The 72089-nt window shown below is 43.8% G+C and overlaps 1 long non-coding RNA gene across 1 annotated transcript; it reads right to left on the reverse strand.

Annotated features, from left to right (window-relative positions):
• Window positions 1-19102: 19102 nt before the first annotated feature.
• LOC109394191 (uncharacterized) lies at window positions 19103-57044 on the reverse strand. Its single transcript, XR_002126404.1, has 4 exons — window positions 56957-57044; window positions 53990-54087; window positions 21725-21844; window positions 19103-19730 (listed from the first exon to the last, which is right to left on the reverse strand). It is a non-coding gene; the product is annotated as an uncharacterized LOC109394191 (long non-coding RNA).
• Between the last annotated feature and the right edge of the window lie 15045 nt (window positions 57045-72089).

The following is a 72089-nucleotide window of genomic DNA, read 5'->3' on the forward strand; positions in this document are numbered from 1 at the left end:
GATTGCAGCCACCAGGTATCAACTTGTAATTTAATAATACTGTTGTGTCTTCACTGTATGTGCTTTCACAGTGACTTTACGGAAGTTGCCACTGCTGTTCTTTTATGATAGTAATATAAAGTTTCTCCTTAAAATAATTTTGTTTTTTTCAAAGTGAGTTCCATTTGGGGGGAAAAAAACTATTAAGTGAAAAATAATTCAGGTGGATTTGGCAAAAATAATGAAAGCGGTAGATAAATGACCGAAGTTTGGTAAACACTATAATGCCCACTGGGCTCTACCCACTAGACGCCAGTAGTTCCCCTTCTCCATCCTCTTGGGACAACCAAAAATGTCTCCAGACATTGCCAAATGTCCCTCGGGATGTAGGATCACTCTGGCATGACAAACTTGATTTAGAGCAATATGGTCTATGAGAAATTGTTTTAGTCAGAAGGCAGATAGGGAACAGTGTCGGGTTCTGTGGAAGTGACAATGTGAAGAATTCCAAGAGTGACATCTGTCAATCAAAGTGGTATATGAAGTCAAAGAATGTTGGGTGGATACACTGTAAAAAAGACGGAGCCTCCCCCATCTGCTGGTTCATTCAAATATATGAAGATCAGCCATCCTGCTTCTAGAAAAGGCCCCCCAACATGAATCTCCAAAATGAAGGTGCTGATGGTCTTTGCCTTTGCAATTCATCCCTCCACCCCACCGGACAGCAGAAGAGCTTGTAAAGTTTCAGGGAGAATAGCACAAGTTCGAGCCTGTCAATCTGGCATGCCTCAGTAGGGTGAACTGGCCTGGCTTTTTTATGAAGTGTTTGGCAGCCTGAGTATTTAATTTCATTCTTTTATTTCATGTTTTGGGTGCACATGCCCAGAGGCCTTTGGACAATTGCCTCCTTTTTAATAAAGTTAATAAATACCCATAGGAAATTTACCTATATCTAAACTGACATAACAAAGCTGATACATCAGAAGGGTAGGGCATGAGAGAGTTCAGCAATTTATATAAACGGAGGAAGCTGGCATGAATTTGGACTGCCTGGAGTTATTACTCAGGCATTGGCGGTCTTCCAGGCTGTTCATAATTTTAAATAAATTCTGATCTTGGTGATATATACTTATTGATCAAGTTTTCAGAAAGTCATCACCATGTACTCTTTGACTACATATTGATCTAAAGTCTCTACAGTTCCTGAGAGAGGTCTGGCATTATACTAGCTATTATCTGTACCAGAATTCATCCTTCTCTTTGAATCAAGCCTATGGACAAGTGACTCATTCGGGTCCACTTACCGAGGAAAAGAGAGCTGGGTAGTGGCTAGAAAACAAGCTTCTTAGGTCCTGTCTCTCAATTCATCACTAATTTTCTTTGATTATTTCATTTCTCAAATTCTCAGTTTTTCCTTTGTATTAAAAAAGTAACCCATGACATCTGTGATAAGAAACTCTTGGTTTTTTGGGGGTTTTTTTTCATTTCAAATTCCTGTTCAAAAACAAGCCATCTTCTTGTATCAAGATCCTGCCACATCTCACTTGGAGCTCTCATCACACAAATCCTCAGAAAATGCTAGCTGGCCAGGAGGTAGTTTTACAGGGTCTGAGACACAAAGAACAAGTACCTTCTATGCTGGTCACATGCTTGCTAAACATCTCACGCTTCCAAGGACTGGGCTACATTACTGCTGAGCCCTGTTCGAACCCCAGATGCTCAAATCTCCCTGTTCTCAGCTTTCTCCACCATCAAAATCTATAATTACTTATACTCTCCTTAATTTAGCTCTTTATGTTTTGTTCAGAGTTTGTGGTAGGTGGAACAATGGGTCCCCAAAGATGTCCACACCCTAATCCCCACAACCTATGATATGTATGTGACAAGGTAACATGCAGTCAAGGTTGCTAATCAGTTGACCTTAAAATAAAGGCATTGTCCTGCATTATCTAGGCGGGGCCAATGTAATCACGACAGTCCTTTAAATGTGGATGAGGAAGGCAGAAGGCTTAGTGCCTGGAAGATACAATGTGAGAAAGCATTGACCAGCCATTGCTGGCTTTGAAAATGAAGAGGTTGCAATTCAAGGAAGGTGGGCAGCCTTTAGAAGAAGCTGGAAAAGGGAAGGAAATAGATTTGCCCTTAGAGCTCCCAGAAAGAAACAAGCCCTGTCAACACCTTGGTCGTAGCCCAGTGAGACCTGTGTTCTTCTCACCTCCAGGACTGTATGATGACCAATTTATATTGTCTTATTCCAGTAAGTCTGTGGTAATTTGTTATAGCAGCCACAGGAAACTAATACAATGATGTTACTCCCGAAAAGCATAGTTAATCCGATACACCATAAAGAATGATTTGTGAAAGCTCTCTCACTCCCTAACAACTACAGATGTCAGGAAAGGATGAAAAGAATCATATCAGCATCAACTTTTCTAGGACCTGGAATCTTCCCTGTCCTAGGATGGTCCCAACTGGCAAATCCATTTCCTTTTCATACTCCCTTTTAGCTTAAGTCCAGGCTCCTTCTGTCCCTCAATACTGCCAGCCTTAGCCATTCCAACCACTCTGACCCAAGAAAAAGAGAAACATATTTCTAGAATATTCAACAGTATTTAGGAGGCATTTAACATTTTTTTCTGTCAACTCTCTCCTATTTATGAGATTGCCTCATATATTCCCGTCTCCCATATTTTCCCACCTCTAGTAATAAAGTTCTATAATCAAAATATGTTTTGGAATCTCCACGAGTTATTTATTACCAAAAGTACCATGTAGTCTAACAATTTTCTTCAGTCAGTGACTCAGCAAACCTTGACTGCATGCTGTGCTGAGTGGACACAGCGATGAACAAAGCAGTGTCCCCCTTCAAGGAGTTGACAATGTAATATGGCATAGGATAGGAGAAACATTCGTTCATTCATTCCACAAACATTTACTGAACTCCTAGCTTCCACCGGACATACACTTAACTCATGCAAGACAGAAACGTGAGCTCTCTAACAGAACTATGAACAAAATGATGGTGGGAAAAAGGGGAGTTCACTGAGCAACAACGAGGCAAGAACATACCTCCTCTCACAAACCCAGCTACCTGGTCTTCAAAACACAACCAAGAACCAGAAAGGGAAACAGAAAAAGAAAATAAAGTCTCATGGTCAAAAGATATATAACACATTCTGAACACTGATGCTCAAGTATTTTGTGTGTAGGAGAGCCTCTGACGTCTTCATCCATTTTCTCATATTTATGCACCATTCTAAAAATGTTCATTTATCTTTTGTTCTGGTCCACAGGTGATTAGAAACAGCAAATTACAAGAGGAAAAAGCCACTAAAGAAAGAGAGTCACACCAATAGCAAAAACAAGCAGTATAATAGTGTGGCAGTGAAGGGAGGAACAGAAAGGCAAAAGCAGATTTGAGCCAAATGGGGCCAATTACATCATAGGCACACAGCCCGTGCCATCAATAAGCCCTATAACCATGCCAGTCATATGTACCACAGTGTCTGGGTTCTTACAATCCCAAATCTAACAAATGGCCACATTATGTTCTCGTATTCTATTTAGGAAAGCCAGGAAGGATGCAACCACTTTACAGAAACTTCATCAGAAATTGTTCAAATCTTAAATTTTGATGTTTTCTGGAGGAAAACGTTCCACTCTTCCATGCACTGAGTGCCTGCGGGTCACGGATGGCTCAGGCACGTGGGCAGTGGGTCCCTGCCAACGGGAGGAGAAGATGCATTCCAGCACTACACCTTCTAAAAATGTCACTGCGTCACAAGCTAAGCAACAAGGATATTCAGAATATCAGTGTCTACTGTGAGAGGAATCATGGTTCAGAGAAAAAGGTTTGAGCAATCATCCTGAGCTGGAAGCTCATTTGCAAATGCCACATCCAAAATGTAACTTTATTTTAAAAAAATGATTTAAGGTCATTACTACTGCCTGACATTTTAGGATGGTTCTTGCTCTGTTTCTACTAATCACACTCTGGGCGGTTCTGGTCTTCATAGTGCCAGTTATGATTAGAACGTTGAATGAACTTCACTGAAAAAGTTCCTGGGTGAAGCCCTAAAATTGGATTTTCCAGGTAACATTTAGGGAGTCAGTTAACAGAGGTCTGTCTTCAGCTCTTTCCCTTTACATCCATTTACTCATTGTACCCGCCTGTCATGAGGAACAAATAGAGTCGTATATGATACCTGTGCATTCTGGAAGAAGTTGCTATAGAATCCATAGAAGTTGCTATGGATTTCCAGTAGGAAATTCACTCCTCCATGCTTTAGAATGGATTGAGAATATGCACTTGGTTGGCTTGGTGGTCTGGCATCTACCAAAGATGGCACAACCCCAGCATGTGCAAAGTGAACTTTCCACATATTCTTCCTTTGCCTGAGAATTCAACAAACACCAACCGAGTGATCCAGAATGCATTTCCATTAAGTATCACTACCCCTTTCTATCCCATACACAAGGAGACAATGAGCAAACTCTTTCATAGTTATTTTTCCTTACTGTTGTCCCAATCTTAATTAAGAGGTAGTGAGTGATAAAAATAGCTAATACTCAGAGACCACTTACTCTGTTCTAGGCATTTGATAAAGATTAACTCCTTTGTTCTCACATCTCTATTCTGTAGGTAGTATCATAGTCATTTTACAGATGAGAAAACACAGACTTGAAGGGGTTAAGCAGCCACGTGGGTTAAAAAATGGGGTAATCGAACCACAAAATGCCAAAGGCCAATTACTATCTAAACCACTGTTATTAGTGAATGTGAACATTTTGGGGCAATAGCATGTGTTATAATTTACAAACATGGGCAACCAGCAACAATTTAAACATTTATCTCTATCTTTGCTAGAGTGTCTACATGCTCTACGATGCAGTCATCCATAGATTAATCACTTTAAGAAGACAATTTGCTGAAAGAAGGGAAAAGGTGCTAAAACAACAATAAAAAAATGTATAATGGGAAAAACATGCTAACTAATCATCCTCAAGCTCTTTCTGCCCTCGAAAGTGACCCGATTTTTTCTAAAGAGGGAATCTTTCCCATTCCTGTAAGACCTGTGCTGTCTCGTTGTTTTTTCCTTCTACATTTCACCCAAGGCGTTTTGTCACTTCAGTGAATAACTATTAAAGGTGTGTGCCATGCCACACGCCCAAGGTAATGAATTGGAAGACTCGCTGGAAAGAGCATGAACTGATTATTTTTCTTGTCAAAAGAAAACCAATACTGTTTTGAGTCCTAATTAACTGGGATGGTTTTATTTCTAGAAAAAGCATATGGTCGTGGAAATAGCACTAGCCCAAGGAATCAGAAATCCAAAATTCTGGCTCGAGTCCCATCTCTCAAAAGCCATCTCACCTTGGAGGAAAGGCATCACTTTCTTCCTTAGACTCAAGTTTCCTCCCCTGCAGAATGGGGATGGTAATAACACCCTCATCATCTCCCACATTTGGAGTGAAGATCAAATCAATGTAAATGTGACCCACACCTGTATAACCCTATACACTGGAGGTAGTATTATAATGCAGATAGACTAAAAAATGCATACGATGCGAATGTAATGTGAAAATGTACCAAGAGAGTCATAAGTAATTAGGAATCTTTCCTAGGAAACCAAAAATATTAATAATAGGCATAAGCTATTATCCTGTGGAACCATACCTACTACTGTCTTTCATGTGACAGCCTTCCACACATGTAGAAAGAGCCTTCAAGTTCTCCTAAGTCGTCTGTTCTCTCAGTTCAATGCCTCGAGTTCTCCCATCTATTCCACAAGGGACATGATTCATAAGACTTAAAATGAATGCAATATTCCAGTTACAGTCCAATTAGCATAGCTATTCCTGCCAACTTTGATCTAGATTACATTCTTCCATAAAATGCAAACTTCCGTTGCATTTTGTTGGGGTGGACTGAATGCCCCAGGTTTTTTCATCATGGGTATTTGTATAACAATACTAGCAAAACTGTTTTGTTTTGTTTTTTCAAACCCTAAAAGCAGGATGTTACATTTATCCTCCTGAACTATTACCTTGTTGAGGTCAACCTATCTTTCCAATCTTATGAAATCATTTTGAGTGATGATTCTTATCCATTATATTATCTCTCTCTCCAAGGTTCTGTCATCCACAAATTCTATAAGCAAAACTTCTATGTCTTTATACAAGTCATGGATTTTTTTTAAATGTTCAAGACACACTGAACAAAGCTCTGTTAGAAAGTTTCTAAATATTATTTTCTAGGTGAGTAAGTCACTAGACAAAATTATTTGGGAAGGGGTAACACCTAGCCCTGAATCTCCCTATTTATATCCACGGTGGATTTCTAGAACTGTTTACCATCCATATGCCTGACAGCTTTTCCCAATTTGATAATATAAACACCATTTTCCCATGTTTGCTCTTTTGGAACCTCTTCATTTCCCCATAACTATAAAAACCAAAACCAAAAATCCCCTATTACATGTGTGAGGTCTTCTAGTGGCCTGGGATAACAGCATTCATCAAAACCTTCAGGTTTTATTTTTTAATAGTCAGAGACTATCAAATTACTTTTCATCTACCTAAAGTTTCAACTACCTATTAAATATTTTTGCTCTAATTTCCTCAATCTAAGCACCATTCTCCTTGAGAAAGAGAACGTGCGATCAGAATAGAGTTCAAATGGTTTCTGCTGTCTCCCTTTCATTGGCTTGTATTGTAGCATCCATAACAAGCAGAGAGAAGGCTTGATTATTTACTTTGTTATTATCATAACTCTAAAAGTTATAAAAATAGCCATGGGGATGTAAAGTGCAGCACAGGGAATATAGTCAATAATATTGTGATAACTATGTATGGGACCAGGTGGGTACTAGACTTATTGGGGTGATAATTTCATAAGGTATATAAATGTCCAACCACTATGTTGTACACCTGAAACTAAAATAATACTGTATGTCAACTGTAATTGAAAAATACAAAATAAAATAAAAATTAAATTAAAATATAATAAAAATAAAAGCATCTTTTTACTCTCAGATTTTTACACAAACCTTGGGGTTTTTTTTCTGTAACTTGTGCTTGTTTGTTATGTTTTTCTCTTCTCCATCTATATGTGCTCCTTTAAAATCTGTACTCACAGAACTGCCGTATGCCCATGATTTCCATAATTGCACATTCCAAATTTCATCTCTAGAGCCCCCTCCCTCTTGAGCTGTCTTCCATTTGGAGTCACTTTTCTCTTGTAAAACAATTACCTGGTTGATATCATGTCTGGGCTTTGTGCCTTATTAGAGAATACTGCCAGAGGCACATAAAATTTAGGAAAAAAATTAATAGCAATAACAAAAATAATTTTGAATATTCTTGTATGTTATCATTACCTATAAATCTATCCACTGGCTTTTAATTAAGAAGGAGGATAAAAGGAGCATAAGTATGTGTACATATTAATGTAGAAAGTATCAAAACTCACCTTAGAAAAATCGTAATTGCCAAATAAACAACCTTGGCATCCATAAAGAATCCATCAAATTGAAATCACATCCAAAGTGAAACAGTCATATATTTGTTCTTTGTACGGGGCTAGGCCATGTAGGGATTACAGTGGTAAACGAGACAGAAAAGGGCCCTTCCCTCATGGAGTTGATACCCTAGTGAAAAGATATGCTCTAATAAGTAAATAAAGAACCCACCCAACTAAACAGATTGGGAGTAAGGATAGTGCTCTTTCAAATAAGCGAGTCAGAGAAGACCCCCTGAGAAAGTGATATTCGAATTAGAATCTAAAGGATGAGAATTACCCAGTGATGCAAAGAATTGGAGAAAGAGCAATTCAGGGACAGGGACAGTCAAAAGATCAAAAGGAACAAGGGGCATCAGTCAAACCAAACCTGTTTTGAGGATAAAGTGAAAGTTCAAGAATCCAAAATATTAGAAACACCTGTAATATGCCTAGACAAGTGCCAAAGAAGGTGATATAAAATAAAAGCATAATAAAGAAATACTTGAAAATTACATTACATCAAAGTAACTCATATAAGCTACACCCTTGGCCTATTCATGTACACCAACTATAATAGTTAGCATATTAACAAATACATATATCTTTAATAATTATATGTTTAATACTTGGGTTGCTTGATCATGTCCCATTGGGTCAAATCAAACACCAGTTTTCTCTGCTGCTTGTCTACCGTTGTTGAGAATTGCTGCGTGTCGGGCAAAAATATTAAAGACCAAGTGTCCGCCATCTTTGCCACTGGCCTCCCTTCTCAAGAGAAGTAATCTGCTTGTGACACTCAAGTCCTGGCATCTGATGAAATGACCAAGGTAATGAGTAGAGAAGGGAACTGGAGAAAGTCCACAAAGATAAAACTGATTTACAAAATAGGCATGGAATTATCCTCAAAAGTAGAGTAAAAAATCTAAGAGGCTCAAGGAGGCAGTGAGAAAGAAGGGACAGCAAATGAGGACCAAAGCAAAGCTGGATGGAGTTTTACAAAAGAGAAAAGAGAGATGTGCGGTAGCAGCTGCCACAGTACGTGACATCAAAGAGGGAAAAAACAAATTATTTTAAGAAGTTTTACTGCATGCGATATGACATAATTTCTTTCTTTCTGTCTTCTCAAGAGACCTTAAACATAAGCCTGAATTACTTTTCAACATTTTGTGGAATAGGATTGAGGATGATAGCCCATTTCTATTCAATTTTACGTGCATATTGGATGTTCTACAAATTCGTGCATTACAACCTCAATTGGGCCCCAACTAGCTATTGCTTGAAAATATTCACTCCCAAATGATTCTCTTTTCTATCCTCCAAATGTGTTTTTAAAGCCTCTCCCCCCCCTTTTTTTTGCACATTTCTAACTCTACTGGTTCTTAGCCAAGTATTTTGACTATTAATTCACTGAAATAATCGATAATATCAGACTCACTCACCTTCCAGCCACTCCTCTTCAAATGTTCCCACCCCTTCACCTATCAGTCACTCCTCATTGGCCTCAGAGGAAACAGTGGGCCTGCTCCTTGCCTCGCTAGTCCTGTCCTCTATATTGCAGTCCTAGCACTTCCTGGCTCACCCACGAAAAGGTGTCATCAATCAAGCCATTTCTCCCCCATACTGCCTCTGTGGCAGCCTCTCCTCCTTTCCTTGTTCATACCCTGCTTCTTTACAAAATGGAAGTAACCCCTTAGCCCAACAGTTCTATTTCTGGAAATGTATCTCAGAGCAACCCTCAGACAATATACAGGTCCATAATCCAGATACCTTTTCCAGAATTTCTCCCCCAAAACATTCCCAACTATACAGAGAGGGTCTCTAAGGGATTTTAATCTCTCTCATTTATATTTGATGGTATTTGAATTTTTACATCCAGAATGCATTACTTTTTTTTTATCAAAAGTAATAAGGATTTTTTGAGCATCAAAAACCCTTCACCTGTATCCAATTAACCACCCAATGCTATGGATTCTACCTCTGAAGTGAGGTTCAGGTCTAACCTTTTCCTCCTGCTGTCCTCACTCCAGCCCATGCTCAGAACTTCTCAGATGTTCACAGATTAGCCCTGGGAGCTTGCTGATTGATTGAACTTCTTGACTCTATTTCAGCACTTCACAAATCTTCCACAAAGCTATCTCCTCTAAAACTCTAATTGGATCATGTCATTGTCAGGCTCAGACACCTTCAGTGGCTTCCCATTACCTTCTAACTAAAGTAGGAACTTCTTACAAGGTATATAAAAGCCATAAGAAGATGACCCCAACATCTTCTTCCAACCTTCTCATCTCTTTTCATCTCTCTCCATAAAACTTCATCGTAGCCAGACCAGACCTCTCCTTTAAACACCACCTCATCCTTGGCTGTGCTTCTTCCTACATCTGGAATTCCCCTCCCTTCCATGTCTCACTAAATCCAAGTCCCACTCATCCAAGCCACACCCACCACCTTGTGAAGTTTCACTCATGACACTCATTAGAATTAGCTGTTCCTGCTTTGTATCCCACTAGTTTCCAGTCTCCAATATTCTACCTACCATACTGTTCAGCACAATTATGCATAAAGCTTTACAGCCCTCAAGATTATGAGTTTTTTGAAACTAATTTTTTTCATGTTTGCATTTTTCTACATACATAGTATGTGGCATATACTAATTGTTGAGTAAATGTTTATTCTGATGGGTTTGATAGAACAGCTCATATCAGCATTAAGTTAGTATCCTTTTCACTTAGTATTATTTTCTATTTCAATTGCTTTAATTTTCAAGTTTTACACAAAAGTATTACAATTAAAAGGCTTAAGCATGTTTCTGAGCTCTGTTTTAACTTGAGGAGAATAGAATTTTGTTCATAAGTTTGGCTCTTCAAAACATGTTCAATATTAATAATAGTGGCCTTTTATTGGGTATCTACAATATGCCAGGCATTGATTCAGTATCATGCATTCATTATATCATTTCATCTTCTAAAGAAACCAGTGCACTGCAGCAAGTACTATTTTATATCCATTTTGTATATAAAGAAACTGAGTCTCAGGGAAGTAATGAGCCCCAGATCATAGAGTTAGGTGGCGCTGCCAGGCATCAACACCTAATTTGTCTGACTCCAGAACCCATACTTTCTCAACTCAGTCCTACTGTGTCCTCATTAACTGCTTTCGGGGGAGAGTTATGATGATGACTAGGCGGGGGTCCTGAAAATGAAATTAGACTGGTATGGGCAGACATTATAGGCTGTATCCCAGAATGTCTCAAGAAAAATATAGCACATTGATTAGAAATACGATGTACAGGCAGGGGGAATTAGAGGGACAGCACTGGTGTAACCAGGCATTTAATAGTACAAGAAAACCCTTGTAATTTGCAAACTCGGGGTTTGGAATACATGGTGTGATGAAATCTGTCCCTCCAGTTTTCTCTTGTTTAAGCCCCAATCCTCACCCCCAAACCTTACCTTGATAAACCTCAAAAACTGCCCTGAAAATGGCATTGGAGCCTATACTCATTTTGGTCATTTTTATCCTTAAAATGCACATCAAATTAGGGACTGGGAAAACATAGGTGTGAAATTAGTGTGATTATCTTGTGAGTCTCTCAACGTGGCAACCAGCTTCATACTGTTTGTTTTTCCATCTTCATTTGAAACTTGTTTCTGTGCTATATAGAAGATGTCTTAATAACACTCTTGAGATAAATAAAGAGGAAGGAAATGTTTGGGAGAAAACATTATAAAACATTTGGGAACACTTGCCCTGTGTTAATTGAGCTTTCATTTCTAGGTGGGCTATTTTGTCGTGTGTAAACCAAGAAGGGTTTATGTTTGTTTTCACATAGCCTAAGCCTAAGCTTTTGCTCTATATCCAAATCTACAGCAATTCCTTTTTTTTTTTCCACTCTCATTTAAATTTCTTCTCAGAAGTCCCTTCCTCCTTCCCCTTAAGTGTCTCTCCCATAACAAAGTGGCTGTGGGGGAGGGCCTGGAGACTCAACAAAGATAAATGCCTCTGAACACTAAGCCAGATGCCAAATGTGTCTACCGGAGGAGAATTACCCAACTTCCCTTTATTCATTTTCTGCCTTTATGGTCTTACATGTCTCATTAGATCATAAGCCCACGAGGAGAATTTGTGCTTTTAGGATCTATTAGCAAGTAGTACATTATGAATGCTGCAAAGATGCTCATTTTTCTAAGTATGCAATGATGTAAAGTTATAGTAGCCATCGAGGAAAAGAACTGACCTATTTCTTGTTAAAATTATCTGCAGTTTTATGTCTAAAAGAGATAAGCATTTTATTCAAAGTATTAACCTCCAGAAAAACCTCCCAGGCTAGTGGAGGAGCCTTGGTGGGGAGTCAGAAAACCAGGTTCCAGTCCTCTTTCTTCTACCAACTCAAACTGGTCCAGCCACGTTACCCACTTGTGGGAGTCCTTAAAATACTCTTTCCTACCATCCTCAGGGGATTTCTAAGTATCGAGTGAAATGGTCTACCTAAAAGGGCGTTCGATAGTTTAAGACAATAACTGATTGTGGAGGGTGTTACTGTTAGGTCAATTGCTTTGAGGTGATTTCCGGTTCACCATGGTGAAATAACATACACATTTCCTTTTACTCCCTCAAATCACACTGAACTAAGAGTAATAAATGTTTAACAGACACAAAAAAACACAGAGTACAAAGACAAAGCAGCAGGGGATGAGAAATATCCACAATTGTTTGGAAGATGTAAAGCTGATCAAGGAACCAGAGTGAGGAGAACGCCGAGTGCCAAGTGCCTAGTGACACAATCCGTTCATAGCGCGAACAGGAAAAGCTCAAGAACTGCAGGCGTCAGTCATCTCAGGATGGGTGAGTGGGGCGGGGCTCAACTAACGCCTGAGTGGCAGTCTGAAGAGCAGCGGCAGTGGGACCACCCACAGTCCTTTCCTCCACGACAGAAAAGCTCCCGTTTCATGGTAACAGGCACAGTATAGAGAAAGGAAGAGACACCAGGCAGAAATCAAGAGAGTTAAGTGTAGGTATAAACAGTGAATGGTGAGGAACCCCTTCCTTCTGCTCCACCCCAAAACTTCCTGACCCCCTGACATAAGTCATGAAGACAAGCCCTGCCTATGCATTCACTGGAAATTTAGAAATACGGTGACAAATACCAGGAAAGCAGCTAATAACATTGAAAGTGGTTGCCCAACAGGCCTGGGAACTCCAATATTCACAGTAAAACCCTTGAAATACTAATGAACCGCTTATATGTATTACTTTTAACAGATGAAGAATATCATAAAATTTCCACAAAAGGGCACAGGCAACACAGATTTTTTTAAGCTGAGTCAGCCAGTCAGACGAGAATCAAGTGTGTTTGACAGTGTTTACTTGGTAGTTTACCACTTGTGGAAAGGCTGTCTTAGAGACAGGGCCCTGGGTAATCTGGGGCCCAGCCACTGACACTCCTGCAGTGGACCCTGGTGCCAGCTGCCTGAGCCTCGATTGCAGACAGAGAGCTTGCCTAGTAACTTCCCTCCCTTCCTCTGGACTCTCCTCCTGACTCATTGCTACCTGAGTGCTAGTCCCAAAATGTGGGTCTGATCAGGTCGTCCTTCTCTAATTCCTCTGATGTTCCACGCGGACTTCAGAATAAAACCCAGTCCCTATAACCCATCCAGCCTCATCTCCTGAACCTCCCCACCCATGGTGCCCACCCAACAGAGAACTACTTAGCCCCCTCCTAACTCCCCATGCTCATGCCTACCTCACATATGCGCTTCCCCCTCCCTGCAGCCTCCTGTCTTTCCTGGCAAAGACCCGCTCCTTAAAAAAAAAAAAGGCTGAGAAATCATCATCCAGTTTCAACCCAACAGGGCTAATTACTCGCTCGTTACTCTATACTCCCTATGATCATACTGTCTGTTGCAATTATTTGCTTGAACAGCTGTCTCCCCCACCAAACTAGGGATTAGGTTTAATCATCTTTGTGTGCACAGTACCTAGCCAGACACACAGTCAGCCCTTAAGAAGAGTTGGCTGAATGAACCAAGAAGAAGTGAATTAATCTCACATTAATTTGGGCCTTGGCACACCTTAAATTTGAAAGTCTCTAAAATGCTAGTGTCACTAAGTATGAGTTACACTCCTAGTTGGCTAACCTCTGAGCTCCTAGGGAATGGAGTCTAAATATCACCTCAAATGCAGGAAGCATATCAATGCTCTACTGCCCTCAGAGAAAATGAGAGGAACAGACGCAAGGTGGGGTCCCAGTGGTGAAGCAGGTGTATCTGACCTTTGGAGTGGGTCATTTTTTAATATCCCTGTCCTCCATACAAGAAAATTATTTCCTGTCATAACTATTATTTTCTTGAGGTGCTCTGTAGTTTTAAAAAATGACAAATTTAAGATGAAGAATAAACTTTAATTTTCATGACGATATTTAAATTCAGTAAACGATTTCATGCATAAACTAAAAGGTGTCATTGCAAAACAAAAATATTACACCTCACAGTTCACACTCAATTTCACTTTTTAAAATATTAAACATAAACAAAAACTCCAAATGGTCACAAAGAATGATGAAATGGAAGTAACTCAAGTTCCCTTTCTTCATGTTTACAATCTTCTGTTATCATTGTTAATTTCTAAGCTACTGTTTAAAAGAAGGAATATTTGTTGGCCCGGCCGAGTGGCGCGATGGTTAAAAGAAGGAATATGAGGCACTGCTGAGCTTGGACACAGAAACTACGCTCCAAGGGAGCTTGAACAATTCCGAACCTTCATGACCTTACCCTCCAGACCAACACCTGCAGCTGAGTCGGCCTGAGTCAGGGCCGACTGTACAAATGGGGCCTCTCCAAATAAACTTCTATGGAGTATCCAGATTTTATTAAAGAAGAGGTAATAAAAACATGTTTAATTGGAATCTTAGATATTTATATATATTCATAGAACTCAACAGTACCCACAGCAATTGTTTAGCACTTAGACCAACAAAATATTTTATTTTGTTGGGAAATATTTTACCACTGGCATTGTTTAAAATTGCTGGCGCATGGTGACAATTAGAAGCACACCAACTCGTAGTCAGGGTGGAGGCAAGACAAGTCGGTCTTTGGGGTGCTTTCTGCCCTTTCTACTTCATTTCACCACCATCTCCTTGCTGTCCACCTCATCCCGAAGAAGCACACGAAGGATTTCAGAATTAAAATACATAGGCTTCTTTCAATATCACATTTTGTCTTCCTCTTCCCACTCAAAGCCTACATCACCACTCACTTAGGCAGTGAACATGGAGTTCGGTAAAACATACAATGTCATCTCCTGGAAAGATTAGGATCATTAAAAAAAATCACATTGCAAAACACAAGTTCCCATGCTGGTAAATTCTCTTAGATACTATGCTTCAAAAGCTACAGTTTGACCCTAAGTGCACTGGAATCTGTGCAATAACGTCTCTGTACAGCCAGCTCTGGTGTGGCACCTAGTGCCTGGCAAAATCATGCTTTTTCACATTTTTTATTACGTAATGAGCAAATCGTAGGGACAGAAAAGTTAGCACTGCACCTAAAAAAAGAACATATATTTTCAAACGGGCAGTATCATGTGCCACAAGTTATAGTTTATTGATCAGCCTTGTTAATAATCAAAAAGCTTTCTGAAAAGCATATTAAAACAACCAAAAACAAAGGGAGAAGAGGTGCCGACTGTTGTTGGCACTGCGAACCATCACTTTCCACAATCACATAGACAGGTTTCTTCCCAAGCTTCTGGAGGAAGAGGACTGAGTCTTTCAGTCCCACCAGAAACCTTAAACAAAATGAGGTGCTTTATATCTACGTGGAGCTGAACTAAATGGAATTAAATGAGTATTTATTTGCTGGTCTATAAACACATAAATAGTTTATCGATTCTCACCAGTTTAAGTCAGTGATAGAAAGAGGATCAGAACACAGATTTCCATGTGACTATTTCAAACACTAAAACGCTCCAAATTTCTGAGTTTAAATAACACTTTCTCCATTTCAGAAGTAGGGAACTGAAATAGAGCAGACTTTTTCTTTCTTTTTTTTTTTTTAAAGATTTTTATTGGTGAATTGGGGGGATGGGAACAGCACTGGGGAATTGGGGGAAGGGGGACAGACAAGTTGCTGTGGTTTTGTTCTTCAGTCTAGTTGTGGAGGATGTTGCTTCACTGGCCCAAGTTGGCACCATCATTGCGCTCTTCCCGGGTGAGGCAGATCAGTCGCCGGCTTCTGGACGGCCGCTCACTGCGGCTGCTGGCCGCTCACGCTGGCTGCTGGCTACACACGGTAGCCCATGGCAACCCACTGCCACAGGGACTGCAGCCTACGCCGTCGCTGGCGACTCACGGCAGCCCAGCTCCAGGTTGAGCTGTTGTTCAGCATCTTAGCTGTGGAGGGCAGTGTCACTGGCCCTCATATGTGGGATCCGAACCGGGGCCCTCTGGCATCCCAAGAGAGTTCTTAACCATCGCGCCACTCGGCCGGCCCCAGACTTTTTCTTTTATCTATTATTATATCTGTTGCCGTTATTCCTAAACTCCTCTCAACACTCAAGCTTGATCTCTTCCGCATTTAATTACCCTTATTGCACCCAAAGTCATCTGTGTTCAAGAAAAGCATTAAATACACAGAGAACAAGAAATATATGACATTCAGTATTGTCTTCGTTTCAGACAACAATTCTGTATGCATGTAGTGCTGACTATAAACAAGGGAATAATTTAACATTATGACCCTCATATTCAGTGGTTAATTACTTTTTCGCTGTCCTCAATATATTTCTATTGCATCAATGGGAAACTGCAGTAGTCCTCCAGTGACCAAAATTATACATACCAATTGTCATGAATATTAATTAAAAGCTTTGTGTCTTCATGGAAAACCATCTACTTCCTACTTCAAAGGCATTGACTTTCAGTGCTATAAAAAATTTACTTCAGTTAAAATTTTTAATCAGTAAGATTATAGGTTCTTTTGTTGTTGCCGTTGTTCTTCAACTTTTGGAAAGACAAATCCTTTTAAATGAAGTAATTGATCTACAACATTCTGTCTGTATGAGAGCCTATTTCAAAAGAAAATAAATGTTCCATGTCTGACTTATGAAAAAATAAAAATTATCAGAAAAAAGCTGAACAGTTATTGAAGCTTTCAACAACAGAGCGAGCAGAAGCTGAGAGAACTAATCAACCGTGTTTGTTGTGTGTCCAGCCCCCCGGGGTGGAGAACATTGTGGGGGTTGTGAAGACTTTTCATAATCTTGTACACACGGTTCTTAGGGAACGCGTTCCAGGGTCTGCACATATGTGCACACACGTATAAGCACGCTTGGTGAAGCATTCAGTGCATGGAAGGGACTACACTAACTCCTATTCTTATGGGGCTTTGCTCTTTCTCTCTCTTATTTCCCTCCTTGTCCTTTGAGAACAGAACAGGCAACCAGGAAGCATGAGGTGAACAGGACTGAAAGAAGACAGTGCCTGAATATTGTGCGAAACTGCTACGCTTACTTTTGGTGGTGTTACCTCCTGGAATAAACTGAATTATACCAACAATGCAACAAAATTTGCAAAACTTTAAGCAAAATTCAAGCCATTTCATTTCAAATAGGTACGTTATTTCACTTTTTCAGGAAGAGGGCCTTTATTTTGAAGAGACTTGCAAACGTAGTTATTTTTTTACACGTAGGATATTATTATAAGATTTTTTTTTGTAAAAGAAAGTCAAGGAGAAGAAATCAGCACTGACTGGGCAGCTAGGATGCGCCAAGGACTCTTCCAAGGGTTTTACTCAAGTCTTAAGGGTGCCACCCCGATACCAACTGAAACAGCCCATCCCAATTCTCCACTGGTTTCTGACCACTCTTTCCCTGGGGCTCTGTTCTCACAGTGCTTGCTCCTGGCATGAGCCTCACCCAAGTCTTACTCGTGGCCCCATTTTCTTCTACCAGGACTAGACCTCTGTGGAAATGGGGCCCGGCACCCACCCCTTTCTGGAAGTCCGCTGCACACACCACTATGACATAGAAGACTGCTGGAAGTTGGAGGGATCAGAGGAAATCATAGCATAGAATAGCAACAAAACTCTAAACTTAATGTTTGGCTTTTATGTTTTTAAAACATTTCTCTGCAGACAATAACAAGTGTTGGCAGAGATGCGGAGAAGTTGCAATGTTTCATATGTGGCTGGTGGGAATGCAAAACGGTTCTGCCATGTTGGAAAACAGTTCGGCAGCTCCTCAAAACGTAAATATAAAGTTACTATGTCATTCAGCAATTTCACTCCCAATTATATCCCCACGGGAAATGAAAATGTATAGGACATATATGAAAATAAAGAAAAAAATGATTGACATTTGTTAAAATGGTATGGAATGCTTTATTCGGGACTACTGCAATAGGTATCAAGATTAGCACTATAGGAGAGAGAGCGGGCTCAACTCCAAATACAGCAAAAATAAGTGGGGATTTATAACTAACGAGCAGAGTGAGGGGGTCAGTGGATGAAAAATTACTAAAAAGAGCATCAAAGGTAGAGGGATTTTTGCTAAACTAACTGAATAGGATTCTTGCTGAAGGCTGATCAAGGACTTAAACCTCAAAAGTGGGGTTGAGGAATTTGATCAGGTATCAGGGATGATTAGATGTCAAGGGTGGGGGATTCTTACTAAACTGACTTAGCAGGATACTTGCTGAAACTGAACTATGCAGGCTTGGCAAGGTCGAGGCCTAGCTGAGAAGAGGGCTCAGGATCCTGACGAAAGTTTTGCCAAGGAGAGAGTCTTTGTCAGTCCACACAACAACCTGTAGCGTTGTTCATAATAGCCAAAAAGTAGAAACAACCCAAATGTCCATCAGCTGATAAATGGATGAATAAAATATGATTTATACATACAATAAAATATTATTCCACAAAAAATAATTCAGTATTGGTACATGGTACAACATAGGTGAACCTTGAATCATTATGTTAAGTGAAAGAAGCCAGTTGCAAAAGAGCACGTATTGTATGATTACATATATATGAGACATGCAGAAAAGGCAAATACATAAAAACTAAGACTAAATTAGTGGTTGCCAGGGGCAGGAGAGACAGCGGGGACTGACCGGTAATGGGGACAGGGTTTCCTTTGAGGGTAATGAAAAGTTCTAAACTCACCCTTCCTTACACCCCACCAGTCACTGATGTGTCCCCCTTTTAAAAAGAGGAAAAGACTACAGTCAGATCTGACTTCTAAGTTTTATGGTTTCTTTAGCTCAATAACAAAATTTCAAATTAAAATGAAGTGTGTCTGTTGTATTTTCAAGGCATGCACTTCCAATAAGGTTACCATAAATTGTTAAAAATATATATTCAAAACAGAAAAGATAAGGGCATTATCATGTAATAGCTACAAGGGTACTTAAACATCAAATAATAAATATAACATAAAGAACACAGTAATAGTTCATTTGAAACGTAACAACTATAATCTTAAACCACTATGATTAAATCTCAATCATTGAATTCCTATCAGTATTTATGCCAATTCTGGTTGTTTTGAGGACATATTAACAAAATATTAAATGTTTAAATAATGACTATATTGAGGGAGAAAAAAATGATTTGCAAATCAAATGGAGCATGACATATGGATATGTCACAAAATAATTTAGCTAACTACATACAATCAGCCACGAAATGCTTCTTTTAATGAAATAACAATGACTTCAGGTGTCCAATTAGATTGTTAGCAAGTTGAAACTACAACCATTCATTATGCTTAGCTGAAGATAGCCCCTAACCTGAACCCTGACTCTTGTTTCGTGTGGTTTCAAAACTTTAGATGGTACAGGAAATCAGAGGGACACTGAAATCAGTTAACTCAAAGAAATGGTACTGAGGGAAGCTAATAATGGTGTATAACTTTGTGGAAAGGTCAAATTCAGAAGCTGACCGTCAATTATTTCCTTGCTTTACTAAAGAAAGAATAACTGTAAACAGATTTGAACAGCCTGGGAATATAGCTTAGGATTGTATTTTTCTGCAAATAATGGAAAACCCTGCTACAGTAACTTAAACAGATAGAAGTCTCCACAACTAGAGTCCAGGAGTAGAAAATCCAGGGCTGATAATGTGACTCAATGATGTCATCAGGTATCAAGCTCATTTATCTTTCCATTCTAACATCCTTCACTGTAGGCCTTTGTTCTCATGCTTGTTGCCTCATGGTTGCAAAATGGCTACTGCACCTCCAGGCATCACATCCAGTTCTAGACAAGAAGAAAAAAAGAAGGAATAGAGGAGGAAAGAAATGCAAAACTTTCCCTGAAATCTCTAACAGTCTTCTGCTTATATCTCATTAGTCAAAACCATACCAATAGATACCCTTTGATGTAAAGTAACCTGGCAGGAGTAAAAAACAAAAATTAAAAAATCAAGGTCCTCAAGGAAGAAGGGTAGAATGGATACTGGGTAGGCAAATAGCACCGGGTTTTACAGACATATTCTCAGAGGTTTGCAAGTTCTCTATAAAAACTTAAATTTCTTTTTGGTTTTTATTTTATTGTAACTTATTAATATAATTTAAATATTGAGCTAGATGGCTATCTTACGGTTGTTTGAGCCAGGATTGCTTTGTCATTTCATTGTCCATGTTGACATCTATATGTATTTATGATGGAACTGATGCCAATACCATTACTTTAATTGTCATGGTCTAATGAGAAAAGTAAAGAAACAGGGTAGACAATACATAAATGATATGTTTGGATGAAGTAAAGATCAAATGACATCATGGCATACTGTACTGTTAGGAAAAATAGATAAAATAGTCTGCATCATCATTAGACAAGATTTTGCCTTTAGCCAGTCTTTTGAAAACGTACACTTCCAGGCAATGACAAAGAGATATTTGGAACAGTTTCTTTATTGCTTCCAGTGTCTGGAACATAAGTAGTCAGAAGAGCCATGCATTTAGAGCAGCACCAGCCCTCTAATTCCAGCATTTCATTAACAAATGTGAGTGTTCCTGTTCCAAAAACATAAAAACTCAGAAGCTTTAAAAAAGAAAGAGAAGAAAAACTGGGCATATGCACATCACTGTGTCTACCAAAAGCTAGTTTCTTCTGTAGGTTTTGTAATATAGTCCCTTGATCGCTTTTCAGTAAAAAGCAGTCACTGGAACTATTAACCATAGTTTAAAAGAAAAATCACTGACTTTAAAGTCTCTTCAGAACTGGCTGAGAAATTTGATGAGCTTCCATCTTGCTGTCCAAGAAGTATGGCGTTGTGTTGCTGCTGAGTTCTTGCCCAGTTTCGTAGCTCCTTTCCACTTCATGGTAAACAGAACTCGTACGGCATCCATGCCAAGCATTTTGTCACTATGACCAAGACAGCTTGTGGAATCAGACTAACCCTGTCAACCTGCCTGAACTGCCAAACAATCATATAACAACAGATAGTGACGGAGAATCCAAAAGCACAAAGCATAATGGCTCCAATTTTAAATTCTAGAAGCCTTCCTTTTATTCCCTTCCTTTGGAGAAAGCCTTTCTTTGAAAGCTCTACAGCCACCTGGAGCAGTTTCAGGGGGTTTGAACACTCCGCTCTTCTATTTAAAGCCCCTGAAAATGCCATTATAGGAAGAACTAGCCACCAGCAGCGGGAACATGACAAGTATCAGGCTTCAAAATGAACTTGAAATGGCAGATTTTTCCATCGAAGGGTCATCTATTTAATGAGCCCCAACCCATGCTCAGAATCTCCCCAAGCCAATCAGGCTTTTTTTCCTATTTGAGTTGTACCTTAAACTTTTCCTTGGATAAATGTTCATGAGTCGTGCCCTGCCTAGCACTCGCTGATGGGCAGCCTGCTCCTGGCCAGCCTTCTCCAAGTCACCCTTCCTCTCCCCACACGCCATTCTTCTGCCGTGAAAGGAAACTACCCAAAGCCTCTCAGAAGCTGGGGACACCCAGCCTTCATTAAAATTTCACATGAATAGTATGAGTGAAAGATGTTAACCAACGTGATCACTATTTAATTCCAGGCGGAGCCAAGCCTCCAGCTGAGAGTTCTCGTTCTTCTGGGGCCCCAGAATATACAAGAAGATCCCATTTATAACTGGGAGCAGCTCTTTTTTAAATCCTGTTTCCTGTATTCCTTTTATTTTCTCAACATTTCATACCAAAGCTGGCCTAAGTCCTCTTTCTTTCTTCCTCATCCTCATTTTCCTGGCCAAACTCTTCCAGAAGCACGAGAGACTTACATGTTCATTTTCTCCTCGCTCCTTCTGCTCTCTGCCCTTTTGTTTCCGACTGAGCCCTCTCCGGTGCGAACCCGCCATTTTAGAACCTTCTTCCAGGGGGCACACTGACTAACTCGGTCCCTGTAATAGAGGGCAGGGTGTGAGCAATACCTGGCAGGAAACTCCAAAGTTCACCTGAGGATATTGGAGTGGGGAGGGCCACTAAAACTGCCACTTCATTAAGTCTTGGTTCACATATAGCTTCATAATACCATCTGGACTTCAACTGATGCGAATACATCTCCACCCAGAAGGCTGCCTCTCTTCTTTGTTCATCAGACAGCATAATTAAAGTCATAATACTTTCTGGCAATGTGGTTCTCAACACCCTCAGGCACTAAAAGAACAGGATTTTGTAACAAGAGGGTCATTCAGAATATGGCCTGATTCTTGTTTTCCTAGGGATTATCTAAGTAAAAAACTCAAAATTTAAAAATCCTTATAGATCCACAACTCACAAAGCCCCTAGACTGTGTGACCAAATTGAGAAACTGTGAGTTAGGTAGTCTAAAATCCTTGTCAGCTCAGACATTCCGTTCCTCTGAGTGAACCGAGGTAAGTTAACCCCAAAAGATAGTTTGACACCTGAATGCCACCACTGATATTCTTTTGTTTTGTTTTTTTTTAAGATTTTTTTATTGGAGAATTGGGGGGATGGGAACAGTGCTGGAGAATTGGGGGAAAGGGAACAGACAAGTTGCTGTCGTGTTTGTTCTTCAGTCTAGTTGTGGAGGATGTCACTTCACTGGCCCAAGTTGGCACCATCATTGCACTCCTCCTGGGCGAGGCAGATCAGTCGCTGGCTTCTGGACGGTCGCTCACTGCGGCTGCTGGCCGCTCACGCTGGCTGCTGGCTACACACGGTAGCCCATGGCAACCCACTGCCACAGGGGCTGCAGCCTACGCCGTCGCCGGTGACTCGCGGCAGCCCAGCTCCAGGTTGAGCTATTGTTCAGCATCTTAGCTGTAGAGGGCGGTGTCACTGGCCCTCATATGTGGGATCCGAACTGGGGCCCTCTGGCATCCCAAGCCAGCTCTTAACCAACGCGCCACTCGGCCGGCCCCCACCACTGATATTCTGATATTCTTAACCCTTAAACAGCTTCCTTCTTCATGGACACTGAGGATGCATCCAGGGAATAAATGGGTTTGTCAGCAAGAATAACAGGAGCTATACCTCACAACTGACACTAAGTTAGCCCTGTGGAGTTTAGCTATGACGTTTATAGGGCTTCCTCCATAGGGTTCATGGTAAGGGGTGAGCCAGGCAGGGCTTCCTTGCAGAACTCACTGCAGGCACTGGTGGAGAATCGCAGTCCATACAGTGAAATGACTGCCTGCCCATAGTTCCCACCCCGCCTGGCCTTGACCCTGAACTTCAGACTTTTAATAATTTAATTATCCTATTTCCAATCCTTGCTTGTGAGCAAATGCTTTGGGGAGTGCCATATTTCCCCATGTATAAAATGCACCCTTTCTCAAAAAATTTGGGGTCTAAAAACTGGGCGCATCTTATACAGTGGTTGTATGAGCGCAAAAACAAGCGTAAAAAAAAGTGGGAAATGCAAGTAAAAAATATCTACAGCCACTGTATGAGACGCACCCAGTTTTTAGACCCCAAATTTTTCGAAAAAGGGTGCATCTTACACATGGGGAAATACGTATTTTCCAGCAAGTATACACTTTCACATATTAGCCATTTCCCAGCATCAAGCCCTTGTCCTTGATCTGTGGCTTCTCCACATCTTCCCCCAAATACACTGCACGTCTCCACTCCGCGTCTTAGGATTCAGTGTTCCCTCCGGGGTTTTACTCAAATGCCCACTTCCTACTGGAACCTTTTTCCACTGCAGCTTACAACGAGCTTCCCTCATACTTGTAATTATATGTTGCTTGTAACTGTTAACTTTTTTCTCTGTCCAGATACATCCCAGTTATGTTGTAAGATCTTTGAACTCAGAATTTAAGTCATTATTCTATCTTTATTTTGGGGGGGGAATGGCCTAGAGCTAAGAGTTCATCACAACTATAGGTGACACTAGGTCAGAAGGGAGAAAAGAAGGAATGGGATACAGGGGATGACTGTTTTGACAAAGTAGCAAGGGGTAACGATGGGGCTGGGTGGCCCTGGTGGCATTGCTACCAGGGTGGATAGCAGTACAGGAGGCATCTGGAGACCCTCCTCACCCTTCTGCCCGCAGCTCCTCTGGGCTTCTAGATTCCTGCCTCACTGCAAATTTGGCTGAGAGAAAAACCTGAAAGGAAAATGCCAAGGATGACCTAACGTGACAGTGGAACTCAACACTGAATTGTTTGTTTGTTTGTTTGTTTTTTCTGCCCCCTGGCTCAATCAAGATTTGTCATCAAAAACTACTCAAGAAACTGTGTCTCCTATCTTATCCTGTGCCTCAGCTTCAAAGCAGATGAACCATTCCTGATACAAAACGGCAAAGCCGCTTTGATAAAGAACACAATACTAGTTCGGTGATCAGAGAGTTGCAAAACTTCTCTCCTCTGGTCAGGAAACACCCAGGAACACAAAGCCTGGGACAGTGGGACGAGGTCCAAGTCCTGCCTCTGTCCAAACAGTCTCCCAGTTTGACTCCCTGTTCCGTATTGTGAAGGGTCAGGGAAATCCTCTGTATTAATGATATATGAGGAATCCTGGGGAGGGACCGAGCGCGCACACACGCACACACACACACACACACACACACACACACACACACACTCACACACACGCGCGCGCGTACACACACACACACACACACAGAGGCACTGTCCCTGACCCTGCCCCTCTCCAGAGCAGTGACCCTGGGAAAGACACTTAAGACTGTCCTCAATTTCAACACAGCCACACACAGCAGGAAATGTGAATAAGGGAAGACAAAGATCAAAGAGCACAGATGAAGCCAGGGGAAGAGGCAGAGAAAAATGGAGAGGAGGATAAAAGAAAGAGAGGGCAAGGGGGAGGCAAGGCAGGAGAGAAGCAGGAGGGAGACGTGCAGGGACAGAAAGAGCCGTAATGAGGTAGTGCATCCCATTTCATTTCCTCTCCTTCATATTTCCACATCTTCCTGCAGAGCCGGCAGCCTTCCTGACTGAAGTGGGTGGGATGGCGCCTGGAGGCGAGCCTGGCACTTGGGGTCCTGGTCCTCACTGGACCCTCGCTGGGTCTTACGCTGGAGTCTCTGAAGTCCACACACTTGAAAGTATCCACTCCAGTCAGCTCAGCTATTTCAGCTAAATCCATTTCCATCAAATTATCACTTCTGGCGATGATAGAAAAATTAATGATTTCTTGAAGGGACTATTGTATTTAAATATTTCAAGCCTGTTGGTGTGATGTGTGTCAGCAAGAGAGAAACATATTGACTTGGAGCTGCAGCTAATGCTGGCTTTTATAAATATCCTGTCAGATAAATAATGGCTCTCAATGGATCCAATATGATGTACAGTTCTAAAGCAAGCAGGGCTTTGCCAAGAGGCTCAAAGGAAACAGTCATCACAATATCACGGACTGAATACTGGGATTTTCATTTATCTTCCCCACCCGAGGAAGGAGCGGTAGAGAGGTTGGCGAGGCAGACACCAAGGAGAACGCGGATGGACTCATCAGATCTCACAAAAGGTCCAAACCTCAGAGGCCTCTACCTGCGCTTCTCCAGGGCACCAAAGAGCAAGCAACATTTGCATCTGAGTCCACTGAAAAAGGAGCAGCCCAGTCGGGGCACTCGAAGGCTGCTCCTGCAGGAGAAGCAGAAGCTCGTCTCAGCTGATGAGAGCTGTGGGCCAGGCAGGAAAAGCCGAGTCTGGGTAGCGCCGATCAGGACTGGACACTGCAGTGACCGGGGCGGCGGAGACGGTTCAACCATCTACCTCAGGTCTCTTCATGCCCCTCCCCTGTCGTCCTACCTGTTCCTTATCCTTCCGTCCACTCCACTACACATCAGAGGACAAATGCCTACATAGGCCGAATTTGTGGCCTCCCAAAATTCATATGTTGAAACCTAATCCCCAAGGTGAGGGTATTAAGAGGCGGGGCCTTTGGGAGGTGATAAGGTCATGAAGGTGGAGCCCTCATAAATGGGGCCTGCACCCTTATAAAACAAGGGACTCCCGAGGGCTCCTCACACCTTTCATGTGAGGATACAGAGAAGAGGCAGCCTATGAACCAGGAAGCAGGCCCTCACCTAACACCAAACCTGCTAACACCTTGATCTTGAACTTCCCAGCCTCCAGAACTGTGAGACATAAGTTTGTCATTTACAAGCCATCCAGTCTACGGTCTTCCGTTATAGCAGCCTGAACAAATTAAAACAACCTAATCAGGTGACCTGAACAATGTCATTTTGCTTCCTGTTAAGAGTTCCAACAGGGCCTGCCAAGTGGCGTGATGGTTAAGAACTGGTTTGGGATGCCAGAGGGCCCCGGTTCGGATCCCACATATGAGGGCCAGTGACACTGCCCTCTACAGCTAAGAAGCTGAACAACAGCTCAACCTGGAGCTGGGCTGCCATGAATTACCGGCGACAGCATAGGCTGCAGCCCCTGTGGCAGTGGGTTGCCATGGGCTACCGTGTGTAGCCAGCAGCCAGCGACTGATGTGCCTCGCCTGGGAAGAGCGCAATGATGGTGCCAACTTGGGCCAGTGAAGCAACGTCCTCCACAACTAGACTGAAGAACAAAAACGACAGAGGCTTGTCTGTTCCCTTTCCCCCAACTCCCCAGCACTGTTCCCATCCCCCCAATTCCCCAATAAAAATCTTAAAAAAAAAAAAAGAGTTCCAACAAATATTTGGTGAGGATTGGGTGGGTGGAGGGATTGTAACTGCTGGATGCAGAGGAGGGGGTGTTCCGTCTGTGGATCCAAATTACCCACAGGCAGGTGAGGAGTGACCCCATTCCACAGGCATGTGAGTATTTCATCTTCAAAAGACATTTGAAGATGAGAAGTTAGAAGACTTTAAAATCTTAAACCAAGTGCAACAGTCACTTAGCCTGAATTTTCTGACCTGTCTGGTTTTAATGTCACCTTCTATTTAAAGCAACTGAGAATCTCTGTTCTCTAGCAGATAAACAAAGTCAAAAGATTAATTAAAGCGTGGGCCAGAGAATGCCCTACCATAATTCATATGAGGACATGGCAACAAGGAGCTATGCACGCTGACAGTAATTCAGAAGACCTCATCTTCAGCGAAGTCATTTGGTTAGTAAGTTAAAATACCACACAACTTTAAACATGAAAGTCCAACTTGCCAGGGTGCTACCACCAGATGAAATTTCCTCATACAACTTAGCTCTCCCCCCGCTCCTGCTAAGGATTCGGCTAGGCCCTTAGCAGTAGGGGAGAGAAAGCACCCTCACACACATTTTCTGGGTGTGTGTTTGGCTGACCCGAGAAAAACTCTTCTCCCACGACGTCATTACCTGGAGTTTACAGAGTCACTGTGGCATCACTGTGTATCTATTATACTCACAATGCCTCCTGCGAGGGGGCTCTTGCCGGAAGCGTGGCCTTTGCCAGCCAGCAAGGACACAGAGCCCCTCTCTGCTTCTCGAACCAGGCACGCTCGCGCTGCGGCACCTGGAGAGAGGACCCTTCTACCGGGTACCAGAGAAGCTGGGCGAGCCCTGGAGTCCCCAGCCCAGAGCTGCGGTGACAGCTCTCAGAAGAGAGATATGATGGATGTGTAACCTGCCTGGGTATTTCATGTTTGTAAAAGAAAAGGCCTTAACAGACAACAAACCAAATGGCCTCATGCCTACCAGGGGCTCAGCTCCTTGGACACACTTTCTTAGAGTTAAAAAGGAAAGAAAAGAGAAAAGCAAACCAGAACCTGGTTTCTATGTTTAGGGCCTCTGCTCGCCTGTCTGCATGGAGCTCAGACAGCCTGAAAGCCAGGGAGTGCCCTGAACCTTTAGTTATTCACCTCTCCGGCACTCTCGGCCTTGGTGACCACTAAGCATCCCATCATATAGACAGTGGGAGTATACTCCCATCTTCCACGAAGCTATTCTTTCAAATTCTCACGGTTTGTGTTGTGGACACAAGTTGTCTCATCTAAGGGAAGCAGGTGTGCCTCTTACACACCCCACAGCTAGAGGGGAAGGCCCTGACTCCAGTTCCACCCACGGCCTCCCCTGACCCTCAGCAACCCATTCTCCTGTGTAAACTGGGAGCGGTGGCTACCCTGTCCTCCTGCCTTCCTTTTGGGGACTCAGAAAGCTGTGCAAACTCATGCAAATGCATGGCATTTCCAATCCTTTTGTCTACTCAGACTTGTCACCTTACAAAAATGATACCTCTCACCCTGCTGTTCACCTATCACTTCCTCCTGGGTGTTTGAGGTTCTACTGCCGTCCACAACCACACACCCCTTCTTCTTCATTCTCTGGCCTAGGGTGCATTTCTAAATCGAGACAAAATCCCTGCAGAGTTCTGTCTCATGGCTAGCAAGGGGAAAAGTGTTTCCTTTAAAAGTTATGGAAAGATTTGGTCTGAGTGAAGGCAGTTCCACTGATTCATCCATTGAAACACTCTCTGTGGAGCGGATACAGTGACAGGCCACTGTGCTGTGTATTTGAGGTTCAGCAGCAGACAACACAGGCGAGGTCCCCGCTCTTGTGCAACTTACGTCCTCATTTGAGGGGAGGACAGGAGAGAAAGGGAACAGACAAGGAAATAAAAGTAAAGCAGATGACTACACATTGTGATGGGCCCTACCTACAGAGCTCTGACACAAACCCCAAATAGGTCATAATTTGGGGGAGGGGCCAACAGTTACACACACGCAATCAATTCCCTGGCCACCCTGCAGTGACTGTTCCTCGCCTCAGAGCATTTTATCTCTTCCTTCAAAATGTTTGCAGGCCTCGCTATCACCCACAAACAATCTCATTCTGGCCCTTGTATTTCTCTTTGAAGTTCACATTTCCTCTATTCTTTATCGCAGTTCCTCTGGTTATGGCATTATCTTCCAACTTGAAATAATCACCGACACTCTTCCTCTATCTCCAGCCCCTAAACCACAAAGGACCCCCAGCTCTCCTGACCTCTCATTTGAAATACACTTTCCCGTGTCACACCCATCACAGATTCTATCTACCACTTTGTTCTTCTCAAAGATCCTGCTGTCAACTGGCAGCAGACCGAGCACAGCAGCCACTTCTACACACTCCCTGTTCCATATCCTGCTCACTTGTCTCCAGCCGACCATAGGCATTTACCCAAAGCGAGCAATAGCTATTCTGGAAACCTTTTCCACACCAGCGGGCAGGCCTTTGAGACTGAAAGGAAAGCGGAGGAAAAGGCGATATTCCTCATTCAGTTTTCAGCAGGAAACGGAACCTCTCCAGAAGCGAAAGGCCACGCTGACCCTGGACAAAGGTGGTAGGAAGGGCCAGCTCACGTCTCCAGCCACTCTCCACTGGAGGCCGCGATTCCTCTCACAGCAGCTGTGGATGGCCCATCTTTGTAAGCTGAGAACCAATGCTTATCCTCAAATAAAGGATGAGAAATTTTAAGTATTCCAGAGCTTGGAAAATACAATTCTGGGACCTTGCTGACAAGGCCCTGCCCATGTTTCTGACACCGTCTTCCTCAGCGTTCTTTGACGCACATCAGACCCCTGCAGCCTCACTCCCTCTACCAACCCAGCACTTCCCCCCTTGAGCATCTGCTGGTGGACCCCTCCTCACCCTCCGTCCCCACCCCCAGCCAGAACCAACTTCCCCTTCCTGCTCTCAAAACACTGCTTACGGATCTACAATAAAACTGGCCACATCCTGTCTTGTATAATGGCTGTTGACTCTAAACTCATTGAAGGTAAGCCCTGGGTCTGATGACCCCACTGTTCCCTCCAGCATCCAGCACAGGTAGTAGGCCATATGTCACTATTGGTTAAATGTAAGTGATCTTACATAGTCAGTGACCCTTTCTCTCCAGCGGTAGATTGTAGAGGAAATAAAGCTTCTCTTGTGAATACGTGACGGTCCCTTCTCCCTGATGTGTTGCTGAAACACTGAGCAGAATGTGTGGTCCAGAGTAATAATCTCATACATTCTTGTCATTGTTTAGAAGTTGGAAGAGGATGATGATAAGAAAACAAGAAAGGGAAAAAGAGAGAAAGGACCACTATGCTGGTTTAAAGATGGACACAGGTTCTCTGGCACTCCTCCTATGAAGAGGTGGGGCCTATGTCCCCTCCCCCTGGGTGTGGGTGGGCTCTGTAAGTGCTTTGACCAATGAAATAAAGTAGAAGTGACAGTGTGCCAATTTCCAAGACGAGCTCTTACAAGACTAGAGGCTTCCACTGCCTGTCTTGGAACTCGCTCTTGGCACCTCCCAGTTGCTACACTGTATGGAGCCCAAGGAGAGCCCCCTGTGAAAACGAATCCAGGCTCTAATCCAAAAGCCCCAACAACGCCCCCTGCTGACAGCCACACCAGCTTGCCAGTCACCTGAGGAAACCACCTTGGAAATGAAAGCTGCAGCCCCTGTTGAGCCACCAGAGCCCAGAAGTCACAGCAGCAGCGCTGTCCCCCGCAAACCCCACCTCAACTGCAGTCCGTGAGCAAATGATATGAAGGTTTTATCTCAAGCCATGAAGTATTGGGGTGGCTTGTTAAAGGACAGTAAAGACGGAACAACTACTTAGCTAACTTTACCTTTTAAGGTTGTCTCATGTGTTTAACAATTTCCTAAATTTTTCAATAATCGTTAACATTTTGGCTTGCCCAGTTAGTGAATGGAGTAGTCTCTGAGCAGATTACCATGTAGCGTTCAACCTGCACTCCACCAAAAACTCTTTCTGGGTGGGGATGAGAGTGAGTGGGATGTGGGCCTCACACCCCTGCTTCACCTGAAGCTGCTTCCCTTCATTCTGTTGTCACATTCTGAGCTCCCCTCAAGAATCCATTTGAATAAAGGATTCTATAGCTATAAAATGTTTGAAAAGTGCTGTTCTAGAGTATTAGGCCCAGCAAATTGGAGGCCATGTTCTCTACTAATAGCTCCGATTACTTTCACAAACCAGTGGAGCAACTGCTTAAATTGCTTTCCATTTACAAGCAAAACTAAACGGAAACCCTAGTTACATTTTCCACAATCTCTCCTGTGCTGGGCATTTTTGCTTCTGCCTCGGAAACCCGGTACATAAGAGGCAACTCCTGTTGCTTTCAGAAATGTCCTCTATAAGCAGCAAACAGTGACACCTGTTTGGAAAAATTCCTCCCAGGAGTCACGGATGACATTTCTGGGAAAGATCCCAGAATGGCATGTTGGGAATTAATAAGCATACCGAGCAAATGGCTCCTGTGAAGATGTACCCTCTTGTTCATTCAGCAGAATTGTATTGTCAGTGTAATCACCTCCCTGCCTCTCTGGGCCACTACAACTCACTGCTGACGCCATCGGACACGACTTCTTATAGGTATGGGCTTGCTTTAGACTCTCGGACCACACATATCCCTAGGCAAGAGCGACTTAGGGACATACAGGTCAGAAGTGTATGTGTTTGGGGTGGAGAGTGGCCTTGGTAGTCCCAGGCTGAGTTTATAATCAGATTCTAGTCATTGGTCACGACCCTCCTCACATCATTAGGTACCCGCATTCCTCTCCAGGTTCTAGTCCCTGAGTCCCAGCCATGCTCCCTACCTCATCCTCAGTTTCCTCAAAACCAGAGCCCTGTCCTTCTTGTCATCATGCAGTCTGGGCTCCGACAGGCTCCCCGACAGTGATGTACGCCTTCCTGAGCATCTTGTCTCTTCCCGAGTCCTCGCCTCCTACACTTCCCTACAAGGACACCAGCTGCCACCCCTTGCAGGTCAGCCTTGATGCTACCCCCACACTTTTCAGATAGCACACATCATCTGCAGGGTGGGTGGCTCCTACCACTGAAGCAGAGTCAGCCTTTCGGGGCCTGCCCCACCGCAAGGTGTGAGCTGTTCCTGGGATGTTGCGTTCACCTGCTAGGGCTCCCATCACACAGTCCCATGGGCCATGTGACTTAAAGAACAAAACGCATGTCTCCCAGCTCTGGAGGCTAGAGGTCTGAGGTCAGGTGATGGCAGCGTTGGTTCTTCTGGGGGCTGTGAGGGAAGGGTCTGTTCCAGGCCTCTCTCCTTGGCTTGTAAATGGCTGCCTTCTCCCTGTGTCTTCACCTCACCTCACCTCTGTGAGCATCTCCTGTGCCCAAATGTCCTTTTTTGATAAGAACACGGGTCATAGTGTATTAGGCCCACAGGAATGCCCTCATTTTAATTTAATTACCTCTGTAAAGACCCTATCTCCACATACGGTCACATTCTGAATGGCGGGGGCACAATTCAGCCATCACAGATGCCACCCCTCCAATGTGGCCCATCCCACTGTCTCCTTAGGTCTGAGCTTGAGAGACTCTAAAAGATGTGATTTCAACTCAACCTCACTCCTGCATTGAGGACGTCCCAGCTTCCATCTAAACGGTGTCCACCTCTAGGCCTCAGATATTGGTGTGTCTTGCAGTCTGGTGAGGCGGGATTGCAAAGAGCCTATTTTTACCTGGGAGACTGCATAACCTCCTAGAGAAAAATGACCCAAAAAAGGACTGGTAGACCAGCAGCCAGTGGGAAAGAGCATGGTGTCTGTCATATGGATATTTCTTCCAACCTCTATAAATTCATATTCTTTGGGAGAACAAAACAGACTTAAAATTAAAACTGAAGAAGCTATTTTTATTTTTTAAATGTTTTCAGTTTTTGGAGCATAAGCAATGCTGCCTTGCTACCTGGCTAGTAGAGAATAACATTATCCTTATTTCCCTGCCTAAAACAGCATAGCTGGGCACACTGATGGCTCTGAGAACACAGTAAAGCTTTGATGACAAAGTGCTCCAGTACATCAAATAGATGTGACATAAGCAGCAGCATCTGGTGGGTACAGGGTTGCCCAGCAGAAGCAGGAGCAGGTAGGGGAGGCATGTGCCTGGCAGATGCCAAGTGGTGGGTGATTGCACTGTTCAGGAGCACACACAAGTAACACCATGGAAACTTTCAGAAATTAGTGGAGGAGGTGGGGACGATTTTACAAGGAGCTAGAATGCGTATCATAGTGGGTAAGAACAAGAGTTAACAAAATGCAAACTGTCTTTAAAAATTGTAATTTGTTTTGTTTTTTGTTTGTTTTTTTGGTGCCTGACTGGATACCTAGGGCTAAAGTCACAATTAAAGAAAGGATTTCCAGAAAACAGAGATTTCTAAAAAGAGGAGCTCCTCTTTTAGAAGCTCCTGATTGATTGCAACGCAATTTCAATTTAGCTTCAGCTATATCAGAAAGGTAATGATTTAATGTTAGCATCTGGTCTGTACATTTCTCCCATAACACCTTGTTAAGGAGATGCATACTCTGTCTCTTCGAATACTCGAGCATTGTCATCTTCATTCGGGCAATGGAATTGGGTGTTAGAACATCTAGCAAAGAGATCCATTATCTCATCCACTTCCATTACTGTGACTTCATTGAAGAAGAGGGATCAACGTTAGAACCTCTTTGGTTGGCTTCATTTGGAAACACAAAATTCCCAGAAGAGGGGGCACATGAGCATCAAGAGACTTCCGACAAACCAATGGCTGCCAAGTTCAACTGTGTAACGTCTTATAGTAGCATCAACCCCTGCTGTCTCCTAATTGTGGTTTGTAGTAAAAGCCTGTGCTGCTTGCAATGCCTCCACCGTCCAAGGTGGAAGGTTTGTGACAACCTGACTTTCCTTGCCAGAAAGTACAGGAGAAAACCAAGTTGGGAAAGGGGGACAAAGGGCAGACATCCTGAGGCTAAATTACAGGTTTGTAGACCCATGAAATATTATTAGCCTAGTCAACTTCCTACTGTGCTTCTGCTTCCTGTCTATTTAGGTTTCTCTGCAGCTTCAGTGGGACACCACACTCTATGCTTGGCTGCCTCGTGGAGTGTTGTTATTTAATAGTTGACGCAGTCTACCCAGCTGTGGCAACAATTCCCTGCAGAGGTTTTACAATAGATTAATTTTTCAAGGCTTTGCAAAATTCTTCCGTTTAACAGAAGGAATACACGGGGATGGGAAGTTTTATCAAGGCTGTTTTTAACACAACTATGACTGAGGTGGACTTGCCCCCCGGCCAAGTTCAACAACCTGAGAGCTTCGCTCTTGTAGAACAGCAGACCTAGAACCTGAATATGGTAGCATCCAGCCAACATCACTTCCTTTCCTGCTCAAGGTGACCGCAGGGTAGGCTTCCGTTCAATCATGGCATGAATTTTTAAATAAGGCCCTTAATTTTGTCTGAGATTTTGTGTTTTCTTTACCAAATTTCAAATCGATGAGGAGATCCTTCGGCTTTGCTATGAATAAAGGACCTGACGGAACTCACTCTCTCCTGGCTATTCCGCTGGGCTTGTTGGGTGGAGGCCAGCCAGTTATGTAGAGGTCAGAAAGCGGGCTGCATTTATTGAGAGATGGGACACGTCATTGCTCCGGGTCTAATTTGACGCCTGAGTAGCTTTGAGGCAGCCACTGAAGCAGAGCATGAGGGCAGACTGGAGTCTTAGGAGGAAGACCTCTGTTTGCCTCCACGTGCATTCTGGCCTTGAGTAAAAAAGGTAGAGCTACAGGAAGTGGCAGGCACACCCTGTCCTCTGCTCGGGAGGGGACACAGGCCCCCATGGCCTGCAGCTTCTGGTGGAATTTGCGTGTAGAAGGCTGAAGGAGGGAGGAGAGTAATGAAAAGGTTTCCATTCCCTCAGCTTCTTCCAGCCGGCTGCAAAGCTCCACTGAAGGTCACAGGTCCTGTCAAGTCAGCCCACCTGAGGTAACTGTCTCCATCAAGACATCCAGGCTCCAGGAACACCGCCTTCCTGGGTCTCCTGGGCTGAGGAGTGGTAACTGCCTCCTGGCATTTCGCTATCAATTTAAGTTTCCCTCCACCACATCCACACCTTTGGGATGTGCCACTTTCTTAAGCCATCCTCAAATTATCCTTTTAAAATGGCAGAAAAGAGGCACTACACTTACTCAAACACTCACATTGTGCAAGTCGGTACAATAGACTCCTTGACCACATTTATATGCATGAAACAATGGTCACCATGGACATCTTTAGACACCAAAGTCGAAGTCCACCGTTCTTTCTTTCAACCAGTGTTTACTAGGTAACATCTGTGTGTTGAATGCAGACACTGTTTCAGGCAGGCCGGTGAGTGAGTGAGTCAGCTGGGCAGCCCCAGCTCTGCACGCTGGGGATGAAGTCACTTGGCTTGCTGTGTATCTGCTCTCCATACCCCGCTGGAGGTCAGGCCTTTGTCACTGGAGCTGGCTGCATGGGAGCTGCCACCTCTGTGTCCCCGCTTCGCTTCTCTCCAGCTCACCCCCTGCCCTGCCACACGCTGTCTTCAAAGCACAGGTCTGATGGTGGCACAGTCAATAAAAGGTTATTGATCAACCCTGAGCATGCCCTGTGGTGCTGGTCCAACCTTCCTACCCCATGCTTCCATCATCCCAACACTTGTGCATCCCATCTGCAGGCGTCTGCATGCCTCTGTGAGTTTCACATACTGTTCTAGCTCCTCAGGATGCTGTCTCCTCCTTATCTTCCCAGAAAATTCCTAACTCAAGTCAGTCTACAAAGCCTCCCAGGGACCAGCGGGTAGAACTGAAGGCCCCCTCCTGTGTGGTCCTCTAGCAGCCCACACACACCTTGGTCATGTCACTCGTAATGTTCTGCTGCAAAGCTGGTTCACACCTTGTCTTTCCTACTATGCTCAGGTTGCAGGCAGGGGCCCTGTCATTTTAATTATAAAGCAAAATGCCACTCGAAAAGCTGCCTATAGCTATTTTCTGCATTCTAGGTGGTGCAACAGATTTCTCTTTGGGGAAAAATTGTTTGTTTTTTATTGAAGAAAACACTGTGGTGTGCTTTTTAATTTGGAAAGAAAATGCCCAAAGCCTGATGGTATGAAAAGAGGCTGAGACGATGAGAAACCAGTGTTAAAATCAAGCACATGGGGATCTGCGGCGCCCCTAAGGAGACATTATCTGGCTGCTAAGAAAGTCTTCCCAGCTCTTCTCCAGTGAGGAACCTGAGGCGAGGGGAAGGGAAGCCTGGATGGGTATGAGCGGGCCCCACCAGCACTGGGGCTCCTGGCTGGGGCTCAGGGAGATGTTTTTGGAACAGTGACAGCCAACACCTCACTTATGCTTTCCTTTTCTGTCATGATTCTCTTACGGTGACTTCTAAAATATCGCTGTGATCTGTATCCCTCTGCTCCCCAATAGCAGCCTTGGGCAATGAAGGGAGAAAAATGTGTCCACGCTTTGATGTAAAGCAGAACACAGACAGTGGGAGCAGTAGGAGTAGGTGGAGAAGGGAGGGGACAGTGATGGGGAGCCCGGGCCATTGCAGCCACCGGCACGCAGTCCTTAGAAAGGGAGGCTGGCTTTCCTGCAGGTCACAGAAGAGCGGCACGGGTCACTTGACTGGCTAACAGAATTACCCTGGGAGGCTAAGCACTTTTTATGCACTCGGGTTACCTTTATCGTTTGACAGATTAGCATTGAACATGCTCAAAAAATATTTGATACGTGAATGGATGTGTGAATGAATGAATGATAAAGGAATGGAAGCTTTGGTTTACTGCAGTCTCAAGTATTTGCTCTTCCTGACAGTCCTATCATGTCTGTCTTCCCTCTTGCTACTTTGTTCTTGTAAGGCCTAAAGGAGCTGGAGAACAGGCCAAAAGCAAAGAGCACAGGACCTCATAGTGACAAGTCCAGGGTAATGACCTTGGTAAAAAATGGGGGCAACGATTGGCTCTAAGAGCCTGTCTGGGTTCCAACATGCTCACTCGTCGCTCTCACCCAAGCCTCCAGCCAGCTTCATTTCTGAGGCTGTAGCCAATGGAAGAGGTTATGATTTCACGAGGGCAGCGTCCAATTTGTTCCTGGATTTTACTTTTCTGGACCACTAGCATGATGCTGGGAGGCCAAAGGTCTAATTTCTTCAAGCCATTGGGACAAAGAAAAGAAAGCCATACTGAGGGGAGGGTCAATGGGCCTCTCACATGGTGGGAAAACGCTGTGAGTTCTGGGAGACTCCGGAGGAGCAGAGCTGAGCTGTACAAGCTTCCAGGTCAGACGTTTTCTCAGGAGTCTGGGGCAGTTAACTCTATGCTTCTGAGTGTTTGTTCAGAGCCAAACCCTCTGCCCGCAGAGGCTCTGCGGACTCTCAGAAGGAGATCCAAAAGATATTCACGGTCCTGACTTTGACCTCCACATCATTTCCTTCCTCTTAGCTGTACTCCTTTTCTTTGGAAGTCATTGGATTTCTTCCTACGAGTCACAAAAGTTTCCCCCTCTCCCAAGTGGCTGAGAAGGCCAGGGCGCAGGCAGTCACCACACACACACAGGAAGCCAGTGCTCCGTGGGATCCCAGAAACGCCCACGGGGGCCTCCGCCAGGGGCGCGTGTACCTCCACAGGCCTGCATCGCCAGGGGACAGGCCTGCAGGCATATGAGGGGACGCCAGCCACAGAGCTCTCCTACCAAGGGAATTCCCAACTCGGCTGTTTACTATTTAAAGTGCTTCTGCGAAAGAATGTGAGAGGCAGAAAAGGTCAGAATTGTGAGCTGTCTATTACTTACTGCTCACGGCTCAAAGCCTGACAAGAAATAGCAAAATGGCCGAATTAATAATGAAATAGGAGACAGAACACAGGAGAAATGACAAACCGACGAGGTTGGCAGTATGTTTCCATACATTGCTCATCGCTCTCAGTACAGAGGGGTGCAAAGAGAGAGGGAGTTGTAAGTATATATCACAGAAAAGGCGCTTCAGTCAATGCATCCAGATACTTCAGTCCCTCGGGACAACAGCATTAAAACACAGGTGGGTGCTATCAGCAAAAGGCTGGTTGTTGGTTAAGAGTCCCTCCTTGGAATTTGTTCCTATTGTTCATGGTGTTACTGCACAGCTGCTCACCTTACGGAAACCAAAATTCAGGAGGCAAGGTTGGTGGAGAGAAAAGCAGGTTTATTCCAAAATGCCAGCATTAAGGGAAGACAGAGGACTCCTTGTCACAAAGACGTCAAACAGTTTTATAGGCACACAAGGGGGTGCAGGACAAAGGAAGGAGAACTTGGCCAGGCAATTCCTGAAACAAGGCACTTCCCAGAGGCTGGCCTGCCTGGGGACAGGAGTGGATCCCATACAGAAACCTCTCCCAAGTCCCCAGGCCAGGCATGCACATGCCACGAAGTAAACAGAACCTTTGAAGCTGGTGTGCATAGTAAATGTGCAGTAAGGAGAGTCATTAAGGTTTGGAAGGAGGGGAGGGAAGCAAAGAAAAGAAAAACTTTAAAAACTCCCAAGCCAAACTACGCTGTTAAATCGAATTACCCTAGAGGTTTTAAATCTCAAAATAGAAGATACAGTGTCACAGTTACAACAGGAGTACTCTCTTTTCTAGGAACACAGAGCAAAGAATGTTACTTTCTAATATATTTAGAACTGTTTATCAGTAGATTTCTAAGACATAAACCCCAAAATGTAGATCTTATGTTTGGATTTTCCTAGCTATGAACAAAAAAAAAGATTCAAGGAGGCTGGCACGTATCTGAGAATATAAATGAAATCTTGGGCGGAAAATAAAGCTCATGTATCCACAGCAAATGTAAATTCATCTAAAAATTCAAAGTGGTTAATAAGTCATGAAGTGTTGTAGAGATAGGAGGGAGGGAAAAAAGGGAGTGGGGAGAGAGGGAGGAAGGCAGTGGGAAGGAGGAGGAAATTGATTCCCAGCCCCAAACTCCTCTCTGTGATGATGGAGATCAGAGGTAACGGTTTAAACCTAGCACGCAGCAGGCACTCAGGAAATACGACTTCTCGCCTTCCTTCTGTCAGAATGGCTCTGGGTAAGCAACTCTGAATTCTTTTCTTAAGGTCCTGAACTTCAATTTGTGGAGGCAGAACAGTTATAAGCAAGAAAACAGAAGTGAACTAATGAGTACAAATGAGGCAATCCCAAGAAATGGAATATTGTTCTCGGTCCCTACAAACGTGCAATAAATATCTACTTCTGTTTTCTCACAGCGGGCAGCGCAAATACCCTCCGAAGCATTGAGAGCTCCCTAAGGAGGGCCTGGCAGTGCCACTGAACTGTGAGACGAGGCATCACCACTCACCTCTTTGGTGGAGCAGCTGACCAACCAGCCATCTGCCTTTCAGTGTAGAAACTGAAGCAGGGACAACGTCGTAATAATAACAAACCCATTCGTGATACCAGAACATGTACTTGGTCATCCACCTTTAGTTTAGGGCAGGGCTTCCCAATACTTAAAAATATGAGATCAATCTCTTTGAGTGCAGTGTCAAAAATGTCGCAGAACTCCCTCCGGGATACGAGCTGCCCTTTGAGCCATCAATTAAGGAAATTTATAATCTCAAAAAACTACTCTCAATTTGCATTATATTTAATCCCATGACATCTACATATATTGAAAAATAACCGTGACGTTTGTGTGCAAAATATTATTTACCCACCAACAGAGGACACTTAGTGCAAACACAGCTTTCTGGATGCATTGCAACTGTGCTGTGGACAATCCCCCTCATTCTAGAAGTACAAAGCCCACAGGTGAAGGACTATGTGGCCGGGCCACTGAGTCTCTTGCTTCATCAGAAAAGAGAAAGATGAATAATGACTGGGTCAAATGTGAAGCAAAGGTTTAAAAATAGAAAAATGGAGAGAACATTCGAATACTGAGAGTAAAACTGTTATTTACTAATGTTATTAATGAACCAAAGATTGTTTTGTAAAACCAAGAATGTTTAAGATTATTCTCTGTTTTTGCTTGTGTGTGTGTGTGTGTGTGTGTGTGTGTGTGTGTGTGTGTGGTTTTTGTTTGTTTGCTTGTTTTTGCTTATAAGCACAAATTTATTTCGCACAGTCTGAGGCCTGAGAAGTCTAAGATCACAGCCTGAGGAGAGCACTGGTCCTGGTTCACAGCTGGGACCCTCACTACATCCTCACTTGGGGGAAGGGAAGGGGTCCCTCTATCAGGCCTCTTTTACTCATTTAATCTCTTCCTCTGTCTTTTTTAAAGGAGAAATCAAACATTCTAATACCTTCACTCTGAAGCACTAGAAGAAAACAACAACCAAGAAAAAAAAACACTGTTTTCACATGGAATTGTGGGTACAATGACATAGTTATGTCTCAGAGTCTTTGGAGAAATAATGCCGATTAATTCCTATGATGAATTATAGCTGTTAAAAATGGAGCTCTGTATTGCAGGATGAAATTTAAATTTCTGTACAAGGCAACAACTCGTAAGCTGGCCCAATGAAAAGTCTTTAAAATCCAGTTGCTAAAAAAGAATCTAGGCATGCATACAATTTCTTGGCACAACATGCTAAGAGTCTCAGGGAAACACCAAAGCAGCTGACTCATTTTTACCACCTGAATCTCTTGAAAATGACAAAAAGTAATCCCCAACAATGTCTACCTCCAGCCATCCCAGGATCCCTCCTTCCATAATAACAAGACAAAAATGCCATTTTTATGAGAGCGCCCCCAACGACCAGGCCCAGGGTTTCCACGCAAACGGCGTGTCACAGGCGACAGGGATGCGTCAATCCCGTCCTGTGGGAAGAGACTGCAGCGTCTCCCTCCGCGTTTGCAAACACGGTCTGCGTCAGCAAAGACAGCAGCGGAGAAGGCCCGGCAAAATTATTCATCGGGGACCTGTTTACATTTGTACTGTCAGTTCTAATGGGTTTTTTATTGAATTAAATTCTTCTGCCCTCATTAGAAGCATGATTACCTGTCAGCGAGGGTGACATGTTTGAATTCCCACAAGGCTGTCGGACTCTCCATCTAGTATACTGCCCCGCAGGGATCAAGGACCGGGCACAGCTGAAAATTTGGCATGGCAGTCCTTGAAATCGTGGTTGAAACACCTCTCCGCAGATACGTAATGATGCTTCGCAACAAGGCAGCCCGGAGAACTCTTGGGGCTCTCCTGTCTGGCAGGCCCGCGCAGCCAGTCAGGGAGGTCCTGACATAACGGGGCTTTCCTGCCACGCGCCCCCCTCACCTGACCTCAGCTTGTAGAGGTAGCACCTGCTGGCCTCTCGGCTCTTCTTGGAAAACAGCGACAACAAACGAGAGCGTGTGAAGGCTCCCGAGGCTTATGAAAGGCTCGGCCATGTCTCCTGGGGTAGGGTCTGCAGTGGGGCTTACTTCTAAGAACACAGTCCAGCGAAGCCTCGGGCATTGCGGAGGGCAGATGACTCTCTGCTAGGTAAGAGGAGAGAAGGCCCCAATGGGTGGCCATGGTTATTGAACATTTATTCTGCCAAGCACTTTTTATACCTTATCTCCTGTAAGAATCACCACTCAATGGGAATGACAATTACACCCGTCTTATCCAATGGGGGAAACTGAGGCTCAGAGCATCATTTTCCCACAGTCACAGAGCAAGTGGCTGAGCAGGACTGAGGCTACATCTGCCGCCTGCCGCTCGAGTTACAGTTCCCTCTCCTACAGCGGCCAACCCTCCAGAGACAGGAATGTGACAGAAGCTGACAAGGGGGTCCTGGGACCTCAGGGCACTGCCTAAGGGGATGGGTGGAGCCACAGCCAAATTCCGAAGAAAAGAGGTTTATGAGCACAACTACACAATCCGTGTGGACCATCCCTAAAATGTGTTCATAGTTTGGTCTTTCTTCAGTAATTAATGGGGGAGCAAAAGAGGACTTGACTGGCCAAAAACAATGGTGGCAGAAAAAGAAACCATTGTCCATTTCCTTTAGCCTTAATTTCCAGTCAAGTATACAGAAGTCATTCCATGAGACTTTCTCAGGGATTTTTAACTAGCATCGAATTAGATTGCTTCATCCTCCATGCGCTAAAATGCTCACATTTTACAGCTCCACCCCGTTGCCCAACATTCCCCAGCCTGGGATTCTCTTAGACATGCTACCTTCCCTTGAGAATCAGAATCTCTGGGGCTGGGGTCCAGGCAACTGTATTCTTAATAAGCTCCCCCAGGAGGCTCTAGAGCAGCGGTTCTCAACCTGTGGATTTGCGACCCCTTTGGGGGTCGAACGACCCTTTCACAGGGGTCGCCTAAGACCATCGGAAAACAAAAAGATACTTACATTACGATTCATAACAATAACAAAATTACAGTTATAGAGTAGCAACAACAATAATTTTATGGTTGGGGGTCACCACAACATGAGGAACTGTATTAAGGGGTCGCGGCATTAGGAAGGTTGAGAACCGCTGCTCTAGAGGCTGCCAAAGTGCGAGTCCCCAAGATATAAAGCAAGTTAACGTTTTGCAGTTGGATGTCAATCAGTCATGGTGTCTCCACTGTGGAGAAAAGGGTGAGGGGCTGCATTTGGACAGAAGGCTACAAGAAGTGGGCTGGTTGTAGGAAAGCCCTCTCCTCACCACTGTTCAAATTCTTCTCCAAGGGATTTGACATTAACTATATTTGGAATACCTGAGAAAATCCCTCCTATTCAAAACAAATGTAACCTAGACAGAGCGCGTATAAGGATAGGTTTTGTCTGATTGTTTGATTGCTTGCCTGCTTGTGTATTTGCACTCATGAAATCAGGACTTAACACCTAGATAGGGAAGTCATTTTGCCTGGTGACTCGCTACTGTCTGGTTGTCTGTTGAAATGACTTGACTTTCAGTCATGTCCTTTGAATGATATAAAGCAGGGAAACTGCATAGATGGTTTCTCTTTTCCTTCCTTTACTTCATTCTCTGTCCTGTCAAGCCTCCTTTCTTATTCTCTCTCTCCTTCTTCACTCTCTGCATCCCAGCTTTCTTGGCCAACCCCTCTGTACTTGGCCTCCAGACCCTTCCTTCTGTTTAATTCTTCCTTTCCTTTCAGACTTAAGGATGCCTTCTGTTCTAACATCTCTTCTTGCCCTGCCACTCACAGGCGCACGGTTTGGTACCCAAGCTGTTTTCTGCTCACTGGCAGCTAGCCTCAAATTCCATTCTGCCACAGGATTTAGTTCTAAGTCAGGCAGTAAATGGGCTCTTTACAAATCTAGCTTAATTTAAAGAACTCTCTCTGGGAGCTGCATTTCTGGGGACATTTTTCAAGGGTGTTAGCAACTAGGCTATATGCACTTGTTTGTACAGCAGCAGATTGGCTGCTGTTTCTGTCACTATGAGAGACCAACGTTAAGGCTCAAATTAACTAGCACATGTAAACCATAGGAACCAAGAGAATGATTTCACAGACTCCTTTTTTCCTTCTTTTTGTAGAATTCTAGCAATGAGGGCATGAGGTGCACAGGCCCAAGTACCGAGTGGGGGGGTGATGGAGGCAGCAGGAAAATCATGAGTCGATGGAGGCAGGCTGGATGCTGCAGGATGGAGCAGATCGGAAGTCATTAATTAGGACTCCATCACTCAGCCTGGATGACTGGGAGAATAGCTCAGTCATTGTCTTTCAATCTTACACACTGTGGTATTTCATGGCCTATCCCTTTCTTATTGTGTCTAGTTGGGACCAAAGACATTTGGTTCATAAGTCCATTATCTTTAAGGCTCATTTTGATAGACAAACTATCGACTGGTCTTGGAACAACTTTGAAAATCTACACTAAACAGAGCGTTTGACTGCCAGGCTGTGTGACACTAAGTAGGTGACACCACCGTGGCAGCAGTCCCTGGAGATGCAACACTCAAGTGTCTGGAGAGGACATTCCCACTGAACTCACGTTGTTGTGAGAAAACGCAGTTTTCATTGTGATTAAGATCTTTCCCCACAGGAGGAAAGAAGGAGCCACAGCGGAATAAGTAAACTTCCATCTCCCTCCCCATCCTCCAATGCCAATGAGGAGTGGCATGGCCCAGGCAAAAGCAGCAGAGGGGCCCAGTGAGAACCAAGAGAACATGGAGAGATGTGATTTAAAAACAAACAAACAACAAAAAAAAAACATTGATAATAGAGGAACTGTGGTGCAAACCAGCCCTCTGTGTAACAGTGAGTTGGTCAAGCTCCATCAAAAAAAAAAAAAAATTGGGCCGGCTGAGTGGCGCGTTAGTTAAGAACTGGCTTGGGACGCCAGAGGGCCCAGTTCGGATCCCACATATGAGGGCCAGTGACACAGCTAAGATGTTGAACAACAGCTCGACCTGGAGCTGGGCTGCCATGGGTCGCCGGTGACGGCGTAGGCTGCAGTCCGCTGCTGCAGTGAGCGGCCATAAGCTACCATGTGTAGCCAGCAGCCAGGGTGAGTGGCCAGCAGCCGCTGTGAGCGGCCATCCAGAAGTTGGCAACTGATCTGCCGTCCAGAAGTTGGCAACTGATCGGGAAGAGCGCAATGATGGTGCCAACTTGGGCCAGTGAAGCAACGTCCTCCACAACTAGACTGAAGAACAAAAGGACATCAGCTTGTCTGTTCCCCTTCCCCCAATTCCACAATAAAAATCTTAAAAAAAAATCATTAATGAAAAAGAAACATTAATGATTTTCTGAGCATTGTGGGTGCAGTCTAGTCTTTCATGGCCCAATATAGTATCTACTTGCCATAGGTAACTAATCAAAAATTTTAATTCTTTAATCGCACCAGCCACACTTTAAGTGTTAATCGCCACACTGGGCCACTGCCTACCAACTGGGGCAGCAGAGGGAGAACACCTCCATCACCACCACAAGTTCTATGGGGCCACGTGGCTCTCGTGCATTCTGGTCTGAGGGCATGCTCTGACATGAAACTTGATGGACCACCATTCTCCAGCCAAAAGAAAGCCTTCAAAAGCTGTGTGTGAGGGGGAAAGCATCCACTACGCTTTGAGAGAAGCAGCCTGACAGTGGCAGGAGAGACACTGGCAGCTGCTGGCAAGGCACCGAGGACATGAGCCCTGAGAGCTCCTGCAGACGCAGCCTGGGAGGAGGCAGAGATGGGAACACGTTCTTCCAAAATCGATTGCTCCTCTCCCTCTGCCCAAGGGTTCAACTGGGAGCAGCGAGTTGAGGGGAGACTTCTCACATAAATCGAGTGAGAAGGGAGGGCTGTCCCAGCCCTCAATCCTCGGAAGCCAGTAGTGCCAACGTGATTAAATAATTGAACTGTCTCACCTTGCCCAGTCAAGCTGGATTCCAGCGAGAGTAATTAATCTCCATAGTGCCTGTTACTCCCTGCCCTGCGCATACTTCTGCTCCTGCTCAAAGTCAAGGCTCCCAACCTGCTTCTTGCAAAAGAAGAAAAGGGAGGAGGAAGCAAAATAGAAAGACTTCCTTGTAGAAGGGCATTAATAGGAGGTTACCTTCAAATCTACAGTCTGCATGACTCCCCAGCTCCAATAGTGGAATTAACACTGTGATGTATACAACTTCACATGCAAAGAAACAAAAATATTTGGGGTTTACAGTTGCTCTTGTAGGCTGAATTTTAGAACTTTCATTCAAGAAACTCTCAGCTGTTGTAATTCTACAAGCCCAGAAATAACACAGACAAAGACTGAGATAGGAAGAAGCTAAGTGAGAGACCCAGCCTAGCCTCCATCCCCTCAAAGCAAAGCCCAGGCAGGGGAGGGGCCATCATGATCCACGAGGTCAAATTCATTCATTCACGCAACAAACTGGAGCCTCCTATGCCAGGCACTGTTCTAGGAACTTGAGATATATCTGTGAACAGACAGACACAATCTCTGTCCTGGTGGGACTTACACTCCTAAAGACCATGGTTGTTTTTGTTTTTAATCCACCCACGCTTTATCTATTAATAATATGAGTCAACTTTAAAGATGCAAAATTTTAGCGTCTATTTATTTTGTATCACTCCCTATAAAACGATGGCTTGACTTCCACAAAAGTGTGTTGGTGAGGTACATAAAAGTACCTGTAATCCCCAGGAACTTCCAGCAATCATGCCGACTGTGAACGTGTTTTCACACCAAGGAGAGCGGAGGGAGCTTTCCAGCCAGCTATGTGCACATCCGCCATTCTCCACGAAATGACCAGCTTTACCAAGGTGGGGCCAGCTGGTGGGTCTGCCTCTTTTAGGAGGGGAACAGGTAGGAGAGCAGCTGCTTGGCAGTAAGATAAGAACAGTGAGATGCGATGGGATTGCCAAACGAAAAGTAGGAAAAATGAAAAATAATCTCACTGCATTATCTACCACCCCTAAGTGTGTATTAATGGACCGATAAAGTATGCCCTGGAGAGTCTTAATACTACAATATTAAACTCTGCGCACCAAGAAAAGCAAAGACGGCACATGATAACAAAGAGAGTTTGGGTTCTGTGTTGTTGGTTTTCTGGTTCTTGCTAATGTTCTGGTTTTTAGCTTTGCTCATTTGGAGACATTCTCCCTTAATTTTAAAGGGCTGCTTGCCACAGAGACCATTTTCCAACCGAAGTGCAATGCTGCCCCCTGGTGGTATAATAAGTAAGAGCACCGGTAGAAATCCAGTCTCTCTCCCACGCAAACTTCCCCACAGTTTGGCCTAGATTTCGTTTTGCTATCTTTTCACCCTCCAAGGAGCAAATATTTCATCCTTAAGGACGCTCTGCACAGAGATATTTTCTGGCTCAGCCTAGTTCACAACGCTAATCAACACAGCATTTTATTCTAAAATATGAACTGCTTGCTGCTTACAAACAAACGGCCGTGGTGCGTGGATTTCTCCCTCCTTTGCTTATAAATTAAGCACTCTCCCCAGAGAAAGCTCAGAAGTCAGGCCTATTTCATATAACCTTTAGAATCCTGATTGGAATTCTCACTGGAAAGGCATTTACTGAGAACTCAAGCTCCAGGAAATCAATGCCTGGGTCTGACGGACATTCGACTCCCAGACAAATGTATTTGATTTCACATTATCTTTCAATCTTTGTACAGGGTATAAACCTGAGACTGAAAGCTCTGAAAATAACAATGCAGGTGATACACTGCACTACCAGAAGCCTCCTTCCCGAGCTGCATGAAAACACAACTGCTATCTCAGTGAAATGATATCATATGAAACCATGTCTGGAGGGGTTGAGGGGACATCTATCATGCCATGAGGAGCTAAGGTCGGGTATATACAATCCTATTTTCCTTGATGTGTGACCCCAACTACTTGCATCAGAATAACCTAGGAGTTTGTTAAAAATGCAAATTTGGGTCTATTAAATCTGAAATTCTGGGTGTAGTGTCTAGAAGTCGGTATTTACCAAGTTCCTTGGGTAGCCTGCACACTAAGCTTAGAAAACCACTGAGTAAAATTTAATAAAATTAAAAATGTTTACTTAGAAGATTTCTGTTCGGGAATTCTCAGATATTATAAAGCTACAGGATAACAAACTAATTTTATACTTATCAATGAATACAGTTCCTTGATTTTCTACAAAATCAAAGGATAACATTTGGCAGTGCAAAGCCCTCTCCAACCAGTAAACCACGGAAATAGACAACCCAAATCATAAATACCACTTGGTCATTGCCGGTGATAATTTCCAATTGTATTTCTTATTCCAAAGCCATTTCTTTCAAAAAGCCCATCAGTTAAGTAGCACGAAATGATTCATTAAGCAGAAACATTCACTAAATTAGAAGATAAGACAGCCTTGAGAGTACCACACAGCTCTCTGCCTTCATAGATAAGGACCTGACAAAAAACGAGCCAAAGAAAGAGAAAAACAAAACCCGGACAACTAGCACTTCGCTATTTTTCACCCCTTCTGGACTGCATGGCTGTGCCTGGTCCTGCCTCCTGCCCCCGCCCTTGTCCCCCTGAGCCATTGTTCTCTGCCTCTCTCTGTCATCATTTTGTTGCCACTTGTCATCGGGTCCTGTTCCAGGCCATGGTGAGAATGGAGTGTGCTCTGGTCTTGCCAAGGCCGGGCTGAGGTGCCAGCACCGTCAGGCTGTTTCCACACAGGCTGAAGTGATGGGACAGGTGCCAGTACCAACAGGTTGTACTTCAATGTTCCCCTTTATTGCCTGACTCAGCCACAGAGGAGACAGCAAGGGATGGAAAAGGGTTGTGTTTTTGCCGACAGGAATCAGCACGAGGCTTACAGAGGGTCTACGGGCTCAGCTGTCACCCAGTCACCAGCAGAAAGAGCCAAAGAAGCAGATCCCGGAAGCGTCACAGCCCTTGTGTGGGGAGGGCAGTGCCTCAGCTTCCACAGCCTGCACTCTCCAGAAACCAATGGTGAAGGGAGATCTCTCTCATGCCCACACCACAGGACGAGCAGGCCAACGCGGGAAAACCAAGAGCAGGGGCTGCAGGGGAAGGTCTAATCATGCAAATGACATAAAGAAAAGAGCTTTTTGGGTTATTGTGAGGAGGGATCCTGGGAACGTGTCAGGTCTGTTTGTTCTGGGGGAGAGATCGAATTTTATAGATTATCCTTTAACTTAATATAGAATTTCAATACATCTGTGAAAGGGGGTTCTAAGTCACTATCGCCCACTACTGACAACAAAGAGAGGCCTAGGTCAAGAATTTACCTCAGAGGTTGCCTCTTGGTGTTTATGTCTAGCTGCAAAGAGAAGCCAACTGCAAATGTAATGATAAAACCGTTTAGAAGAGAGGGTTTTGTTGTTTTTTTAATGAATTATAATAAATACATATGAATCCAAGTATTCTCCCAGAGGTAGGATTTGAATTTTCCTAAATCAGATAATATCTTAGTCAATGTGTTTCCATTTGCCTCTGGCCCGTGTCACATCTTAAAATCCATAGTATTTTATATCTCTCCTTATTGCTCCACGTAGCAATATTAACTTATTAACTCGCATTTAAAACTAGTTCTCTTTGCCATTTGACCTTTAAAAGAAGATTAGGAAGTAAATATTTCATCCTATAAAACTACCATACTTCTACACACATGAAATAAATCACAAAGGGTCCAGGTGAACAGGAATTCAATTAATGTTTTTGCCATTTTTGAGCCTGTGTGGGACTAAAAACAACTGCTTCAAAAAAAACAGGGGGGGGGAGGGGGGAGGTATCCCAAATGTATTAGTATTGTTTATTTATAAAAACTGATTTTCTAGTCTGCTTTTGCCCATTATTCCTGTGGTTGGCGGAATAATGCCTCTCCCCTCCCCCCCCCCCCCCAAGTGTCTACATCCTAATCCCTGGAACCTACGAATACATTGCCTTACCTGGCAAAAGGGACTTTGCAGAAGTGATTAAGGCAAGGGCCTTGAGACTGGAAGGTTACTCTGGACTATCTAGTAGATTCCATGTCATCACAGGGCCCCTCGAAGAGGGTGGCAGGGGAGTTATTCAGAGAAGATGTTGGAAGAGGAGCAGAGGAAGGGATGGTGCCATGGCTGGCTTTGAAGATGAAAAGGAAGGTGGGTCCCTCCAGAAGCTGGAAAGGTCTGGAAATGGACTCTCTCCTAGGGCCTCCAGAAAGAATGCAGCCCTGCTGACGGCTTGATTTTAGCCCTGTGAAAACCATTTTGGACTTGAGACCTCCCAAACTATGCGATAATAAATTTGTGGATTCGTAAGCCACTAAGCTTGTGGTAATTTGTTACAGCAGCAATGAGAAACCAATACAGCCTCCAAGTCCTTTCTGAACCGAATTTTGACAAACGTTTTCCATGTTTCAAAATTTGACAATATAGCAGTGGCCACACACTCAAAATTGGTGATATTCCTGGACATAATCAGAATCTGACACACACGTTATAGCTATGGGTGCCAACTACCGGCAAAAAAGAATATATTGAACTTTTTTTTTTTTTACATAAAAATTATTAAGGATTCATCACAGAATACACTGGAATGATGAAATATGCTCATCAAACTGATCTGGCAGCCATTTTAACGGTTTTTATCATTTCAACTGATCATCATGATTTAATAAATAGCAGGCAACTGGCAAAGAAACAGGCTTTAAAATAAGGGAGAAAGCCCCACTAAAATGGACTTTTTGATTTGCATATCTACCGGATGAACCAGAATGTGTTTTGCTCTAAAAATGGAAGTGATACGTGCATCTCAGTCATAGAAGACCACAAAAGGGCTGAGCACGAGGGGAAGCCACCACAGACACATCCCTCCCTCCCATGGAGGGAAGACAGTGTCCAGGTCCTCACCAGGAAGGGAAAGTGGGGTGTCTGACTTGCCATAGGAAACCTGCCTTTGAACTAGACTCATAAATATCGACAATTTCTGGGCTAGCTCAGAAAGAATAGGCCGAAATGTAATACCCCAGTGTGAAGGGGTATCGGATACCTTTCTCTTTTCTAATCAAGACTCTGGATACCCCACTAGAGGACAAGTACTTACACCCACATTATTTGAAAGTGGGAAATACTCTAAATGGTTTTTTAAAGAACACTTGGGTCTTTTCCAAACCACACTGAAATACCCAACTCCTAGAAGCTTCAGCTTTCAGTCAAGTTCCACTTCCTAAAGAGTTTTGGGTTTGTTTTTCTATTTCATTTTTGTTTCCTTGTTTTTTTAGATTAACGGTATCTTGAGAGCTGGCCAGGAGTAAGTAGGGAGTTTGGAAAGGAGAGAAAGTGGAAAATGAAGAGGCAGCAAGAGACTCACTCGGCAAAACCCTCATTTGTCCCGAGCAATAAATACAGAAGATGAGGCTGTGTCAGTCTCATTAGGAATAATAGAGAGCAATTGCTTACAATCATCCCTAATGGGTTGCCCATTTTCTGACAATGGGCTCAGCAATTAATTTGTCAATTTTTAACCAAATGCACAAATAATCATCATCCCCGGGTGAGCCTTTGGTCTGCCCTACCACCTTTCACCTGAGGTTCCAGGGACCCCAGGCGCCCTCCACTGGCCTTTGGGCATTTTCCATCCCCGTTTTTGACCAGGGAATTAATCCACCTCCTTCAAGGTCCCTTAGGAAAATCCAGTGCAAAACCCTGGCCATTCACCCTTTCCTATCCTGATCCCCCTAAACCTTCAACAACAACAAAATTACACTTTCCCTATCTTTTGAACCCTACATCATCCTTGGTTATAGCCTGGGCTAAATCAGAGATTGGCCTTTTAAAATATTTGACCTCTGACCTAATATTCAAATGTCATGATTAACAAGTTGGGGCTGCCAACAAAATATCCCCATTTTGCTTCCCAGTCCTCTGGACTATCTATCATAAGAAAACAGTGCAGCCCTGCGTAACCCTGGTGGGGAAGTGACAGCAAGCCCAGACAGGACCCCAGGGGCACAGGCTGGCTGTGCCTGGGAGGGTAGCAGAGCAAATAGGAGAGGAAGAGGGGGCGTGGCTTCCAAATGTCCCCATGATGCAAAGGGCCTGGTGGCTGGTGCACTGAACTGGCCACGAGGACCTACGGGAAGGGCCTGGCTGACTCCATCCGTGAGATTTCCAGCCAGTGCCTCCCTCCACTGACTTGGTGCCCGCCTCTCTCTCCTGAGAGAAAATAATTCCAACCCTTTCACCGCCTCTCCTCTGAGCTCTTGAAAGAAAACACCCCATGAATTCAAAGCCCAGTAACCATGTTATTAATATTTCCACAGCAATAGCTGCCTTCTTTCAGCCAAGGACACACGATGAACCAGCAAATCCCTCCTCCGCCTGAAGCTTGGATGTGAAAAGACCACTTGAGAAAGAAGAAAAGGGCACGATGAGAAAGTGGGGTGTCCAATGACAGGCCAACCCCGGTTGCCACCCCACTTGCTTTCCCCACACAACCCTTCCCTGATTCTCCTGCCCTTGTGCAAGAAGCCCTTGGATGAAATAAACTAAGAGCTCATTTTGCCCTGAGCCGAAAGTGATGACAAGTGCCACACAGACCTTTTCACCTTCTCAGGAGCCTGCACTGATCACTCTGTGAAAACCACCAACACCATTATTCTGTTTGCGTTCTTCATGACTCATAATACAGTTTCAATTATATGCTCAGTTACCTATTTGCCCACCTCTCCCGGAAGCTCTTGCAGGGCAGACGCTAGACCTGTTTCATTCCAGCACCTAGCCCAGTGCTTGGCACATAACAGTCAGTATCCACTGCACTAATTAACCGTAATCCTTATAACCACAGTGGAAGCCAGGTATGATCATGTCCATCTTACAGGCGAGAAGCCTGAGTCTCAGAGCTGTAGTGACTTCCCCAAGGTCACAGAGCTAAATGGAGGTCAGGATGCAACCCCAGACCTCCCGGGACCATCTTCATCCACACCGTATATCCTTTTCTTTCCATCAGCCAACCGCATCCCTTCCGCTTGATTAAAAGAAGCCCAAGGTCTGGGACGCCAGAGGGCCCCGGTTCGGATCCCACATATGAGGGCCAGTGACACTGCCCTCCACAGCTAAGATGCTGAACAACAGCTCAACCTGGAGCTGGGCTGCTGTGAGTCACCAGTGACGGTGTAGGCTGCAGTCCCTGCTGCAGTGAGTTGCCATGGGCTACAGTATGTAGCCAGCAGCCAGCGTGAGTGGCCAGCAGCTGCTGTGAGCGGCTGTCCAGAAGCCGGCGACTGATCTGCCTCGCCCGGGAAGAGTGCAATGATGGTGCCAACGTGGGCCAGTGAAGCAACGTCCTCCACAACTAGACTGAAGAACAAACACGACATCAGCTTGTCTGTTCCCCTTCCCCCAATTCCCCAGCGCTGTTCCCATCCCCCCAATTCCCCAATAAAAATCTTAAAAAAAAAAAAAAAGAAGCCCAAGGTCCATCGCCCCCTTGAAGCTCTGCCCATGACTTCCTCCAGGACTCCTGACCTTTTCAGGGGGAAGCTAATATTTACTTACATAATAGCTTACATGTGGGCTATCTGTCTATGTGGGTTATATAATGATTGGAAAAGAAATGAAATTGGAGGAAGAGGGTTCATGAAGAGAAATTGGAGGTAAATGGATTTCAGAATAGGAGGTATACGTGCACTGCAGCCTTGAGAGGGAGAAGGAACGCTGAGGAGAGCAGCCGCCCTGGTACATCGGGAGGAGGGAGCTGGGAAGTGTGGAGAGTCACATCGCATGTGGGGTCCCATCCTGCCCAGCTGTGCTGCGTGTGCCAGCATGGAGCGGCCATGAGTGGACCTACAGTGATGCAACCCTGCAAACTGGGAGGGAAATTCCCGCTTAAGAAGAGCCTTTTCCCTAAGCTACATCAACCCACAGCACCTGGCTACGGCTCCCCATACTTCTGCTACTGGGAACATCTCAGTCACTCGATACTTCAAGTCCCCAAAGAGCCTGGGGCAGAGATGGGGGTGGGGTGAGGGTGGGGCAAAGGCAACAGACTGTCAAGTCAGGAGGGCAGAAACCCGGTCCATTCTTAACGCACACCTGAAAGGTGGAGAGCAGGGTTTTGCTCCAGGCATGTTATGCTGTGCGTTATCATATAACCCCCTGCGACTGCCTGACCATCTGCACGTTAGCAGAGGGCTTTGGACATGTTCAAACACAGACAATATCAGTTCTTCACCCTCCCTGGCTCCTGCATCTCAGGATAGCACAGTTACTTCTTCAGGTCTCTTTACTCCCTCCCATTTGAGGTGGTTAGCTGTCTTAAGAATGCGCAGAGAAAGTCAGACGTAAGACGCAAAGTGGAAATCAGCTCTCTGGCTATTCAACCCTGTCATTATAGTGTGGCAAGATTTCAGAAGCATCTGCACCCACGCTCGAGTCCAGTCACGACACAAAGCAAACCCAGAATCATTTATGAGTTGAACGCCCCCGCTGCTGTCTTCACAGAGGTGGGCCCATCCTTCGGCTCCTATTATGCAGGACAGAAGAGATATATATAAAGAATCACCTATTTACCAGTTCTTTATTCTATTACTGGTGGGAACAGAAGCTGACATCCACAAGGACCCTTTTCAACGAGGGATTATATATCACACCACAGAAATACATAAAAGACAAATTATCCCTGAGATCATGGCGCCTCCATTGACCTGCTCAAGGTTGAAAAGCGGCTGCAATTAGATGCCATGGTCACAGGTCTGCTGGCAGCTCCAAGAGCCTGCCTTTGCTTTAATCCTGCAGAAATGAGCCGGGATGGATTCTGTGGGCATGCACTGCAGCTAAGTTTGAATTCTGTGGGTCTGATTCAGATTTGTGGGAGTTTGACAATTTGCTTTTGTTAACAAGATCTTTCTCAGCTTCTGCAGTGTTTACAAGATGAGATCTAATTTGGGCTTAAAATACTCATGAAAATTAACTGCATTACTTTAAAAAATGCAGTTGGGAAGAGACGGAGAGGGAAAATGACGTTACATGCCACAAACTTACCACGTTTGCACATTTGTCAGAGAAATCTTGCAGCTGCTGGTGACTGACGATCATAGACACTAGTGCCCCAGCCCTTCGGTCGGACCTGACTCTCCAACCTGGAGACGTATGAAGAAATCTGTTTTACTGCTTTTTGTTATACATGAAATTGAAAATCTATTTGGGATGGGAGCTTGGAGGTTTCATTTATTTTCACACTTAGAATGCATACAAGACCCCCTGGTGCAAAGCTATGGAGGACAACGGAAGTGATTATCCTGAGTGATTATCACGGTGCCTTTTTTCGGTAATAATAGCAAATCTCACTAACTGAGTGCTTTCTACATGCCAGGCACTATTCCAAGCACTTTACTTACACCCCCCAACAACCTGATGAGCCGGCTGAATCACAGCGCAGGAATGTAACCTTCCCAAGCCACACAGCTGCTCAACAGAAGATCCAGAATTCAATCCTAGCTTAACTGGCCCTCGACCCCTCACCTATCACTCAGATATAACTGCTTGCTCTAAACTGCTTCTTACACACACACACACACACACACACACACACACACACACACACACACACACACTTTTAGAAAATATTCATTAGATTATGATGGCCACATCACCTGAACATAAACAACACTTAAAAAACCTTTAGTTTATAAGTTTAATAAAAGCCAGCCAGGTGAATTTCAAGCCTATAATGTAAAGGATGGATCAGTGCAAACAGATTCAGGAAATATGGATATGGACTTTTCAAAGAAAAAGAAAAAAGAAAAACCCAGTTTATTCAGAGCACATGGATTCTGTGTGTTGCTTCCAGGAAAAGGTCAGCTGGCCCTCTCCAAACAGGCCAGGTCCGTCCAGTCAGAGGCCTAATGGTCTACCTCAGAAGTAGATGAGGAATAACAATTACGTATAAAATCAGAATCCCAAAGCATTAATTTCAAACAAAAATTAGATCTGCTACGTGAACCACAGTGGAACACTGGCCCCCTCAGTCTTCCTTCAGGCTGACCTAAGGGGAAGTCAGCCCATAATCAGAGGGTGGGCTGATGAACATGGAATCGGAATATATGTCCTTAGATGCAGATGTGATGGCATCTCGTGATGACAGCTTATCAACACATCTAGTTCCACCATGAAGATGGCCTAGTGAAGCAGACCCGAATTCAAGTGGCTGAGGCTTCCTCGTTCTCAGACAAGACTCTGAGATGGGGAGATTTCTGAGAGCCCTTTGCTTTCTCTACCTATGACTGAGCGACCCTCCGTCTCATTGACAAAGCTTATCAGGTTATAACCAAATCCGTGCTTTCCTGAGAGTCAGTCTGTCTCTATGAAGTGATGTTCATTTACCTGTACTCTCTCCTTACAGGGGTTGAATTTGAAGGCCGTCCCAGATTAGGTTTCTTAGGAAGCCAACGCTGAGACAGGAAGTATGTTAAGGGGTGTTCTTGGCATTACCACCTGAACAGGGAGGGGAAGGTAGCATGGGTGGGCGGAGGGAGACACTGAGTAGCAACGCAGTCCCAACAAAGACCTCTGTAGCCCCTCAGGGAGCTCTGGAGCTGGGGAGACCTTTCAGACTTGCCCCAAGTGAGGGTGTGGTGGTCAAACCTTTATACTTCTATACCCATCAGTCACTGGCTGTGGACCACCCTGAAAAGTGGGCGATGTGGCCCTCTTCGGCTGAGGCAACCCCCAAAGGGAGCTGAAAGCTGAGAGCTCTCCAGCAGTTGGGGAAAGAAATCCTTCATTCCTGAGGAGGGATATGGGCCACACAGCATAGCATTCCCCACAAAGGATAATCCTAAATTCCCAGAGAAAGCCTCCCTTAACCCCTACTGCACTGAAAGCCAGAGAACTGAAAAGGTGATGGGGGCAGGGAGTGCAAGTCCACCCAGCCTACAAGGCTCAGAAGAAAAGGGATGCCTCCCTCTGGCCAGGGCTGCCCTGATGCTTCCAGCCGGTCCCCTCCTGCTCCCCAAGTCTACCCTCCAGCCGTCTTGACCTGCTCTCTGTCCCTCCAAGGGCCAGGCTCTTTCTTACCTCAAACCTTCCCACACGCTGTGCTGCTCCCTCTACCTGGGACGCTCTGCAGTCTTCTTCCCTCACCTGACTCCTATTCTCCTTCAGGCTCAGCTCAGACTCCAAACCCCTCCCCCAGCCAGATGATCTCAGCTGCTGTCACTTCTCCATCCTGGGCAGTTCTTACATTGATTTCTATACTATCCCACTTCCCACTAACCTGTAAACTCTATAAGCGAAGGGGCCATGTCTGCATGACTCACCATAGTTAGTCCAGTGCCTGGCACAGAGCCTGGGAACTAATCAGCACTCAAGAAACACTTAGTGAATGAATGGATGGATGAATGAATGATGAAGCCACAAATGAAGGAATTCTAGCAACCCAGGACAGCTCTAGCAGAACAGACCTCCAGCTCTGAAATGGCTCTAAAAATGTTCTCACTTCCAGACCGGCCCCTCCCAAACCTGGGTTAGGTTCCCCAGCAAAATACTCCTGCCACAGCACTGAGTATGCTGCCTTGTACTTGCCTCATCCTCACTACATGGTGAGCAGAAGCCATTTCTATCTTATTCATCATTTCCCCACACCTGCCTCTGGCACCTAGCACAGGACCTGGCATAGAATAGGTACACAAAAAATGTTTCTTGAATAAATAACAAAGAGAGGAGTGCATTTATTTAGAATTCAGTGAAATATTTTCAAATTTACACTGGCATTAAAGTGAAATGCGGTGGTATTTAACTAGCTTCCCAAAACAGCAAGAATCTTGGGGGCCTCCTTTAAGGAATATGGGAGCCCTGTGAACTCTGAGGCTGCAGCAGGGGTGTCCTCCCGTCCACTGGGAGCATTAGGAAGTGACTGACATATTCGATATCTGTCAACGGTGTTTACAATCATAGTCACACTGAAAGCCCAGCAAGATGTTATATAGACCTGTGTATACACAGTATTACCTCACTAAGTGTCCATCAAAGCACTGAGATGCAGGAATTATTATCCCCATTTTTCAGATGATAGAATCAAGGCTTGAAGAGATTGTCGCCTGCCCCAGGTCACCAAACCTATTAGAAGCAGAACAAGAATGAAATCAGGCATGCCTGCGTCCAAAATCTGTGTTCCTCTTCAGCGCCTTGGTAAGCTCCCTCGAACCCGTGATACCATCTCCCCAAACAAATGAATTAAGTGGGATGTTTAAGTACGAGCAGAAAAATAACACTGGAGTAATTGTCATTAAGCTTTGTAATATCTTACCATCATCCCAATTTCCACCATATCACATTCACAAGACTTGCAGCACAGCGCTAATCACCACATCGAGAGGACTGGGTAAAGTACCCACTCGAAAATCTTGACTGTGTCCTGTCACCAGTTCCATCGCAAATGCCTTCTCTTCGCATGTCCATCGTTTTAACAAGTTCCAAAGGTGCTTCTGCTGAGCAGCCAGACTTGAGACCTGGGGCTCTCTGGTGATCTCGAATGAAAGACACACCTGAGGGGGTCCTGCTTCCCATCACACTGTCCAGATACTCCAAGTCAACGTTAGAGGTGAGCAATAGCAGTGAAATAACGAAAGAGGACTTATCCTCTTTGTATTAGTAATTCCCTCTTCCTGCTGTGAAAAATTACTACAAATTCAGTCGCTTAAAAGAATTCAAGTTTATTAGCTTATACAGGCATATCTGAGATATTACTGCTTTGGTTCCAGACCACCGTAATAAAGTATCTCAGTAGAGCAAGTCGTAATCTTCTTGCTGGTGGAGGCTCTTCCCTTCAATTTTTAAAAAACACATCTATGAAACGCAGTAAAACGAGGTATGTCAGAAGTCCAAAATGGGTCATAAGGGGCTAACGCCAAAGAGTTGGCAGAGCTCTGTTTCTTCTAGAAGCTCAAGGGGAGAATCTGTTTCCGTCCATTTTCCAGCTGCTTGAGGCCTTGGCCATGGCCCCGGGGCAGCAATAGCAGCGCTCCAATCTCTGCTTCTGACTCTCTTGCCTCCATCTTTGACTTAAAAGGCCCCTCGTGGTTATGTTGGGTCCACCAGGATTGTCCGGGATCATGTCCCTCATCTGAAGACCCTTAATCACATCTTCAAAGTTCCAATTTTCCACATAAAATATCTTCACCGGTTCTGGGGATCAGACATGGCCATGGGGATGGGGAGGGTATTCTGTTTACCATACTCTTCTTCTGGGAATATTGGGGTGCTCCAATTAGAGTGGGGAGTAGCTGCCTGCCAGAGGACTCACATTACCAAAGTCTCAAAAACACCTTTGGCCTCAGTAGTCGATGCTCATTCTGCTTGCTGCATTTCCACTCCTCCGTTTCCGGGTTAATGATTCTCTCCTATTTCATCTCTCCATGTCTTTAGAGACACATAGTTCTGAATGCGACAAAAATGCTCATTCCAAAATGAGACAAGGGCACTGCATTTGGCATGCAAAATAATAATAATAATAATAATAATAATCTAAGAGCATAGTTTACAAACTTTGTGCAAAATAAGCTTAGGACAATCTACAGCTAAATATTGTCAATCAGCATTCCTGGCACATTTGCTCACTCAACGCTATGCAAGTCAAGCAGGTCTTTATCGTTGTTGAAATAGCAAATCTGCACATTTTGTGTGATTCCAAATATTTGCAATAGAACTGCTACTAAATATACAGGCATGGCATCGGTCCTCACATTCCAATTCTTTCTCATTGGTGAAGGAGGAAAGCATCATACCCAGCAGTACAGCTCTGGGGAGTTTTGCCCATGATAATAAAGTATTTTGGAGGAGAAGGCGGGAGAGGAGGGGGAAGCATTTGTAAGACTGAGATAGACAGGATATGGGGCTCTATTTGCTAAGGGGAAAACAGCTAGAAATACACTGTGGTTGTTAGAGAAAATAAGAATCTTGGAAATTAAATTCGGGGAAGATGAAATTGAAAGCAAGGGAAAATAAAAATTCCCTCTGATTTAAAGGAGGCACATTTAAAAAAAAGAAAAGTGATGGTAAACATTTCTCAGATGCCTCCATGTATTTCTTGTTTTGTGAGCGGCCAGTTTTTCTTTATTCATTTTTCTATTATAGTGTTCATCTTTTTTATTGATTTGTAAGCACTCATTGTGTATTAGGGCTATTAACCTTGTTTCTCTGAAATAGGCATTGCAAGTAGATCTCCAATTTGTCAGTGTTGTCTGTGGTAGAGATTTTTCTTCTCTGCAGGAGTTTTTAATTTGTAATCAGTCAAATCTATCAATTTTTTCCTTCATGCTTTGTGAATTTATTATTAAGCTCAGGAAGGCCTTCTGTACACCAAGATTATTAAAATTCCACCCACTGGTAATAAAAAAATGCAAATAAAAATGAGATTTAATTTTTTTACCTATTACATTCATTCATTCATTCATTTCCTCAACAAACATTTGTCAAGTGTCTATTATGTGACAAACATTATACTAAAGAGCCAGGAATCCGGGAATAAAGAAAACAGAAAAAAAATTCTACCTTTGTGACATTTATATTCTATTGGGTCCAGATAAGCAATAAACAAGATGAATAAGTAAACTGTAGAATATACTAGAGAATAAGTGCTATGAAATAAAATAAAGCTGGAAAGGGGGATAGGAGATGCTGGAGGGTGGGACAGGTGACATTTCCAATAGGATCATCAGGGAGGGTCCCCCTATTCAGCTGTGCTAGTGGCCAGGGCAGAGCTTTGAGCCGACATGAAGTCCTAAGGCAGCAGCTGCTTAACATGCTCCAGGAATAGCAACAAGGCCAGAGGAGCAGAAAGCAAGGGAAAGAGAAGAACTAGGTTGTGGGAGGGCAGCAATAGCACCTAGGCCTTTTGGGCCATCGCAAGGATCCAGGCTCTAACGATGAATGAGATGGAACGGCACTGGAGGGTACTAACTGGGGTGAGATTATCTTACAAATCATCAGAGTCACTCAGGCTTCCAGGACTAGACTCTCCTAGAAGTAGGACAACCTGTTAGGGGACTATTCTAATAATCCAGGTGAGAGGTGATGGTGACTTGGGCCATGTGGTAGCAGAGGATTCGATGTGACGTCTGAAAGATGAGTCAAAGATGGCATCATGGTTTTGGGCCTGAGTGACTGGAAGGGCTGAATAGCCATGAACTGTGATGGGAAGCTGCATCTGAAGCCAATGTGAGGTCAGTGAGGGCAAGGCTGGGGGCCTGAGTTCCAGACGCGGTGGCTTGGAGATGCCCACTGGAATCTAAGTGGAGATGACCAATAGTCAGCTCAATCTACAAGGTACGTTCCAAAGCTTTCTTCCATCTCTAAGCAAGAGATGTACATTTGGCAATCATCAGTATAGCGGAATTTAAGGCCATGAGACTGAGTGAGATTACTAACAGATTGTCAAAGATTAAGGAGATTGACACTACCAAATATTGACAGGTGTACAAGAAAATGTATATTCTCATATGCTCTCCACCTAATTCAGGAAAGCTCTTCTGGAAAGCAGTTAGCAACATGTATCAACATTTAAACATGCAAATCTTTGACCCCAAAATTCTGCTTCCAGTAACTCATTTTAAGGAAGGAACCAAACAAGTGAGCAAAAATAACGACACTGGAGTCATTAATTACTACAGCAGAAAGCTAGAAACAACCTAAATGTCCAATAAAAGGGAGTTAGTTATTATAGCACCCACATAATTAATATATGGCCATGTAAACTTACAGTATAATGATTTGTATTCACATGTGCTATGATATCCATAATATACTAAATAATTTAGCAAATGTAATATAATATAGATGTGCATGGGTTTGGGTTTTTTTTTTTTTCTTTATAGTTTAGGCTACACTGGAGGAGACAATTGTTCTAATCAGGAGTCCACACCCTGGGGTGGTCAGCTAGCATTTTATCAGAAAGGCTACACACCAGAGGCCATTACTAAAAGCCTTCTATAATCCACATCTCTAATCAACAAGAAACATTTTGCTAATTATCATACTGAATTTCAGAAATGGGTTTTCATAGGGGAAATTAATGGGTTGTAAATGAGCATAATGGAGATTAGAAATGGGCAATCATTGGTGAGAGTTGTGAAATTCAAGAGACATGAATTGGCTAAAATGTTTTAGAGACACCTCCTCCCTGTGCATGAACAGAGGAAAAAGTCATCTAAGAGCAGCCTGAGGCCTGTCTTCGCAGCCATGTTCCCTGAGTTTGCATCCCTCAACAGTCCATTATCCAGCCACCTTAAAGCCTTCTGGTTGCCTATGGCTAACACTAAGGGTAAGAAACTATTGTCTTGAGAATTCAGTAGGATTTGCCTGAAGTGACCCCTTTGCTGAAGTTATGGTTGGAGCTCCTGAGAGGAGAAATTACAGGACTTCAGCAAATTTATAGAATAGTTTCTGTGTTGTGTTGTTTTGTGCCTACTTGCTAATGATGGTTTGCTGAATGTCTGGGTATGTGGTAGAATTAGCTCAGAGGCTCACAGTCTAGAAAACCTGAGAGCAAGGGCTTGCGGAGGTGCTAACACACATCCCCTCGCTTTTCAAATGGCTGCTCTTTTTCATCCAGGAGAACCCAGGGTTGTGCATGACTCAGGAAAACAGCCACGGGGGGAACAACACAGAAACGGATGTGAGACAAACACCGTCTTTCCCAAGGACTAGTGTGGAATCCTGGAGGCAGGAAAGCAAAGGGCTAATACTTGGGTTGGATCTTCAAAATCAGGAAAAAAGATAATGCTCAAAACTGTCTTTTAAAAAGTGAAGCAAAAAAGAATGTGCAAAGACAAAGAGACGGACGAAAAAATATACAAGGAATTCATTCCTTCAACTTAAACAGCCAGCTGGGAATTGGTACTTTGCCCGATTCCTGCCTCCACTGCCTTTTTTAGGAGTAGGATTTAGGGCCTACATTACCTAGAACATTTTCTTTCTTTTTTTTTTTCATTCTCTCAGTTTCAACCATCATGTCCTAAGTGACCAAATACATTTGGATATACATATTTCTTGACATATTTACCCCACCCAGTTCACTTCTCCTCCTCCAAGCTGCCGGCAGTATTTATTATTTCCTTTCATTTGACTTAAGTAACAACATATTATCCTGGGTTGTTCAAATGATTAACATTTTCCACTGATTCCTGCTTCTCCTTTCCTCCTTCCTCTCTCTCCTTTCACTTCATAAAGTAATCCCTGATTTATTTATTGCCATAGGCCCCCTGTTAGCCTTCCCTCTCTTTATCCTCCCCTCCTCCATCTCTCCTTATTTCTTTTCCGCAGCCATCGCTGGCACCCAAAGAAAATAGCAGTACGTTAAGAAGCAGCCCGGTGAAGAGGTGCTGGGAGGTTTTCATGGAGTGATTAGCACACCCCAACATGACAGAAAGGGAAAGTTTTTATAAACCCACAGTCAAACACTTGCCCTCAATGAAGACTGGAAAAATAGTAATCAAATGATGAAAGTTTTTTTGAAAGCTTTCTTCCTCTGGCTTTTAACAGGCAGAATAGAAACAAACATAAGAAGGAAGCCTAAATCACAAAACCCAAGAAGGCAAGCCTCACGGAACTCTGATAAGAATGCCAAGAAACACCATTTCCTCTTCAAATGGCTTTTTTCAAAAAATACTATTTGATTTTCAACTCACCAATCCTTGTCTAGATGAACATATGTTACCGCATAATTATTCCGCTTTGAAAATACCCACTGCCCTACAAACCAGCAGGAAAAGGGAATTTTCTGGCAGGGGGTGGGCGCCAAGACATGAGATGTCTGACCCTTTTAGCTGCTTTAAGTGGCTGGCTCTTTCCTTTCCATGCATCTTTTTCCTCCCTCCTGCTGCTACGACTGTTGTTTCTGCTTTGCAAGGACAGGTCATTTTACTTACCATTCTCTCTCCCGCTTCTTAATTGGCTTGTAGTAAAAATACAAATTGCACCACTGTACTTTATTATTAGCCATTTGATGGGCCCAAAATGGCTGCTAAGTACTGCCTAGAGGATATTAATCAGACCCGCTGACACTTCTAAGCACCCACTTTTATATCTTGATCCCCAGATGAGGGTGGTGCGTGGTAATCAAGCCCCTCCCTCATGGGAGCATTTAGCTGGTCACTGCCTCTCCATTAGCAAGGCACAACCAAAGGCTGGGATGTCTGTCCCAGCAAGGCGAGCACACAGCCCAAAGCTCTCCTTCTGTCCATTAGCTGTAATGCCTGCTGTACTTTATGGACAGGAAAAGTCTGTCTCATTTTTTCCCTCTCTCTAGGTAATAGAGCATGGAATGAATGCATCCTAAAATGGCAGCTAAGCTGAGTAATCTTCTTTAAAGTCTCATGGCTTGGCAAAAACAGCCTCCTTTCTTGGAAGTAAAATCCAGGAAAATTGTGGTCCCAAAGAGTCTGATACAAGAGTTAAGGTTCCAACTAGCCAAGTATAAGGAGTCGGCTCCAAAGGGTATTGTCTGCTCTGCTGTCCCGTCCTGTACCTACAATTGTATGTTTCCATTGGGAATGCTTATGAAAGATCTGGTTAGGTTGTTATGATGATGCTATAGGTTTATTGTGAGAGTTAATTTTCACAAAGTTCAATCCTTTGTGTAAGTCTCAACACCAAACTTCCTGTATCAGATCTCTTAGAATCCAAATCACTTTGTGTACTCTGAACTACCAAACAGGAAAACGATGAAAATTATCAATGTAAATAAAAAGCAAAATGGTAGAACCATTCAGTTGACTATGACCTAATTTCTGTCTTAACTTATTCAGTAACTAACTCACAAGGAGTGCCTAGGCCCCTCCACACCAGAAACACATCCTCATGTATGACCGACTTATTGGCACATGCCCACAACTCAGCACTTCCATTCATATTTAACTGAGTTTAATGCACCATTTATAGTTGTATCTAAGGTTCTGTTTTCTCCATCTTGAGTCATTTCTTCAACATCTCTCTTTTCTATTTATAAATTTTCATGAATTCCAAGGTTTTACAGCCATAATGATTTGTTGGAGGACAGTTCAGCCGCAAAGGGAGACACCAATGCATTCCAGTAGTAATTATCAGCTAGTTAGAGGAACTTCCAACCTAACTCTTTCTTTCTGGTGTTATTGTGGTTTCTGTTTTCATCTCAGAAGCACACTTCACTTGCAGACATCTCACTCTTCCACATTCATGATTCTTCCAGATCGATTGACGTTAAGTTCAGCCAACTGGAGTTTTCGTGCCCTATTTCTTTCTGGAAAATCACCTCCTCTCAGGCAATGAGCCCACAGAGAAAAGGTCTGAGAACAGAACTCAGGAAACATCAACATTCAAACCCTCAAAAAAAAAAATGAGAAGGAGCAATGAGCAACAATAAAAGCAAAACAGGAGAAAAAAGCAAGTGGCATCACAGAAGCCAGAGAAAAAAGCAAGGAGGACAAGGTTCCATGAAGAGGGCATGCCAGAGGAACAGGAGAAAAATAAGGAGTAAGTTGCACCAAATCCAAGGGAAACACCACAGAAAACAGAGAGGATGAAGGCCAAGGCCATGCACCCGACAGTTTAGCTGGTAAACCACCTCAGCACAGACACAACTATTATTTCCCTTATAACTATCCTAACACCTATCATAGTGCCAGCTAGGTGGAGGGATGGATAGATGGATGGATAGATGGAAGGATGGATAGATGGATGGATGGATGGGTGGATAGGTAGGTAGATAGATAGATAGATAGATAGATAGATAGATAGATAGATAGATAGATAGATAGATAGATGATCATTATTAAGTAGTTTCTAAGTATATGCTTATATATTTTTCTGCCTGAAGCACAGAAGATGGCATTCAAATGTGGCTCATGCCTGGAGTAGCCACTGTCATTTGGAAACTTGGTGATAATTGTTCAGGAAGCTGTGGAACAGAGAAAAGTGGACTGGACAGCAAGTTAAGGGTCCAAAATTTTAACTCTGGCTCTGTAGTGACTTGCACGTGACCCTGAGCTGGCCCATAATCGCTCTGAACCTCAGTCTCTACCATAGTAATATTAGGGCAGTAAACTCTGGTGCTTATTCCAACTACCAACCGTCATGGATAGCATCCTTTCTGCTCTCCCACCTCAAGCCTTATCCTTTTCCCATTCAGACAAAGATTTTTCCCTGGCCACCAACTTCATCTGGACCCCTTACACTGTCCTCTGGCTGCGCTTAACCCTTACACATAAGCCTAACGTTCTAGAAATGCCCATTTGCTCCAAACTACCATTCTTGCAATGCAGCTGCTCTCAACTGTTATAAAAAAAGCAAAAGTCTACTTGATCGACTGTCTTCTCACTCAGTAAATGAGGTTAGTGTGCGGTTTGTCTTCCATTTGGTGGAGATGTGCTTTCTACCTTCTACTCTTACCTTTACGGGGCACATCAGCAGAGCTCCTATGCCCTCCAGCCCATGGGAAGCCCAACAGGAAACGGGAAGAATGAAGAAAGGAGACGGGTCAGGTTATGGTTCTCCCTGGCTGCTTGCTTCTCTGTGCGGTTTCCCAGAGATGCCTGATACCTTAATTGGAGGCCACTATGCCTCTCTCAAGAAGGGATATGTTCTAGGAAACTTTCTTCTTATGGGTTTGATAACTGGTGCTGGTTCGAAGACCTCTCCTTCACACCCTTTTAGTCCTAGGGATGGTAATAGTTCAACTGTTGGAACTCTGGTTTCCATGAACCCACCCCTTTATAAATAAAACTCCTTAGGTTCTCCTTGAATTATCCTACTTGGAGTGTTTCATTTGTTTCCTGGTAGGACCCTGATATATAGATAGATAGATAGATAGATAGATAGATAGATAGATAGATAGATAGATAGATAGATAGATATAGATAGATATAGATAGATAGATAGATAAGTATAGCTGGGTTTTGGGGGTCTGATAAGGGGAATGTTTTAAAACCATCTTGTTCATGTAAGTTAACCTCTACAGTTAGTAAAATGAGGCCTAAAATTGTGTTTCTTTGTTTTTTTCAGTTGAAGTTCACTCTCTGGCCTATTCATGGGCCAGCCCAGGGCCCTGCTACCCTCCTCCAGCTTCTAAAAGATTGTGATCCTTGATCTATACCAACCCAAACCTCAGTCAGATTTTACTTTCTAGAATAAAAAGACATCTAAAGTCTAAAGTCTAACATGACTTCAGGAATAATTTATCCAACTCATACGATTTCCCCAAAATACATGTCCTGAAGACACAATATGTACTCGTTGGTCTACCTATCTTGAATGATTAATTTTAAAAAACCTTCAAACGGTAGATAACTGTTAACCTCTCACGAGACGCTTCTATTATAACGTGAGCATCACAAAGTGGGCAGCAGCAGGCAATGTTACTGAACCTCCATGAATTCCCAGGAGAAAAATGGCCAGGCTGAGCAAGGCAAGGGCACGTGGCCAGGTGAATAGAGACATCTGGAGAACACTTTCCAACTCCAACAGCAGTGGCCTTTGAGGAAGTGATGTCACCTCGCTTGACATGTCTTTTTATATTATGTTGTGCTATAAGGGATTTTTTTTTCTTGACCTGATTTTATAATCATTTTACTTAGCAAGCACCATATTCGGAAGTCTGGAGGTTTCTATTCCACAGGAGTTCCTGAAAATAGAGATGTTCTTCTTCCTCAGATACAGCAAATGTCTAATTCTTGCCTCTAAATAGTCCAGGTTAATTGCCTCACTTAATATCCTACGGCAGCAAATTTTACAGCCTAATTCAGTGTTACACTAGAAAAAAAATCCCTTTGTGAAATTGGGTCTCTGAGCTAAACTGCAGGGGGTGGGGGGTTGGGAATAGGTGTTACAGTTTACCTTTGCCCCAAATAAATGTTATCTTGGTTAATTGTCTCTGAAGAAAAAGCAAGCACATCTTACTCTTCATGGAGCCAATTCAACATGTATGTCTCATCGAGTAAAAGCTGGCTCTGTGAAGCATACACAGAGAATCTTGTATCTCTGAATAAATCGCGTCTCTTCCGTGTGACAAGTCGTGTCCAGGCAAAGCTTATTACAAATTCAGTTTGAAATCTCAAGAAGGAATAGGGAAAAAATAACAACAGCTTTATGGAGCTATACTCAGGAAATGACTTGAACTCATCCCAATTTTAAAGTTCCATTCTATACAGCAAGCAGCAAAAACCCCATTTTCTGGGGGAGCTGCCCTTACAGGAAGGAGTGGCAAAGCCATCTGCTGCTTTATAGAGATGGTTTTCAGCCTTGTTTTTCTGGTCCAGCTATGAAATTGCACTAATCACAGAAACAGACTGTTTGGCCAGGAAGCAGTGTGTGCCAGATACAAGTGAATTTAAGCCCACATGTACTGAAGGCGCAAGCTTAGTTTGCAATTTATGTGCAAGTGGTTTTGTATTTATTGATCTGGAATGAGTGCAGGTCCTATAGGGGAAATATGACAGATTTCATCTGTCTGACAGCCAAGTCTAATTGTATTTTTCAATCTGAAATGGCCAAAGACAAACGTGCACAAGCCGAGGGTCTCCACTCGCGTGCCATATGGGGTATCAGATTCAGGGCTGTGGTCGCTGTAAGTGTTCGTTTTCATAACTGGACACAGACCGCATCCTGAACAGCTAAAGCATGAGAGGTGAGAGTTTAATTCAAATCTGAATTAATAGACCATCTGATTCTGCATGAATGTGGGTGGGCCATTTTAAAGAGTGCCTTTTATAGACACGATGGGGGGAATTGAAAAGATGTGTCATATATTATTGATTCATCTGGACCATGAAACTTCCGAGCCAAAAGTCAAATACATCCCACAATGGCTGTCACTAAAATTACAACCAATACTTCTGGGAAGGCCTGGCATCTTAAAAATCAAAAACATCTTCTGTAACCTTACTTTCTGGTTGGATGGACTAATGTGCCTGTGAGAACAGTGATCTATGATTTCTCCGACTGTATCTCTCTTGTCTCTGTCTCACACACACACACACACACACACACACACACACCCATCAACAGCAGCAGCAGCTGCATCACAGAAGCCATTATATAACTAAAGTGACAGTTGACAATGAAACATACCTCAAAAGAATCCCACCTAGTACCCAGTGATCCAGAGGGTGGGTTCTAATGAAGCGTCATTGGGGATTCTGAATTTTGATTGGCCAATCTTTAACAAGTAATATTTGACACTGTTGAGCCCTCCTGCTCCTTGGCTTCAGTGACACCACACCAGGCAAACTCTGTCCCTCTCTGTCCACCTCCAGGAGCAGCCATCCTTCCTTTAACCATGCACATGGTGCTGTTTGATTATGGGCAAATCACTTAACTTCTCTGATTCTGTATCTCTCCTCTTTAAAAATGGTGCTAACACTATGGCATCACAGAGGGAGAAAATGGAGTGTTGTTATAATGATTAAGTTAGCTACATATATTTAAAAAATAAAATGTACTCTAATGCCTGATCAAAGTGAGTGCTCAGTGAATGCCAGTTTCTGCCCTCTTCCCTGCTGTCTGTAGACTAGCTCAAAGAAATCTCTTCCGTTCATTGCATCAGTTCCATCTCCAACTTCATCTTCCAGAAACACATCTTGAACCTCAACTCATCTATTATTCATTCTATTAACCGAATTATTATTACCTTTTCATATATTACTATCTCACGTTTCCCCAAGTCTCAGGGCTGAACTCTTCTATCAATACTCCAAGTTCAACATCAACAAAACCAGGCTTACTGTCACTTCCACACCTCCCGGCTCCTCTGTCAACTATTGGGGCAGTTTGGAGGACATTTACAGAAGCCCACAGACTAACACAAGCAGGTCAAGTAAAATAGTATGAATTTGCTTGGCATGAAACCTCGTGACTCCCACCACACATGTAATGAACCTGGGAAGGTAAGGACTTTGAAAGCTGTGGGCATGCATACGTCCGGCCAGAACCTTCGTTAATGCCTCAGAGAGTGAACGATGAACCCCAGGAAGGAGGAAGGAGAAGCTAAGGTATGACACAGGTCCCTGCTGGCCTCCCCGGAGAGGAGAAAAGAACCTGGTAAAGTGCAGACACGCTGCTAGAGACCAGTGCTGGGGGTTAGTACCTCCGTTCCCTGCCCTCACCTCTGCAGCCAAGATAAAGAAGAGTCAGGAGTCCTATTGGGTTATCAGATAACGCTCTTAACTGGGAAGGCTAAGTCTCCATCTAGACCAGAGCGACGTGGGAACAAAATAAGGCAGCAGCAATGGGCATCAAAGAGTCTCTGGAAACTCAGCTGAACTCAGCATGGGAGGTGGAAGAAAACAGAAGCAGCTCTGAGGTAACCAGATCACAGGGCTCCAGCCAGCCAAGACCAGCAGAGAAGACCCAACTTCTTCTAGAGCAGTGGTTCTCAACCTTCCCTAATGCCGCAATCCCTTAATACAGTTCATCATGTTGTGGTGACTCCCAACCATAAAATTATTTTCGTTGCTACTCTATAACTGTAATTTTGCTACTGTTATGAATCGTAATGTAAATATCTTTTTGTTTTCCGATGGTCTTAGGCGACCCCTGTGAAAGGGTCATTCGACCCCCAAAGGGGTCGCGACCCACAGGTTGAGAACCGCTGTTCTAGAGGCACCTTTTGAGAAGCAGACAGAGGAACCCCGAAGTAGTTCAGGCTGCAGGGGGAGGAACCCAGAATACCTTCAGAACTCCTCCCAGTCTTTTTCCTTTTAAACCAAACCCCTGAGAGGGGACATTTAAGGGGATTTTCAGAACAGGGATACCTGCCTTTCCGCCCCAAAACATCCCACTTATCAGCCAGGAAAGGAGAATGAACACCACTTTATCCCACAACAGGCTCAGGGGAACCCTTTGGAATAGAGTATCGCCTACTCAACCACTCTATCAAAAGACCTTCCAAGTGGGTTATGTTTAATTTGGAATTTGCCAGAAGGGCAGTTTGGGAGTCCTACTTAATACTTAATGTTCTTTACTACTTCAATCTCAGCCTATAGAGGTATATGCTCTATGATATAGAAGCGATATAAACATTTGGAATTCATCTAGATTAGGTAGAAAAAAATAAAATCATAAGAGATCAAAGCGAGCTTGGAATGTGAAGGATGGGTATAAAGTTAGAGATGGACGGCAGTGACATCCTAATGGGAAGAATTGCCTCCAAGGGTTCCTGCTGATGACGTTGGCAAGGCAGTTCCTTGAATGCCAGCTCAGGATTTTGGATATTTTCCTATAGTTTGAGTATATTTAGCTGCTGTAGATTTTTGAACATGAAATAGCTTGAAAGTTTGTGTTTTTTTTACCATAAAGGAAAATTCTACCTCTAGCAAAGAAGCAGCAATAACAAATTTATAAGATATATTTACACAAGAAGGAAGAAATCGATTGTTTCTTTTTTTAAAACCACACACATCAATATCATTAATTAGCATTAATATATAAAAGTGCTTGTAACTTACATTTAACTGTACTGAGTGTTTACCAGGTAGCCAAAGTTAGTCAACACGCTCGTGGTGGAGTCAAGCGTGACTTGAACAATTTTAAATTAAAGCACAAAAACTCAAGGATAATTCAAGCATGCGTTAGCTTTTCTTCCCAGAGCTATTGACTGGTTTTAGCCATAACATATCAATTTTCAAAGAAATGAAGAGAACCCAGGATACTCCCCAGTGTCTGGGATTACTGTCAACTCGACTGAAACAAATTCTAAGTTCTGCCTCTAATGCTTCTTTTCACAGGTTTAAAAGATGCATTTTGGAGTCTTACACTGTTGGACATCGAATTTATGTGGTAGTGAGGAGCTCCTAAGCAGTTTATCTTCTAACCATTTTAATGATCAAAACTGAATTCCAATGAAACCCTTCTGCGGTTCGTGTTATACTATTCTGTGCTGCCTGTGGACAAGGTGAAAATGGGCCAAATTTACAGCCAGCTTTATTAAATGGGCCTGTAAACAAATTACTCAGCATAAAGGCCTACAAGTCAAGTCAGGCTTTGGGGGCAACCCCACGATAAAACCCGGGACCGGAAACCAGCCTGCCTAAGCAGGGGTATCTCCGAGGGGCTCAAAACATCAGAGTGAGCAAGTCAGCATGGCCTCGCCTCAGACTCACCAATCTCAGCCACACTGGGGGAGGGCTTGGGCACTGAGGAATTTCAAAATTAACTTGCTTTATTCTTTCATGCTGCTGCAGCACAACCAATGACTTTTTTTTTTTTCACTTTCCAAAAGCAGCCAGGTTGGTGGTGGCTGTCACCACAAACATCGAAGGAATGATTCATTCTCACTCAAGTGAAGCCCGTGGAAAATGTTGCCAATTACTTGGTTTATTTCTTATCTTCAGTTCTCAGCAGACAACATATCCGTCTATATTTTAACAAAGAGTCATAAATTTTTCAGTTGGTGTACAAATAATAACACTATGTGATTCCACTTGGTCTCAGTCTTCAGGGCTTCGGGAGAGGAGAGGGAAAACCCCAGCCTCTTGATGGACAGTATGGACCATGCTTTCTGCAGCCTGCCAGGAAGTCCTGAAGCGGGTGGAGGAGGGCAAGCGGCACAGCTGTAAGTCCTCAGAGGCGTTACCAAAGCTGCAGGTGGCACATAGTTATGGCTGCTGCAGGGAATCAGGATGCTTACTCACGTTCGCCAATGGGGCTCTGAGAGGCCGAATGAACCCATCCGGGTCGGGTTCAACACTCGTGCGCGCGCGCGTTTGTGTGAATCTCTATCAACCTTGAACATATGACTTCACTCATATGGGAAAATGAAGAAACACCTTTCAAGGATTATTTTGAGCTTGAATTAAAATACAACATGAAAAGTGCCTAGCGCAGCACTGCATCTAGTATAGCAGACCCCCACAAATGTCACCTCGCAACCTCCTTTCCATGAAAAGGACCTCATGGACAGAGGACCCTCCATACTCCCGATGCTATGAGTATAGACATTACAGTCACACTTCTTAGGCCCTTGTCTCAACCCCGATTTCGACACCAGTTCAACCCCAGTTAAGGCTATCCCAGCAGTCCATACAAAGATGTATCTGAACTACAAAACCTAGTTTATTGGGATCCAGTGTAAACCTACCTAAGTGGCCAGAAAAATATTCTCTATTGTAAGGTCTTC

The sequence above is a fragment of the Hipposideros armiger genome, unplaced genomic scaffold (assembly GCF_001890085.2).
Source record: "Hipposideros armiger isolate ML-2016 unplaced genomic scaffold, ASM189008v1 scaffold_415, whole genome shotgun sequence".
Taxonomy (NCBI): domain Eukaryota; kingdom Metazoa; phylum Chordata; class Mammalia; order Chiroptera; family Hipposideridae; genus Hipposideros; species Hipposideros armiger.